A 72089-nucleotide genomic window follows, 5' to 3' on the forward strand; every position below is an offset into this window, starting at 1 on the left:
TTGCATTTCACCATTTATGTTACTAACCTTGTGCTCTAGTGAATTTGTAGAGATTTTTATAGTCTATTTACCCCCCTCTAACCATTTAGGACCTTTTAGCCATGCACGGAGCTGCAGGAACGCCACCGAAGTTGCCCCCCACCACAGCCCCACCACCAACCTCCGCTGGAACAACACGGCTAGTACGACGAACTATTGCGCCGACAACTATATCCTGCTCCCGCTGTGCTGCCCCTGTCGCCATTCCTGCTCTGCACCTCGCCGGTGGTGGTGATGGTGCCTCAACATAGCTATCGTGGCCATCGCGTGTATAGACGAAGAAGCATGACACCGAGTACCGCCAGCAAGAGGAATGGGAAGGGGCGAGAGATCCAACGGTTTTTGGATATCCATGTTTTTGTATCCAATCCATTACCATATTTTTGGATCCTACGCCAATGGATATCCGCATCCAAACAACATCCATCCAATTAAATCCACAATGGGTTAAACCCATTTGGGTTTTGGATGATCCAAATCCACTTCTCTGTCTACTCCCCTCCGTTTTAAATTATAAGACACTTTAGTTTTTTTACTCCGTCCATCCTGAAATGTAAGGAACTGAGAGTTTAAAATTTGTACCAGAATATAAGGTATTCTAGGTGAACAAACACTCAAAAAGACAATATTCACTTGCATACCTACCATTAATATCTATCACTAACCCAAACATAGTAAGCAGAGAGGGTTATATGCATCATTTGTCTTACCATATAATATGTCCTACAATTACTTAGATACCTAATATTTCAGGATGGAGGGAGTAGATATATTGTTTTGCTATGTATCTAGATAATGTATATCTAAGTCCTTAGCAATGAACTATTATATCTTGTTAGTTAGTAGTTGTGCTTGTGCATGGCTAAGGGCAGTCCCAATAGGATGTCTAAGACAGTTTTTATGGCATTAACTATGATGCCAACTAAACAAAATGGTCCGGGATGTTTGGATCCAGGGACTAGAGTTTAGTCCATGTCACATCGAACATTCGAAAGCTAACTAGGAGAAATAAACATGAGTTAATTATAAAACTAATTGCACATATAGAGACTAATTTGTGAGATGAATCTATTAAGCCTAATTAATCCATCATTAGCACATGTTTACTGTAACACCACATTGTCAAATCATGGACAAATTAGGCTTAATAGATTCATCTCGCAAATTAGTCTACATCTGTGCAATAAGTTTTGTAATTAGTCTATATTTAATACTATAAATTAGTGTCCAAACATCCGATGTGACAGGACTAAATTTTAGTCTGGGGTATCAAACAGAGAAGGAATATACAATAAAATATCTCTATATTGGAAACAAAATATGAAGATAAGAAATCATCCATTGGTATGTGTAGTTTCTACATGTCATAATATAAGTATAGAAACTATCTCATAGTTTTCTTGGTTGAAGTAACTATCCTATAGTTTTCTTGGTTGAAGTTGCCCTAATAAACTAAACTGAGAGTATAGATTTTATGTGTAGTTTCTACATTTCGCAAAAAGTATAGAAAATATCCCATAGTTTTCGTGGTTGAAGCTGCCCTAATAAGCTAACAACTCACCAGAGGTTTTGCTTATTTTTTAGACCACTTACTTATTTTATCTTCTAATAATTAGAAGCTTTCTCCAAAAAATACAATCCTAGGTGCATTCTTTGTTAAAGTATCTAAAATTTGACCAAATACATAAATTAAATATTAACATTTGTGACACTAAATAAGTATAATATAAAAATATATCATAATAATATTTATTTAATATTATAAGTACTGTTGTTTTTATATATTCCCTCCATCCATAAATAACGGTCACTTTTGATTGTCGTGCCGTAAGTTTGTCTAGATTTGTAGAAAATACGTGCAATATTTGTATCTCCAAATAAATTTATGATGAAAATAGATTCAACGATTTAATGATATTAATTTTGTACCATAAATATTAATATACTTTTTATATATCTTTAGTCAAAGTTGTTTCTTGAGAAACGAAAAGACGATTATTTAGGGAACGAAGGGAGTATATAGTTCATCAAACTTAAGATACTTAGACTCAGTAGTACTTTTCTGGACATGAGTATCAAGCATGCCCTTATATATAGTGAATACTCCATCCATCCACAAAAGAATGTAATTCTCGCAGTGTGAACTTTGATTAAATTTATATAAAAAAATACAAAACATTCATGATATAATACATTTTTATAGTAAATTTATTTGAAGACATAAATGCTAATAGTATTTACTATAAATTTGTGCTAGATTGATCGACGCTGATACTGTAGTTGTATTGTTTTATGTACTGAGTGAGTAATTAACAAACAGCTAGCTGGCTCGCTGCCCTACCAAATTATAGACAAAAGGTACGACTCGGATATCCGACGACTGCCCAATCAATCACAGTTACTGTCCACTGACCAAGTTGTTGGCCAAAGGGAACCAATAAGACACGTTTGGGATGTTTGCTTGACAAGTCCACACTTTGTGCTCTGACCAAGTTGTTGGCCAAAGAGAACCAATGAGGCACATTTGGGATCTTTGCTTCAGAAGCCTGCACTATCAATCACAGATTCATAGTTACTGTCCACTGACCAAGTTGTTGGGCAAAGGGAAACCATGAAGTCCATAGGGGGCAAATCACCCGTGACTTACCTTCAGTATAAGTCAGACAATCCGAGCCGCACTGCGGTAGGTGCCACCAGTTATGTTCTCCAGTTCTCCACGAAAGCCAAAAAAAAAAAAATGTAGCCCAAAGCGACCAAGCCCTTGTTTAGTTGGACCTCAAAATCCAAAAAGTTGCTACAGTACCTGTCACATCGAATGTTTGCGGCCCATGCATGAAGCATTAAATGTAGACGAAAAGAAAAACTAATTGCAAAGTTTGGTGGGAAATTGCGAGACGAACGTTTTAAGCCTAATTAGTCAATGTTTGGACACTATTTGTCAAATAAAAACGAAGATGCTACCGTAACCCCAAAATCCAAATTTCGCGAACTAAACAAGGGCCAAGATGAAAAAAAGACCAGCAAAGAGATCTAGAATCACAATCATATCAGGCAGTGCATGCCATGAACTCCCCTGCACCTTTTCGCATGCAGAGCAAGCCTTCCACAAAGGAACCAAACAGGCTCGTACGCAAAGAGAGACGCAGCGCATACATACATTGCAAGATGAAGAAACTGACAGCAAGTAATAAAAACGGGCAAAAGAGTAGCCTGTGTTATTTACCCCGTGAGAGAGATGGCGACGCCGAGACTTTTATTGTGCTGGGTCTCCGAGCAGGGCTGTGTCTGTTCACCATGATTCCATGAACAGCTGGGGAAGGAGGGTAGGGAATCAAATGCGAGCAAACTAGTATTTCCATGAGAGGCCAATCCACGGGTACCCTGTAGGTCCTTGCTCCTTTTTTCTTGCTTCTCGCTCGCTCAGTAATAGTGTTCTCTCTCTCTCCTCTATCTGTCTGCTCTTGAGGCTACTGTCAGGGTGTCGTTGCAGCCCGTATTTACTGCTCATCAATCACGCCACCTTTCTTGTGTCAGAGCATGACGAAACAGTCACTTCAATCCCCTCTTAGGGCATGTTCGGTTGCTGGGGCATTGTTTAGACCACCTCCAAAAGTTTTTTCACTCTCTCTATCACATTAATTTTTGGACATATGCATGGAGCATTAAATGTAGGTAAAAAAATAACTAATTACACAGTTTGGTTGTAAATCACGAGACGAATCTTTTGAGCATAGTTAGTCCATGATCGGACAAAGTTTGTCAAATACAAACGAAACGTGCTACAGTGTCCAGATTGTAAAAATTTGCAATCTAAACCAGGACTGGGGATTAATTCCCGATCCACACAGCCACGAGCGGGGAGATCGCTGACGTGCAGGTAGCCTCCACAGGAATTCGTTCCGCTACCGTAGCGTCCGCATGTTCTACTGCACGTAGCCTCTATAGGGATTCGTTCCACTACCCTAGAGTAGCGGCTTGATTTCTGACGAGGGTGAGCCACGCTCACGTACTTCAATAATCCTGGAGTAGGCTAACTTGCTTCCACAATCCTAGAGTAGGATAACTAAACACTCATTCTAGAGAGAAACGGGCCGGATTGAGTCCAGGCCAGGTTGGTCCACAACCGAACATGCCCTTAAAGTTCTGTTCACCCGCCTTTGCTTGCTCGCCTGCAACTTACAACTACCATTTTAACAATACTCCTAATTTGTTAATCCCATACACAAAATAAAAAAGAGAAATTGATTCCTAGTTAAGTGCATATAATTCACTGTAAAAAAAAACAATTTTAGGAGACACTGGATTTTATTTTTCGAAGATAGACCAAACCTTCTCTGAAAATTGCTTAGGTCTCTATGGGTCTCTGAAAATAAGCTTTTGTATCCGTTTTGCGTTTAAACAGTGGTGACCTTTGATGGCTTGCATCCTCTTGACTTTGCGTATTCAGGCTGTGTTTAGTTCGCGGAATATGGAAATTTGGCTACTGTAGCACTTTCGTTTTTATGTGGCAATTAGTGTTCAATCATGGACTAATTGGGCTCAAAACGTTCGTCTCGCGATTTCCAACCAAACTGTGCAATTAGTTTTTTTTCACCTACATTTAATGCTCCATATACGTATCACAAGATTCGATGTGATGGCTACTGTAGCACTTTTTGGGAACTAAACCAGCACTCATTTGGGCAGGGGCTGTGATTGGAACATTGTGTGTTGCAGTTACATTGATGAATCATGAATGGCAGGAAACTGATGGTACTTTAGAGTGTGAGAATGACAAGTAATTTGAAAAAAAAGAATAAAATAAATCCTATAGAATGACAAGTACTGTGAAACAAAACAGAGGGGTACTACCGTACTGGTATCCCGGCAGAAAATAACGGTCAAAATCATTCTCAAAAGTACGATACGCTGAGGACCTTTCCATTTGTTAACCTGATTGGTTACCAAGACTAAGTACCCTATATCATGTACTAATATCGAACTCGTTCGGTTAGCCCGGAACGAGCCTAGGAACTATTTCAACTGATGCAACGTTATATAAATTTAAATTAGGCAACCATTCCGGTCAGGAGTCTTCCGCGCCAATCAGAACCAGAACGTGGAGAGGACCAGCGGAGGCACCGGAGAGCAGTGCGCCTTTAAAAGCTCCCCTGCCCGCGAGAGGCGGGAATCAAATGCTGCGAAGGGAGGAGCTCCCCGGAAGTTGCCAACGCAACAGTACGCAACCCCCCCTTTATACTTGCCCACCAAACCCAATGTACCACATGTGTGCGTATGAAACAAAGTTAAATTCGGGACTGTGCTTGGTACCTGGTTCAGCAGATGCAAAGGTTTGATCCAAAAGTCTCGAGTCAGAAACATTGTACAACCCCACAGCACTTGCCAGCCTTGAACAGAGGAAATATGTAGGCCTGAAATGACGTTAAGCATTTAGATCGGTTGATTCAGCTTCAAGTAGATAGCGATCGAGTATTAAACTTATACTATTCGTTTAGATTAGCTGAATTACAGTTAACATTTTCTTTGGATACTGGACAGATCACTAGATCAACATGAGTTACAAAGCCGAAATGAAAAACAAGATGAATCATGGCGATTCTTCTTTTTTTTACGACACACAAAAATAAACTGAAATGAGTTACAAACCAAAAGGAAAGCTGCATAAAGGAGAGAAAATCATACCAAGCTTTGTAGCTAAGGAGCTACGTATTGTTCAATAGAGGGAAAGTTTTTTCTTTCTTTGCTCTATGGATAACCAAAGCAAAGTTTTTTGTTGAAGAAACGCTTGCAGCTCAACATGGGTTCTTTCAGGAACTGATAAATAAAGACGACAAACAAAGTATATGCGTCATAATATGCTAAGCAAATGAATTGTCAAAAAACTCTAATACAGATACCATTTCGAGGAGTTACAACTGCACACAAGAGAAATGACGGTTAGATATTTTGATAGTCAGAGTCACAGATACCTCAGCGTCAGCGAACAATGGAACTGAAGACGTTCCCGTCGAAAGCACCAAAATACCGTGTGACTGGCCAGCATTGTTGTCCCCTGTAGTGGAGTTGACACCAGAGGACAGATTCAGCAACCAAACCATCAGATTCAGAAAATAACACGCCATCACAGTTGCTACTCTACCCTTAGATGTATCCTTTTTTATGAAAGGAGACATATAGCCCACCCATTGCCATTTTTCTTTCAAACTGTGCTGGATCCTGGAACCGGCATTTCCCGCTTTCCAGGGCAGCACTCATTGTAGTTCTCACGTGGTGTGTTGGACCAACATCTTTCAGCAAAATAGTTTGAGGCCTGACGCGCATTTGCAACCACCAGCATGAGTACTATGTTTTGCACAAAAGATAAACAAATTTGTCACAGAAAACAAAGGAACACCTTAAATGCTTTTGACAACTCCTATTCAAACGAGAAGGTTTGACTGGCCTGCAGTTACTCACCTATCTCTTTTTGTTTGATTTCTCCACCAGTTCACAACTGTGTCACTCTGCAAGACTAACAGAATGAGATTTTAGTTACCCCGTCAGTTGTATACTGACATGCTATCAAGCAGGAATTAGACACATTAATGAAGATGATGCACATATCAATCAATGTGTCTTGTGGAAAGTACCAAATTACACTGGAGCAGCACTGTGCCCTTTGAACCAGTTACAGAGTATAATAAACATGCCAAATGGAAGCATGTTTTTCAACTTTTCAGGTCCTCTCATGTCGTGGAACCTCAACATCCTACAGGGCATCAATAGAGGGCAGCAGTCAGGGAAGAAGTGACAAAGAGCACAATGAACAACAGTTAGGGAGTACCAAAAAGTACATAGGAATATGTTCCTGTTTTTTCTTTTTTGGATTGGATGAACGGCATGTCCATGAATGACTGACAGAAACGCAGAAGTGAAAATGCTTGTACTCGTTTAGTACATTACATGCCCTTTTGGCCTTTTGTCAGCAATAAACTCTAAGATTCTGAAAGATGAATGCATCAACAATCAGATTGAGTATCTCACGCTTGGTGATTGTTATGTTTAAGGACAGTAGGGCACGAGCCAAGGCCAAAGGAGACTAGAAAATCCAACTCTTGAAGTAGTAACTGCTAAGCACGAATAAAAGAACCACAGAACCAGCGCCATTGCATTTCGCTAGATACTAAAGCACAGACAAACTATCTCAAATAAAATTTAATCTATCTTTTCTCAAGGATCGAAGAGCACACATTTACTCAAGGACTACAAATTTCAGAGCCTAAATTTGTGCTACGTACCATTATGGAGGAAGTCATCTCAAAGGCTCAAATCACCACCACTTCGAAGCGAATACGCAAACCACTGACTGTCTGACTGAAGGATCAGATCATCCCGTATTATCAAGAGCACGGATGATCTAGCGTAAGCTTGAACCTAATTCAATCCAGAACGATATTTCGTCAAATAGTTCGCGCACAAATGCGGGAGGACGGACGATCAAGCGACGGAAGAGGTGGCCCACCTGCGCCGGAAGAAGCCGACTCGAACTCCTTCCACGCGATCACGAGGCTCCGCCGCCCGTACTTGGTCGTGGCACCTAGAACTGAGTATCGCCGCGGCTGCAGTGGCGGAACCGCAGAATCGCTGTGAGTTCACTTTCAAACGAGGAAAGAAAAGAGAATAAAATAAAACGCTGCTGGATAACACAAACCCAGCACAGAAAGGGAAAGCCCACAATTGGGCCCCTGAAGAAACCTGGCCCATATTTGTATGGCCCGGCCAGACGGAAGAAGCCTAGAAGGCCCAATACCCATATGCTGATACGCATACCCACCTGGCCACCAAGCGGCCAAGCTAGAACTCAGCGAGCGCGCCGTCGTTGTGGTCTTCTTCAACCTCGCGCTGGTCGGACTCCAGGGCTTCAGGTAGGACGGTGAAACTGGGGTAGTAGGGGTTTCGGCCTGAGGGGCTAGCACTATAGGTCGGTCCTCCTGCGCGTGTCAGCACGTTGATATGATCAGCCGAAACGAATCGGAAAAGGAATCAGCGCAGCAACGCCGTAATCATAGCCGGATGACATGATACGACAGGACACGACACGCCCAAGCGATCGAGATATATACCAGGAAAGGCTAGTGTCTGGATGTTCACGTCGCACCCCTGCTTCATGTGGGGTTCCACGTCGCTTCATGTCCCATGCCCACTTCGTGTTCCACGCCGCTCTGTGTCCCACACTAGCTTCGTCTCGATATGCGCCAATTTCCAGCGCCTGCCGCTCGTGCCCTCTCCACACCCACGCGCATGTAGACGGGCCCAGCAGCTGCAGCGGGTATAACACCAGATCTACTTTTGCAACATTTAGAAAAAAAAATATTTACAACATATGTCCAAAACAGTTGAAACACTTGCAACATATGTCTAAGACACGAGGGAAACATGTGTTGAACACATATACAACATCCGGATGAAATACTTGCAACATAAGTATAAAACATATGCAACACTTAGATAAAACACTTGCAACATAAGTGTGAACACATATGCAACACCCAGATAAAATATTTGCAACATCCGTCTGAAACAACTAAAACATTTGGAACAGACGTTTGCAACATACGTGTATAGCCATTGCAACATATGTAATATCCCGATTTACCTTTACAACATCTACATAAAACACTTGCAACTACGTATGAAACACCTGAAACACTTGAAACATATGCTTGCAACACGTGCTTGCAACATCCGAGGTGCAGCCGGAGAAGCCCGCTCCGGGCCTGGCCACTCCAGATCTCGTGATGTCGCGAGCTGAGGTCGAGCGTCGCTGCCGCATTGGCGTCGAAAGCGGCCACAACCTCCTAGTGGGGAACGACAACATTGGCAGCACCTCGACGTGGCGAGGGACGAAGCATGGCGCGTAGGGGCGGGTACCGGGCACGGCGCGACGAGGCGGAGTATGCGTGATGGCGGATAGAGCACGGTGCGGTGGCAGACGTGACGCGACTCGACACAGGATGGGGGAGTCGCCGTGAGGCGGCTTGGGACGGGCGGATGGCGCGGTGTGCCGTGACAAGCGAAGCGAGGAGTTAGGGATTTCTGTCGGCTATCGTAGTGTAGATGGAGTAATAGAGGAGAGAGCGTAGATGGACCTATTGGACCGGTCGCTGTGCTGGAGCGAGCACGGCGCCGAGCGTCCGATTTTTTAAGATTTCAATATGTTCCGTAGCATTACCGTATATACTGGTGCTAGAGGCACCATGTTCCAAGCAAGCAAATCCCGCAAAGATTTTTTTGTCCTCGCGCGCCATGCTTTGCTTCTTCCACGAGGAAGAGGATCCGTCGATCGTGTTTCCGCCGGCTCACATCACAACAGGGTCCGATCCGGTCGCGCCCACCCAGCATGCCCTCAATGTCTGCCTTCATCCCCATCTTTGCATCGATAGACGCCCGCCACGCCGCCCACGCCCACGCCCACGCCCACGCCGACGCGTACCGCAGGTTGAAGGAAGGAGAGTACGTCTCACCACAACCAAACGTCCGGGGGGTGAGCGAGGCCACCCGGAGATTCGTGAAAATCACCATGATGGTACCAAAGCTTGTCTGCTTGCTCCTCACCTGAGCATATATATATGCTTCATTTCTCATTCTCTCAATAGCATATGTATAGCCAGATGCCGGACGGGTTCTTTAATTCGTGGATGGATGTTTTGGATCCACTCGCATGCTTTTAATTTAACTTCTTTTATTTATGTCAGTTTATTTTCTGGATCCATATGTGCTCATCATACCTTTATCGTAAGTGTGTTCTGCAGAGTTGAACGACTATCATGCAGTGGCGGGGCGTGAAGAGAATTCAAGAGGGGGCTAACAGTGTTCAACTTTTCTCTTATGTGCAAATCTCCATTACTTGCTAAGTATCGTCTTTTATCATCCTTAAGAAATTTCAATTCCCGAGCCATGGCTACATGTAGCTCCGCCACTGCTATCATGGGCATCATGATGCTGGTTTTTGTGTTTGTGTTGCAGTTCGTGTACCAAGATCCTTCATTGCAAGATCGCTATAAGATGATAGCGCGTGTCGTCATAGCTCTTGGCGTGATGGGAACCGGGTATATACCAACTATAGCCGATAGTGAGGAAATGTAGTTTACCTGAAGCTGTGTCAAACCCGAGGCTGAACGTTCTGCGAATGCTCATGTATTCTGTCTTCTTTCGCACTAACGGCCATCTGCTTCATGTGCCTACCTGCACGGGTTTCAGACAAGGCACTGACAGCGATTTAGGCATGCAAATTGCTGCAGGGTAGTGTATCTTCAATTCTTCACTTTATTGAATTGTCGTAAATCAGCAATGAATTGTTTAGCCAAAGAAAGAAAGGAAGTTTCTATGCAGATTTGTTGAGTATACTACTTTTGACTTCATATAGAGACCAGACCACTGAACAATTTGATGTGTACTGTTTTAGTAGACCTACAGCCTGTTTATTTCGGCTCGATTGGCTTATAAGCCATGGCTGAAAGTACCGCTGGCTGATTTAGTGTGAGAGAAAAATACTGTTCGTTGGCTGGCTTATAAGCCAAATACAAGCTGCTAATAAGCTACTGACAGGCTGTGTTACTGACGTATGAACACATACATTCGTTTCTTCCAATTTTATGAAACTTCCATCTAACCATTATGAAAAGCAGCTCTATGTGATGTGTGTTATTGCTATACAATTAAATTTAAATGTGCCTACATCATTGTGTGATGTCTTTAACTTTTTGTTGAATGCAAGTTTGCAACATCTTCCAGTTGGCCAAACTGGTTTGGTGATAAGGTGAGGAACAAGGATCACACCTTTGTACCGCTCAAGATCATCTGAACAAGAACATTATCAATCTGATATATGCATGCATGCATGCCAACATTTCATTTGTAGCAATTACATTTGTGATACTTGCTAGCGTGCACTGAAATTTGCGCATGGATAGGTTGTTTAATTTATGGAGGATGACACGCATCGGTCGCGCGTAGTTTTCTGGAATGGTTAAACATGGACATGATTATATCAGTCAGAATGAGTAAATTGTCGTGACTGTAGCGTGCGTGTGACTTTACAAATATTACTCTATCTCCATATTTAAATGTATATATGGTGCCGTTGACTTTTAGCTCAACATTTGACCACTGTCTCATTTTTAAAAATTATATAATTATCATTTGTTTTGTTGTGGCATGCTTTATTATTGAATATATATTTTTTATAACTTATATTTTCACATAGTTGTATTCTTTTTGAACGAGATGAGCGGTCAAACGTTATACAAGCATACATTTAAATATGGAGGGAGTATTTCTTACTTTCATGCGAAAAAGAGGACGTAGGGGAGGCTCTCCTACCACTATCTACAAGAGATAAAACTGAAGTGGACCAATCGATTCCCAATTGGCATACCACACTAGCCATGAATGTAGCTCATTCGTCACATCATCAGACATTCAGACATTAACCATTCCTTCCAGAAAAAAAACAAAATATCACCAGTCTGAAATCACATAACCACAGGAAAGGTGGCCAGTTAGGCAGCCAAATCAGAAGATTACTACACTCGCACCTTTCATGGCCGCGTCGTAACTCACATCGTAGTCTAATTTCGGTCTCGGCAGTAACTGTCGGTAGTGATACTCATAGCCATCACCGTCGGTATCTGAGACCGACTGGGGTGTGCACTACACTGCCGTATTGACTTATTATCCGTCCGTGATAAAGTCCCTGCTTCCGTCGCATTAGAACACGACCCGCGTGTGTTGGTATGCACTAACACCGCCGCATGGCTTATGATCCGTCCGTGATCAGATCCTTATTCCGTCGCATTGGAGCGTGACCCGCTTGTGTCGAGGCGAACATCACCGTCGCTTCAGCGTATGAACCGTCTGTTCATAGGGCATGGTCACCGTCGCGTTGCAGTATGTTCCGTCTGTGATGATCCTTTAGTCGGTGTCGGGTTACTAAACAATTCGGCAGTGATACACTATTGACTCCTGCCGCATCAGACGAATAGCGGTGGTGATAGTCATCTGCTTGACCAAAGGCGAGTGGTACGACAGTGATGACAAAACAACCAACGACCCTTACATCCGACGGTAACATAGATAGCATAATAAGTGTCGAGAGTATTGTCGAGTATTGTCATCACTCTGATTTGGCTATGACAATATATTTACTAAGTGTCGAGTATTGTCTATGACAAAACAACCAACGACCCTTACATTTGCTTGACCACAACGAAGAGTACTTGTTATAATAACAATACTCGACACTAACAAAACAACTATGTCAACTGATAAATTAACACAAGCGGTACATAGATAGCATAATAAAGGTTCTGCTCCCTACAGACTTATGTAAGGTAGATGTGCTCCGCTCCTTCAGATTGACACTCCTTGATCAGCTTGGCAGCTAATGCAACATGGAACCCCTTTTCTTCCTCCCATAGCCATTGCAGAAAAATCGTTCAAAAGCGCTGAGACTCCAAAACCAGCACACTATAAAGTAGCATAATTAATAATATTCAACATACCATTGGTTTAGTTACCAAGCCAAAATTGGACTATATATAGACTCAAAACAACTCTCTACCTAAACAAAGACATGCCATAACAATAAAATACAGCATATGCACCTTTACTGCTCTGCTAATGACTCCATGAACAAGAGAACATAAGGCAAATAGCGAGGTCTGTTCAAATAAATACTCCAGGTACTTTTAGGATAGTGGACAACCTAGGCAGGGAGGACATAAACTTTTCTGTGGCTCATGTCATGCCATCAGTGTTTTGTCCTCCCAACAAGGAAAATCAAATTTCATTCTAGGTGAACTGCAATCACTCTGTAGTCCGCATTGGCAGCCTCAGAACCGAATCCAATATTGTTCAGTCCAAATAGCTGCAGCGTGTTCATCGTATGCTTCAATGTCCATTTACTAGTACCATAGTCTTCAGAATCCAGATTAAAAGGCTAGACATATTGAAAATATCAACAATACATGACACAACTGACCCTGATCTCTATGGATGGACATTGCAGGACGTGGTGGCCTAAGAATTTTCCTCCATGTCTTTCTCTCTATATCAACAACTATGTGGGACACCTCCAGCATGTGCATAAAATCATTAAGAAACATAGTTCCTGAAAATTTGCATACTAGAATATTCTCTGCCCATTCAGATTCTTTACACATCCATGCTCTAGTTTTGGATGAGTAGATACGGACAACCAACACCCCAGGTGATCTTACCCATAGTTCTACCACATGGAAGTGCGAGGAGATTTGGGATCGAACCCCAAGCAAGCTGAACCATAACAAATGTTTCTATGCGGAGGTACCACTGATTTGCTAGTCACTAGATTGCAGACAACATAGCAAAGCCCAACTCACCATCAGAGAAAGAGGCCTCTACAGCAATCTGAGATGACTAAATTCTAAATGGGGAAGGGCAAGAAGGAAAAGGAGGGGTATTCACTGGTGAAGCTGGCAAATCAACATTTGCCTTTTCAGTTACCATACATGAATTCGGCGACAAACTTAGGCAGCTCCTTATGGTGCTCGGATTCGGAGATGAGGCGGTACCAGGAGCGACACACACACTTGCAGCTGCACAAGGTACGGGCGGTGAGGCGGCGGAGGATAAGGACTAAGACATCGTCTATGAGGATGTCTACTTCGTTTCTCTTGTTGGTGGCCTCCTCCTCCATCTTGACTCGGATGTGGTGGAGCGGGGCCGGTGATGGAAGCAGCAGCGCTGTCGCCTAAATCAGAGTAGGAGCACCTGCGGAGATGTGCTCATGAGCTCCTTAATGATCAGATGAAAGCTTGATTCATATTCAGATGAGATAAGAGGGGAATAAAATGCCAAGAAACATGGATAAGGGAAGTGCAAGAAAGCAATATCCTTGCCTTTGGATCTTGCGGCAGTGAGCCCGAGCGACCATGGCAGTGATGAGTTCCAGCCTGGTCACTGGTGGATCTATGTAGGCGTGCTGATGAGGCGTACCAGCGCGGAGCACTAGCTTGTCGGCGGTGAGTGATGGATTGCACGCTGATGAGTAGGTGAGGAATAGCAGCACTTGAGGAGGAGACGGATAGAGTGGCGGCTGGGTGGGTAGCGGTCTTTGTAAGCTAACTACAAACGTGCCAAAAATTCTAAAAACATTCGGGAGTCTCACGTTGGCTTGCAAATTTTGATGATATCGACGGTGAAGGCTACCGGTGGTGGTGATTGGATCCTTAAAAAAGATGGTACATAGCACCTAACGATGGGCATGTCATACGAAAATTGATCATTGGAAAGGAGATGTAGCACCTAACGGCGAATAGCGGCGGTGATACAATTTTTTCAACAACGCTTATATCCGACAGTGACATAATTGTACAATGTTGATACTAATTCAGCTGGACCTTAGTAGCTTACTGAACACATAGCATACTTTTTACAATAACATAGGATGCTAACATGACAAAGTTCGTCAGCTGATGTTGCATAATAAAGGTACTGATCTCTAAAATAACAATGGACGCGATTACAGAGCCATACCATACTGCGGTTTGCAGATACAAAGCAACACCCCACCAACATCACAGTGAGGTAACAGTGTTCAAAATCAACAAAAGATATTCTTTTTCGATAAACTCTGTTACAATTTTCATTCACCATGTGTACAAAATAACAAGGATCTATCAGCAACTACAGTTACGATGGCAAAAACCTTGGCCCTGTTCTTCAACACTACTTCAGCAGTACTTTTCAGTGAATGAAGAGTGTTTTCTCTCACAACAAATTAGCAGAAGCATCGGCATAAGCCAAATTTTAGCGATGACCGTAGGTTTATCCCCACACCGAGCGATGGACATCTCATGAAGCGTAGAAGCCGAACGAAGGCGTAACTAACCTTCATCGTGCCTCTAAATCTTCACCACGAGCAGGGACGATGCCTAGAAGAAGCCTAGGGAAGAACCACCTCGCAGAACTCACTCTAACATCTGAGAGGATGAGGATCCAGGCAAGGAGCCTTGCTCGCGCTGTCTTCATCAATGTCGGGGTGGAATGCTTGCCAAGGCATCGAGAGATCCTAGGTTGAGATCTGTGGGCTCAAAAGGTTTTCTGGCAATAGTAAGGCACCCTCATCCTCCCTCTAGGATTTCCTATAGATATTCTGACCTGGAAGTCTCCCACACGCCAACCATCAACAAGCCTAGCTGTCGTGTCATCGGTGACCCGAGCCACCGAAGATGATATTGTTCTTCCCCATCTCTTCATGGAACTTCCTCTAACACCTAGGACGAACGACCACCAGCAGGTCACTGTAGAACCTAATCTTGAAAGCCTTCTCCCAGCAATGGCGAAGCCGCCGAAGTACGCCATGAACCATGGTGGATGAGTTGCCGCTCTCTTAGTCTAATGCTAAGGGATTTGGAGGGAGGGGAGGGGCAAGAGACTTAGTGCACCTAGACCTGACTTAAATACACCAGCCTTGAAGATGCACCCAGACTCAGTACAGTTAAGATGTGTGATCTAGGGAGCACACATCAGGAAAGACAAGGTATACGACAGTTCCTAGCGTAATAAGTGGTGGGGACGATATTGGAATTGAAGTTGGGACATTCAACACTCACGCACTTAAATACGCCAGCCTTGAAGATGCACCCAGACTCAGTACAGTTAAGATGTGTGATCTAGGGAGCATGCATCAGGGAAGATGAGGTATACGATGTTTCCCGACGTAATAAGTGGTGGACACGGTGTTGGAAGTTGGGACGACATTCAACACTCATGCACGCTTCTGTGAGTTTTGGGCTTCCTTTGCATCTTCCCAGATTGTAGTGTGAACACATTGTGGCAGAACCGCTAAATCTAATGCCTCCTAGGAGTACTTATCTTCCATTAGACACTAAGTACTCAAGGGAGGACACCAAATTACGCAGTTTCATTGGGCACACCCCGAGGGAGAACCCAAAAATCCACATTTTTTCCATCAGAATCACAAATGAGAGAATAAAGCTTACATCATTCTTAACCATTTCTTACATCACTTTTATTGCAATATCAGAGTATAATATTTACTGTTGATAATAGCAGAATATGATCATGTTATCAGACTTAAGAACAATTTAATTTAATAGCGGAATATAAACATGTGATCAGAATTACAACAGAAATAAATATCTATTCATGACATGATAAAGCATCGATATATAAACTATGACAACAGATTATAAAACTTTCATTTATAAAAATATTTAGTGAGAGTTATAAATAAAAACTATGATCGCAGCATAAAGAAAATCCTCTATGAGCCCACCAGGAGGAATCCACACACAAGGGTCAGCTCTAGCATCCACCTGTCACCTGCAACAGGGGGAAATAAAACCCTGAGTACTCAATTGTACTCAGCAAGACTTACCCGATAGGAAAAAATAAAAAAACTCCAAGGATATGACAAGAGAGTAACAAGTCTTTCCTGCGCCCATACCCAAGTGTGTACTTGGGATAATAAGTCTATGACATGCCTGGGACCCAATGCAATGGCCGGTCCTTAACCGACACAGACAGGGAAAACAATGTAACCAAGCCATACCCCATTGGTCGTGGAACACAACCTCTTACACCCACCAATATCCAAACCATATCCCTGTCCAGTCACCATTTTTCCTTTCCACCATTTATATTTTCCAAGTGATAATAATACAGTAATATATTTCCTATCTCTCGCGAGTCACAGGCAATCACTCGACTTCTACTGGAGTCCTGTAGCATAGCAATCGACACGATCCTATCATACTAGTAAGGCTCATAGGATAAAAACATATATGCAAGTGGGTTTCATTCAATTCCTTAAAACTTAATGCACAATTATAATTTAAAGTACAGAAAAGTAGGGGGTTATGCACCGGGGCTTGCCTGAGTAAAATATAACCAAAAGTTAGCATTCCATCTTGGCGACACGATCTCCAAAAGTGCTATTTCACCAGCATCTCCCGATGACTCCATGATCCATCGTCGTCCCTATTATGGTGTGCAATGTGATGAAGAGATGATGCAACAGTTAATTAACCAGGCAACAACAACTCTTAAAACAGAGTACATACTACGAACTAACAAGCTAGCTCTAATGACTAATGTAATAATCTACGTATCAATATCATCGAGAAAGATGTCATTTCCCAACAAGTGTTTTAGTCAAGAAAGCCCAAGACATTTCTTTTATATATTTCATTGATTTAATATATATCCAAACTAGGGCTCAATAGTTAACCTAGCAAACTAATTATTATTGTGCTACAAAAATTACAATGAGCAGCTAATAATATTAGTAATTTATTGTAAAATTTTTAGAGTCAATACTATCACCAATTTATCATAGAAATTCCTACAAGTTCACATTTTAACACTATTAAACACGTTAAAATAATTAGAGCAACCTTGGAAACATTTTCAAACTAAAAATACCAATTACGCTAATAGATAGATCATGATTTTAGGAGCCTAACAAAATTAGTTTCACCATTTTTGGACACCTACATAATTTTATATTGATTTTACAAGTTTGCTTCAACATTAAATTAGAAAATATCTCAAAAATGAAAAGGGCCAGCGGCAACTAAACTGGCCCAGCAGCCCAGGCGGATGGCCGCGCGGCGGCCCAAGCGGCAGGTAGGCCCAGACGGGGATGGGCGCGCACGCGCGGCCACATGACGCGGTGAGCGCTGCCCATCGTGACACGAATGGCCTAGGCACGGCGGCAATAGGCCGACCTAGCAAGCCGGCTCACGCGGCCAGTCAAGGCGGCGTACAATCATGAAGAGGCCCCTGGGTTTCCTCGAAATTAACTAAGCCCCTATTAGCAAATCTATGAGTCTAGCATTTATGCAAAATGGACAAAGTAAAAATCTCTATTTGCCTTCAAGTCCTTTTCTACCTTGAAACAGAGCACCGAGCAGGGGAAGTACTCCGCCGGCCGATGGACGGCTCACCGACGGCGGTGTAGTTGCAGGGCGGCATGGGGAGGTGCGCGAACCATGGTCGGACCTAGCCTGGCCACAGCGTGGACCGAGGCGGGACACCGCACGATGACCATACGCGCACACCGTGGCGGCGCAACTCAGTGGCTCCGGCCACACGAATGTGAGGTGGCAGTGGTGCTGGCAGGGTGGCTCCTCAGCACCGGACAGCATGGCATGCTCACGCGCATGGTGGCTGTCGCGCTGGGAGGGGCAGCGCCGAGATGCGATGGTTGTCACACCCCAAAATTTTTAATTTTGGGTTGTGCATAGAAAACACTAATTAAAATAAATGTTTTGATATTTGGATAAAATTTACCAATCTTAGTTTGAACTAGCGTGAGCTTAGTTATAGGGAAAATGTGAATTTTCAAGCTTTTCCAAATTAATTTGACGAGCTATTGCTTGATGTGATGCTTGGTTGTTGATTTATTTCATGTTGTGAGAAAAGATTTTAAAAATGCGTTTAGTAAGTCGATCTTCTTTCTCCAGCAATTCTTAGTCTTTCTCACCGATCAAATTCCTTGTTTTCCGACTTAATATTTGCTTGAGAAGTATCCTAAAATATTTTCCATGAAATCCAAATCACTCCTTCCTGCTCACTATTCATCAACCTATCTCCATGGATACCTCGGGAATTTCTTTGGCTTTTTCCGGAACTTGTTCTCACTTGTTTGTGAGTATAGTCTAATTTTTAAATGCTCCAAAATATCTTTTCATGAGCTCCGAATACTTTATTTGGGTTCGTCTTGTTCTAAATTATCTCTGAGAATTTTTCCTGAATTTTCGGAGCCTTCGGAGTATTTTTCGTGGCTTAAAATTCAATTCTAGGCTTTTCTAGAATTATTTTATCCATGAAATTAATTAATTCCGAAAATAATGAAACATCTCAGATTTCCTCATGCCCAAAGGCCCATGTCTTTATTTACTAATGGGCTTTAATAATTAATTAGGCATATTAGTAAAGGTGTAGGGTGCAACATCAATTAGTACCATATTACTAGTCGATGTAGATGTGGGGAGTTCTCCACCCTATATATATGTACCAATCTCTTGAACTAAGCACACCAAAACTACCGAACGAGGAGTCCTAGCCCCGGTTGGCCCCGACGTCGCTCCGTGGCAATGCAGCTACTCGTTGATGGTGCCGCACCGTGCGTACGCGCTGGCACTGCCAACGTCCATCGTCAACGTCGATTTCAGCAAGGCTAAGCCTTTGTCGTTCCACGTGGGTGAGCACATTTAAAGATAAAAACCTCTGTATCTTATTCTTCATCATACATTGCCTGAACCCAGATCTTGGCATGCAGCTTCTGTTTGTTTCGCTGCAGACATATTCTGTCCATGGGATCGGCAACCTCCTTGCTCCACTGCCCTGCGAGCCCCAGCAGCATAGCTGCCGTCCAACCCACCTGCAGTTCATCGGACATGGAGTTCGGCAGCTTGTTGCTTCATTCAATGCTGTTGCCTACGTACAGTTTCTATGCAACCTGGTGTTCGACCCGTTCTGGAGTTCTATCGCCCGATCTGTTCCGACTTCAGCATTGCTCTTCTTTGGTAAGAAACCGTGCACGATGGATCTCTCTATTTTTTTATCTGTTCATTCACATCACCGGCCGTGGCGCATGGCAGCACCGTGCAATGCTCTGCATGTTCGTAGCTGAATCCGATTAGCTTGATGACATCAATCGATGACATCATGTATGTTTTGTGGCCGTTTTTCATTACGAGAATAAATCTAGAAATACTATAGAAATACACATAAATATAAACACTCATCGTGAGACGTCCATTCCAGTAGCATAGCTTTGAGCCGACGTGGTCTACGTGTCGATATTTATGTGCCACATGCTTTTGTAATATATTTATTTGAATATCAAATTGGTTAATGATTATGCAAACATGTTTCTAAATAAAACCAATTTAGGGCGAGGTCGATCATTTTATATTTAACTGTTAACTTGATTAAAGTCAAATTAAATGTGTTTCAGTATATTATGCCTATGCTAAACATGGACATATCATATTCGTTTGGATAGTTTCACGTGCACTCGTCTTTCGCTAAGTTAAAGTTTAATAATTTGATCGCATGCTTATAATTAAAATATAATTAATTATACTTTAGTTTTCTTTATTCAAACATAAATTTGACTTATCGAATATGTACTTTCACTCGCTGAAAATTCTTCTAAAGTTAGCATGTTCACGCCGTAGCTTTTCGGCTTGTTCTCCCATATATAGTTACATACCAAATTGATTAAATGTTATTAGTTTTATAATAAAAACAATATAGGTTTAACGTTCCCCTTTTATATATCAAATGTTAATTTGATTTATTAGAACATGAATATATTTAATTTATACCCCGCTTGGTCTAAACACGTTAGGCATGAATCTCGTTTAAATTCTTATCATGAATAATGTTTGTTTGCTTATAACGATTCTTCAAAATAAAATATGACTAGACTGAACTCGGTGTTTTAATTAAAAATAATAATATAAATTGACTAAGTTATATTCTGCACATGATCCTATGTAATTAAAAGTAAACCATGTGCCTAGTCTTTTCTTTTATAATATAAAACTCCCGGCCATCGTCTCTTGTTCATCGTAGTTCCGATTAGAGTGTTTCTCCCGTCTGTGTGATCGTAGCAATGCGTATGTTGGTTTTCAAACATTTTTATTGATTGATGTATTGTTCTAATCTACTATGTTTGCAATGCATGTTTGTTCGGATGCTTGTGTGGTGTCTTGTGATCGGTCTCAGTCGGTGAGTTTTGCGTTGGTGATCTATAAGAAGTTGGAGATCAAGAAGAAGTTTACTGAAGGTTTTGGCTACAAGAAAAGAAGATAAGAGTTTAAGGCAAGTATAGCTTGGGTTTTCTTTCTATGACCATGATCTTGGGCTTGTTTAATGAAATGTGATATAAACATAAATGATGAATGTTATCCTTTGGCAAAAGCTAGGATTTACAGTACAACTGTGAGGGCTATATGGCTCTGGCTTTAGCTCAGTATGAGGTCTTGTTCTAGCCGGCTTAGAGGATACTGCGAGTTGGGTATAGGACAGCCTCTGTCTTGTTGAGCCTAGCTATGGAAGCGGCCTTTTATTTTTTTTGGAAGGGGGGTTCCTATATCCGATGACCCTGCGGCCCTTCCCGGTTAGACAGAACCTTTGAAAGGCTTCATAGTGAACCCTGCCGACCTTCCTTGGTAGTGGGTTAAGAGGCTGATCACCTCGGGCGAAAGGGCAAATCACGACTCACAGTGAAAGTGTACACCTCTACGCAGAGTTTAATAAACTGGTATACTAGCCGTGCCCACGGATACGGGCGGCCCGGAAAACTGAGGGAATTGTTGTATGTTCATTTAAATTGCTTATGTGCAATTCATTATTCAATTACACTTGATCATGTGGTTATGGATTACAATACCTTGTTGCTATATTTGCGGAGTTCGACATGGACTCACTCTTGCTATTCCCCCCACACCTCAGGAGAAGTTTTAGGCTTGTGATCAACCAGTCAGTTGGATCCAGTGGAGTGAAGTTTGCCCCCGGAGATTAGAGTTGTCTATCCGTTGATTGCTTTATAAGGTTATCTCTTTTACTAAGTTCGCTATATATTAAGCATTGTGAATTGATACCGCCCCTTCATTTGTAGCTATATGTGAGGTTTGATTACCAGGGCTCACATATGGTGTGCATTTGGCTTTGTCCTTAAAACCGGGTGTTACAACGGTCCAGCGCGGACCGGATGGGCATGGCGGCCACATGTGGCCGCGGCAGGGAAGGAAGAGGAGGGGGTGCCGATGTTGAGAGCTATGGTCCAACGTGGTCAGTGGGGCACGCGACGGATGGGCAGGAGCCAAGGTCGGCAATGGAGGCTCAGGCGGCAGTGGGCCAGCCATGGCAGGGCGTCGTGGGGCAATGTTGGGGCGAGGGAACTGTAGGGCCGGTGTGGCCACAGGGCACGCGCGCTGATGCGTTGAACCGGGCAACGGCGGGTGCAGCCATGGCGTGTGCAGCAGGGCAGCGGTAGCCACGAACAACAATAGGAGCCAAACAGGAGGGGACGCCAGCGCTACACGCAGAGGAGTGGGGGAGATCACCAAGGGATGAGCAGCAGGGAGCAGAGCGGGACAGAGTGGTTCGGCGCGCTCGCGAGGGAGGGACCAACGACGAGCGAGGAGGGAGGCGCAGGGACGGTGGCCCATCGATGGTGCTCCTGGGGCTTGGGTGACTCATTGACCTGGTGGTGGAGCTACGTACGTGATGGCTCGGGAGATGGTCATCGATCCCAAAAGAATTTGATGGAGCGGCCATGTCGACCTTGGCGGTAGAGGAAAAAGGGATGGAGGGAGAGGCAGGACTGACTCGGCCTGACCTTGCCTTGGCGCGATGTGACTGAGCGATAGTGGCACATGCTGGCACAGACACGTCGGGTGCACGGCTCTACGGAAGCTGGTAGAGACAAGACAGAGAGGGACAGTAAAGGCAGGCAAAGACAAGACCGAGGCAAGTAAGGCAGGCAACAGAGGCAAGACAAGAGGCATTGATGGTGCTGCAAGGTGAAGCGACGGAGCTAGCAGTCGGACGGTGGTGCTTAGCGGGGATGGCAGCAACTGAGGCTTGCCCATGCTGCGATGGCGTGCTACCGATAGGGTGCTCCCGCTAAGCGCTGCTAGTACCATGATCTGCTATCGATGCATGCATATTTGCTCTATGCGCTGGTGGCTTCGGTAGCTCGGGTAGATGGAACGAATGGCCAAGAGCGAGCGAGGCGAGGTAGCTGAGGTGAGTGGCCGAGATCATTCGCTACAGTTGCTGATTTATGAATAGAGCACCAATGACACATCCCCAACGCGTTCTATATTATTGTCGCACTATAAAAATCACTTTTCAAATTGACTATTATTTATCGACACAAACTACAAACAGGTTTTCCATTTATGTTCCTTTTCAACTAATTTTGAAACTGACAAACATCACATCAATACTCGAAACAAACATACTAACACACTCATGATGTTCGTACCTTGCTGGTGAAATAAATTTTCTACCCACATTATATATCATTTTAGCTCTCAAATATTCATTTTCCAAGCCGACTATATTTTCAAACACGGTTAAAGCACTAGAGTTTATTACTCGATATTTTAAATGCAACAAAAATCATACTCTGATTTTTACCTAAATACTATATACCAGTCGTATTGTATTTTTGTTTATAAAATTAGTTCTTCATGCTTAATCAAATAAACAAGCCATTCACCCTTTTATTTGCTATCAGACATTTTTAAGCACTAGTCCATATGTCACACTAACTCATAGAAACAAAATAGCTTGGAACTGATTAACTCGTTGTTCAATAATATTCGCCAAAATTAACACTTTTAAACATAAGCCAAATTTTAAAATCCAAGAAAATCATTTCGGTAAACCCTCTTAGGTCTAAACATCGGTGCTAAGCAAGCTCGTAACACCAGAGGTGTTACAACCAACCCCCCTAAAAAGAATCTCGTCCTGAGATTCGAAGCAAGAATCAGAAGAGGGTAGAACGCGATTACATTTCATAGATAAGAAATTACACGAAAGATTATACGACTTTGAATACTAAACCACACAGGGATTCAGAGATACATGGTTAAGAGCAACCTAATCCAACCGAGACTTAATCCAGAAGTCGAGATAGATGAGGGCAATGGAGAAACAACAAGATAATGATTATCCAAAACATGGCGTATGACCAACAGATCTATAAACAGGAGACTGAGAAGTCAAACATCGTGAACCCTAAGACCGAACAAACCAACGATAGACTTGAACTTCTACGAAAACCAGATCCTTCTTCTCAGATTACACAATCACCTTTGACTGACGAGCCTAGTTCCACAATGACGACTAGGATCTCGTAGCTCTGCTCTGAATGCGAGGGGAATGGGGATGAAGGAGAAGAGCAAAGACCAAGGGCATCTTATAGAGGCAAACGGAGGTGGGGCGCAACACACCGGAAGTGGAGGCAGTGTGAAGGGGGTACACAGATGGTTCATGTTGTGGGGATAAACATGGCCATGGTGCGCTCCCTGTGCCAGCGAGCGGAGGGGAAATAAAGGAGGGGAGATAAGAGGGTGTGCTCGACAAGGGAGGCGTGCGGGCGGTAGTGTCCCCAAAAGAAGAAAGAAGGGAGGGGGGGGGTTGGTACGGGGGTCGAGGCGTGGGGGTCGAGAGCTGACCAGATGCTAGGAAAAAGGAAAAGCACACAATGCACAAGGACGGCGAGTGCGGCACGATGGCATGGCCACGTGAAAATGGGGTGCTAATGGGCACGACACAGACGGCATCCGCAGGGCATGCAGCGAAATAACCCAGCATGTGTAGCATGGTCAAACTAAACACAAGGTTTTAGACATGGTGTCCACTCAGGCTTTTACAATTACTCCTGACTACCCACGGCTACTTTTCTCGCTACTCTTCTTTTGCTTTCCCTTCCTTGGCCACATCCATCTTTCATGTAGACTAAGACCATGTCATACGTTCTTCCTCCAAAACCACCTCCTCTTGTTTCCTTGCGAGAACACTATTTCATCAACCTATTGTAGATTTCCCGTTTGAACACCCGAATATTTCCAAGGAGAATATTTGTAGCAAAAAAGGTACGGCGGTGTAACTTGGTAAAGGTACTTCGTCAACAAGCTCGATACCAGCGCGTGCCGAGCAGCGTCACCATGTGGCAGTTGTTCCACAGGGAGCCCTCGGTTTCGTCACGGCACCATAAGTTATTAAACAGGCAACTATTACCAACTTGCACGCCATGAAGGCGGTGGGGTCATAGACCACAGAATAAGGGGAGTATTGCAAGGGAAGATTCAAACAACATGGGTTCCCTTCACAACAAGGAACAAGGAATTCAAATCCAACGACAGATTTGATTTAAAGAGATTCAAGTGTTCTGCTGGGACATCCATAATTAGTCGGTACAGTGTCCTATGTTCTCCAATCACAACTGGTTTGTGAACCTTTAAACGGTAACTTCTCTTGGAACCCTCTTAGCATCATCCTTGAAAACCATAAGCACGTCTATAGAGACATGGGGCAGATGGACGCAATAAACACAGCGAAATAAACAAAATGCACATTCCAATGGTCTTATACGGGTACATCATACAGGCATTCACTCTCCCCTTCTCAACACAACATTCACCTTTCCTATGGCGGACGATCTCCACAACTACGGATGACAACAACGACAAGAGTACAATTCCGGAGGATAGCGATGAAAAGCACTACTACTATGGGTACATCATCCCAAGGCAACTAATCTACTCTGGACCATGCATCTTCATTCCTAGGCTCAATGGATTCTTCTACCACCCTGGCTATGGATCTACCTCCTCTCTTGGCAGTGGCTGAGTGAGAGGAATCAAGGGTTCTACTTCTGACATTTCCAAGGCTGGAGGTGCTGGCGGTACTACAACACTGATTCTCCTTCTTTCCGGTGGGTGGATAAGGATTCTCTCCATGATCAAGGAATCCTGCCTTTCAGCAGCCAACGTCCTCCGCTTGGCTCTAGTGACAAGGTAGACCTCTCCCAGCTAGTGGGCATGCTGATCCTTAGCCTCCTTTAGGGCTTCCAACATGGCAGTCTCCTGGCTCTCTACAGCTACCGCACTGGCATGTGCTTCGGCGAGCTACACCTAGAGCATCCTAGAGAAGATCTCGGCTTCCTCAGCACGTCGGAGGCACTTCCTCAGCTTCGAGGCTTGCCGATCATACTGCTTATCTAGAGCAAGTAGGTACATGGTCAAGTGCACCATGGTAGGACTATCCTCTTGCGCATCCTGCCCTTGCAAAGCCTCCATGCGAGCCCTCCATGCCCATCGATTCTTGTCCAAAGATGGAAAGAACCTCATAGGGGTACGGGCAATGGGCTCTTCACTATCAGAGTTACCGCAAGGCTTTGCGGGCCACAACCTGGTAGGTGTTGATGAAGCAAAACCCAGTTACGATCACATTCTAGGCTTCAGTGAGGTCGGAGAACTCTTCACTCTTCCCAATGTAGACTGTAACCTCACACTGCTCAGTGCCATGCTTCTCATTCTCATGGCCCTCATACTCGAGACGATCTTTGACTCTAAACTTTTGTAGGGTGGCATGTAGGATTCTAGGTAAACCCTCAATATTCATGCAGTAACTACTAACCCAGGCTCCTGCCATTCCTGGCGATGGGTGGTGAGAAAGAACTGAGCGAAAAGCTTGCTCAAACAAAAAGCTAGACGAGCTAAAGTGCGCTGAGTGGTGATACCACTGGTTAAGCCAGGCTCTTCTTAAAAAGGCAGAGCATTCGGTGGTCCTGGTGCGGTCCACCAGGGTTCCTACGCGGGGTCACTACGAATGAATTGACCAAACCCTTCGCATGTTCGAGGCGAGCGACGTCCGAGGCCATTACTGACTAGTACGACTGCAGGGCAAGTGTGCGATAAGAGCGCAGAAAAGAGTATGGGGAGACATGGGTCACGACCAGTGTGAACCATAGATGAACGCGGAGCATGAAGTCACAATGCAGAAATAACTCCAGAACAGGAATGAGTCAGTCGTGCACAATACGACACGCGTGACACCTATGGAAAGCGTATCTGTAAGCAATACGACCACTACAATGCACAAATATGATATGCACGAATGCATGTCCTATACGTCCTTCCACCGTTGCCAACATATAGGGCAACCGTTCCCAGATTTTTGGCACATTGTTCTCTCCCTATAGCTAGTCGATACTATCAGACTATGTTTGGGGTCAGTGTACCTATAGAAAAATTGATTAAGTCTACCTAAGTCAGCAGAGTGCCATCTATGCTAGATACATAACCATAGTAATAGGGCCACTTATATAACTTCGCATAAAGACATCCTATTCTTTGAAAAGAATTTATTGTTAAATTTTATTTAGAAAGAGGTTCTGAAGCTTTATTTCCTCATTTATGCTCTGATACCACCTATGGCAGAACCACCTAATCTAATGCCTCCTAGGAGTACTTGTCTTCCATTAGACACTAAGTATTCAAGGGAGGACACCAAATTATATAGTTCCGTCGGGCACACCCCGAGGGAGAACCCAAAAATCCACATTTTTTTATCAGGATCACAAATGAGAGAATAAAGCTTACATCATTCTTAACCATTTCTTACATCACTTTTATTGCAACATCAGAGTATAATATTTACTGTTGATAATAGCAGAATATGATCATGTTATCAGAGTTATGAACAATTTAATTTAACAGCGGAATATAAATATGTGATCAGAATTACAGCGGAAATAAATATCTATTCATGACATGATGAAGCATCGATATATAAAATATGACAACAAATTATAAAACTTTCATTTATAAAAACATTTAGTGAGAGTTATAAATAAACACTATGATCGCAGCGTAAAGGAAATCTTCTCTGAGCTTACCAGGAGGAATCCACACACAAGGGTCAGCTGTAGCATCCACCTGTCACCTGCAATAGGGGGAAATAAAATCCTGAGTACTCAATTGTACTCAGCAAGACTTACCCGACAGGAGGAAAGAAAAAGACTCTAAGGATATGCAAGGCTATCTGGCTGGTGGGTTTGTTGCATCTGTAGGAGCATTACTAACAGTGTGTCCTTATATTCGATTTTTATTAGCAGTGCATTAGTTCATTAACTAACCATTCTATGTAAGCACATGTGCTACATTCAAGCAGGTGGTAAGCAATCAGATTTCCTTTTACCATCTTTCATCTTCTAGTTCTTACTACGATGCTAGAGTTTAGACAAGCCGTACCGGATCGCTCGGTGATTCATGAATCAATGCCCCTAGCTGGGTATCCCGAAAACACACGCCCTGCTTGTACCCTAGGCACAAACAGGACCAATGCACTACCCTCCTGTCATGGGGTCTAGGTCCCTGTCCAAACTGAGAATCCAAGCCCTCGCCCCTGAGTCCCAGACTTAGTGCGGTGCAAGGACCTCCACCCAAAAATCACCCTGACAGTCGATCCAGAAAGAGCCAAAACCCATGAAAAGAGAGTAACAAGTCTTCCCTGCGCCCATACCCAAGTTTATGCTTGGGATAATAAGTCTGTGACATGCCTAGAACCCAATGCAATGGCCGGTCCTTAACCGACACAAACAGGGAAAACAGTGTAACCAAGCTATACCCCGTTGGCCGTGGAACACAACCTCTTACACCCACCAATACCCAAACCATATCCCTGCCCGGTCACCATTTTTCCTTTCCACCATTTATATTTTCCAAGTGATAATAATACAGTAATATATTTCCTATCTCTCGCGAGTCACACGTAATCACTCGACTTCTACCGGAGTCCTATAGCATAGCAATCTACACGATCCTGTCATACTAGTAAGACTCATAGGATAAAGACATATATGCAAGTGGGTTTCATTCAATTTCTTAAAACTTAATGCACAATTATAATTTAAAGTGCCGAAAAGTAGGGGGTTATGCACCGGGGCTTGCCTGGGTAAAATATAACCAAAAGTTAGCATTCCATCTTGGCGACACGATCTCCAAAAGTACCATTTCACCAGCATCTCCTGATGACTCCATGATCCATCGTCGTCCCTATTATGGTGTGCAATGCGATGCAGAGGTGATGCAACAGTTAATTAACCAGGCAACAACAACTCTTAAAACAGAGTACATACTATGAACTAAAAAGCTAGCTCTAATGACTAACGTACTAATCTACATATCAACATCATCGAGAAAGATGTCATTTCCCAACAAGTATTTTAGTCAAGAAACCCCAAGGCATTTCTTTATCTATTTCATTGATTTAATATATATCCAAACTAGGGTTGAATAGTTAATCTAGCAAACTAATTATTATTGTGCTATAAAAATTATAGTGAGCAACTAACAATATTAGTAATTTACTGTAAAATTTTTAGAGTCAATACTATCACCGATTTATCACGAAAATTCCTACAAGTTCACATTTTAACACTATTAAACACGTTAAAATAATTAGAGCAACCCTAGAAACATTTTCAAACTAAATGAACCAATTACGCTAATAGTTAGTTCATGATTTTACAAGCCTAACAAAATTGGTTTCTCCATTTTTGGACACCTACACAATTTTATATTGATTTTACAAGTTTGCTTCAGCATTAAATTAGAAAATACCTCAAAAATGAAAAAGGGCCGGCGACAACTAAACTGGCCCATCAGCCCAAGCAGACGGGCGCGCGGTGGACCAGGCAGTAGGCAGGCCCAGACGGGGATGAGCCCGCGCCCCCCGCCACAGGCCATAGCCCACGACGCGGTGAGCGCGACCCATCACGACGTGAACAGCCTAGGCACGGCGACAACCGACCGACCCAGCAAGCCGGCCCACGCGGCCAGTCAAGGTGGCATACAATTGTGAAGAGGCCCATAGGTTTCCCCGAAATTAACTAAGCCCCTATTAGCAAATCTATGAGTCTAGCATTTATGCAAAATGCACACAGTAAAAATCTCAATTTGCGTTCAAGTCCTTTTCTACCTTGAAACAGAGCACCAAGCAGGGGAAGTACTCCGCCAGCCGATGGACGGCTCGCTGGTGGTGGTGCAGTCGTAGGGCGGCGCGAAGAGGTGCATGGACCATGGCCGGACCCGGGCCTAGCCACGGCGCGGACCGAGGCGGGACACTGCACGATGGCCACGCACGCACACCACGGCAGCGCAACTCGGTGGCTCTGGCCGCACACGTGGGAGGCGATAATGGCGCTGCGGTGCTAGCATGGTGTCTCCTCAGCATCGGGTGACATGGCGCGCTCGTGCTCTTGGTGGTTGTCGCGCTGGGATTGGTAGCATCGAGAGGCGATGGTCCAGCACGGACCGGGTAGGCACGACGGCCACACACAGCCACGGCAGGGAAGGAAGAGGAGGGGGTGCCGATGCTGAGAGCTACGGTCTAGTGCGGTCCGTGGGTCATGCGATGGATGGGCAGGAGGCGAGGCCGGCGATGGAGGCTTGGGCGGCAACGAGCCGGCCACGGCAGGGTGCTGCGGGGCAACACGGGGGGAGGGGGAAACTGTAGGACTGACGTAGCCACGGGGCATGCGCGCTCATGCGGGGAACCGAGCAATGGCGGGCACAACCATGGCATGTGCTGCGGGGCAGCGGTAGCCGTGAACAGTAGTAGCAGCCAAACAGGAGGGGACATCGGTGCACTCACGAGGGAGGGACCGGCGACGGGTGGGGAGGGAGGTGTAGAGACGGTGGCCCGGTGACGATGCTCCTAGGGATTGGGTGACTCAGTGACCTAGTGGTGGAGATGCGTACATGACAGCTTGGGAGATGGTCATCGATCCCAGGCGAATTTGATGGAGCCTCCATGTTGACCTTGGCGGTAGAGGAAAAAGGGAGGGAGGGAGAGGGAGGACTGACTTGGCCTGACCTTGCCTTGGCATGATGTGGCTGAGCAACAATGGCACATGCTGGCGCAGACATGTTGGGTGCACGTCTCTACGGAAGCGGGCAGAGACAAGACAAAGATGGACAACAAAGGCAGGCAAAGACAAGACCGAGGCAAGCAAGGCAGGCAATAGAGGCAAGAGAAGAGTCATTGATGGTGCCGCAAGGTGAAGCGATGGAATTGGCAGTCGATCGGTGGCGCTTAGCGGGGATGACAACAACTGAGGCTTGCCCATGCTGTGATGGCATGCTATCGATAGGGTGCTCCCACTGAGCGCTGCTAGTACCATGAGCTGCTAATGATGCATGCATATTTGCTCTATGCGCTAGTGGCTTTGGCAGCTCGGGTAGATGGAACGATCGGCCGAGAGCGAGCGAGGCGAGGAAGCTGAGGTGAGCGGCCGAGATTGTTCACTACAGTTGCCGATTCACGAACAGAGCGCCAATGACATGTCCCCAACGCGTTCTATATTATTGTCGCTCTATAAAAATCACTTTTCAAATTGACTATTATTTATCGACACAAACTACGAACGGGTTTTCCATTTATGTTCTGTTTCAACTAATTTTGAAACTAACAAACATCATAGCAATACTGGAAACAAACATACTAACACACTCACGACGTTCGTACCTTGCTGGTGATATAATTTTTCTACCCACATTATATATCATTTTAGCTCTCAAATATTCATTTTCCAAGTCGACTATATATATTTTCAAACATGGCTAAAGCACTAGAGTTTGTTACTCAATATTTTAAATGCAACAAAAATCATACTCCAATTTTTACCTAAATACTATATACCAGTCATATCGTATTTTTGTTTATAAAATTCCTTCTTCATGCTTAATCAAATAAATAAGCCATTCACCCTTTTATTTGCTATCAGATATTTTTAAGCACTAGTCCACCGAGGAGGAACGAAGAGCCTGCGGAAAAAGCCATCTTGTTCGACAAGGAAACAGCATGCACACCCCTACCTGGCGTGCCAACTGTCGACAGAATATCGTCGGCAGTCCACCGAGGGGTATCCCGTGATGGTAGATTGATCGGCAGAGGAGCGTGTAATCAAGAACAAGAAGGCAATAGAGACACATGAGTTATACAGGTTCAGGCCGTCAGTACCTTACTCCTGTGGTCTGTTGGTTTGTATTAGCTATCATATGATTTGCCGTGATTTTGTAGGGGGTCCCTGCCCGCCTTATATAGTCCGGGGGCAAGGTTACAAGATGGTTAGATCTGAGAGATAACCGGAAAGTAATAACAGATTACAAGAAACACGGGATCGTGCATATCCTATCAGACTACGTGACATCTTCCGGATATCCTTCCCATGCCTTGCGGGAGGCGCCGAGCAGAATCGTGCCCTGCAAGGCTCCTTCTCGTGGGCTGGACCACCCCTGGAGGCGTAGCCCATGTGGCCTGCCGTGGGTATCCGGGGTCATACCCCCCATAGTTGCTATCTCTACCGCAAAAGGAGTTATATAAACAATGTAAATGCGGAAGCTAAAGAGTAAGGTAGAGATATGCAAACTCCCGTCGATGACTCCGTTATTTTTACCAAGGTATCAAGAAGCGCGTAAGCTTCCCCCTAGTCCTCGTTGAAGCCCCTCGCAAGGAATCCCTCGCAAGGGCCAAGCTCCTGGTCGAGTAACTCCATGGATAACCCTGGGTCTTCCCCACGCACAAGTGGGTCTCCGGTGTGCCTTTCGATACGTCTCTCCTAGACTGCTCCCCGCCATCTTCACTATCAAGCTTTCGGCCAAATCGCCGAGGGCCTTGTTCCCTTTGGTACACGGTGGCGGCCACACCACAAACACGGTTGGTGTGATCTCACAAGACTACAAGCCCCTCTGATGTACAACAATGGTGCGCGCAAGCACCAACTGGTAAGAGGTATGCAAACCTCACTAAACACTAGGCCTAAACCTAGAGCAAGCGCATAAGCAGTGGTCTAATTAACCTAAGCACTTCGCAAAGAACCTACGCTAATCACCTAATGAATCACTAAGCACTATGCAAGTGGAGATCACTAAAATGGCGTATCAACACCCTTGGTATGTTTCCTCAACTCTCCACTCCTCAAATGGCTAATTGGGGAGTCTATTTATAAGCCCCATGAAGAAAGTAGCCATTGGGGGTGAAACCCAGCTTTCTGCTATTGACCGGACGCTGCTGTCGTCCTGACTAGACACATCCAATCGTCCCGACCGTTGAGCACGCGCGTTGATTGGACTCACTGCCGAGTCCGATCAACATCAATCGGACACGTCCGGCCGCATTCGCGCCACTCTGGAACCTCTCTGGACTTAATCGGATGCTGCACTTTGTGAGTCTAGTCATCCAGTGCCGCTGTGTCCGGTACTCACTGAGTTTTTGTCATGATGATGAACAATAAAGTTTGTGCATCCGGTCACTGCCTCACTCAGCATCTGGTTGCTGCTGCTGATGCCTGCTGTTGCCAAGCAACTAATCGAACGCGTCCGGTCCTCATAGGGCCACGTCTGGTCACCTCTGTGGAGCTCATTTCTTCATGATCTTGCGTCCGACTTGGTTCCTATCTTCATACCTAGAGTTTGCTTGATATCTTGGATCCTCTCTTGTGCTTCTAGAGTCTTGCTTAAGGTGTTGATCATCGGATCTTCATGTCGCCTTCGTCCAAGTCATGTTTGCACCCTATTAAACTACAAAACAATTACTTACAAATTCATTAGTCCAATTTGGTTGTGTTGGTCATCAAACACCAAAATCCAAAGTAAATGGGCCTAGGGTCCATTTTCCTTACAATCTTCCCCTTTTTGGTTATAGACAACAACACGACCAAAGCAAGCAAATAATAAAAATTTTGGAATTTAAAAACTATTTGCTTGCTAGGATGCAATGCAAAGGACAATGTTATATGATGCTAAAAGATACCACATGTAAACATCTTTGGAAACTTATCTTGCCCTTGCAAATGTCCCCATGTCTCATTATGGATTTAAGCCTCCCCCTAACTCCATAATCCACTATCCTCCCTTTCTCGGACCATTACCACTTATAAATTATTATGATCGGGCTTGCTTTTGGTCCTACAAATTCTCCCCCTTTAGAATCAAACATCGAAAAGGAAGACATTAGTAGCACAAGGGAGGGTCAAACTTTGTGATCCTTTGTATGTGGAGTAGAATAGGTCACAAAATTTGACTCTCACATTACATAGGCTAAGCTCCCCCTAGATATATGCATACATATGATGGAGAATGTAGTTTATGCATAATTGGCAAATTAATGCTCAAGGGAGTTTAATCTATATAATGCATGGAGAAAGCATATAAATACCCAAGTGAAATCAACATGATGATATCGGTTTAGAAATACCACATGTGGAAACCAATTTTATTTATACCACTTGCAATAGGTGGTGGATATTTGAAGTATGATGCTTAACTCCGGGGACTCCATTTTCCTTGCAATGAGACTACTACACATATGATAAGCTTGAAAAGGTGTTAGTCTCAAAGCATCCAACTTGTAGAGTAACCTCCCCCTAAATTTGTGCACACAAGTATGGAATACTTGTAGGAGACATGCACATTGATTTTAGAATAAAAAATACCACTTGAAAGATGACATCACATGAATGTGAGAATCATTTTTGAAAGTGATATTCGGGAGAAATTATCTACAATTTGGACTTTGGCACATATTAGATGAACAATTGGAAAACAAGCTATGTGTCGTGCTCCTAAATAATTTAAACCATGTAGGTTTGCTCCAAGGGTTAAGAGTGAAACCGAGCAAGCCTACCATAAGATATACCTAGTGTATGCAAGATAAAAGATCAAACATGCAAATGCAAACCTTGGCATGAAAAGGAACTAGATGCTAATTGAAATTACAAGAAACTGAATCTAGTTACATAACCTGGGAAGGGGAATTTGGGCCCATAGTATTCACTAACCCACTTGGCAATTACCTTGTCCATAATGATGCACCCCATGAAATGCACCCATACTTTGCCAAGTCTCCAAATTCCTCGATGTCCTTCGGACTTCTCACTTCCCTTTTGGGATCTAAACCTTCTTGGTGCTCTTCATGTTGGAAATGATCTCCTTTGGCACCCAAATGCGTTTGTCCCTATTGTTGGCTTGCTTGTTCACCTTGATGGCCACCACCTTGTCATTTTTCTTCTTCTTTAAGAGATAAGGTGTGGAGGCCTTTTTGTCCACCTTGTTAGTGTAGGTGTTGGAGAGCTTGCTTGTTTCCTTTTTTGTTTTTCTCTTTCTTCTTAGCTCCTCCCCCATTCTTCACCTTGCACTCATAGGACTTGTGGCCTTCCTTGTGGCACACGTAGCAAACCACGGTTTGTCCTTCATCAAGCTTCTTCACTCCCTTAACGGTGTTATCTTGATGATGTTGGGCTTGCTCCATTTTGCCTTTTACTTGAGTCAAGTCCTTGGTAAGGCGAGCCACTTCTTGCTTGAGTTGCTCATTCTCCATTGTGACTTCTTGTGTGCATGTATCTACAATAACTTTCTCAACACAAACTTGGTTGCACAAGGGTGAGTCTAAAAATAAATCATTGCAAGAAGTAGAAGCATCCTTTTTAGGCATGTTAAAGATAGAACTTTTTTTAGGTGCCTTGGTGAGGGTTGTACCGACGGCTTTAAGATTAGCAACTTTATTAGTTAGCTCATCACAATGTTTGCACATGGTTTCCATTTTAGCAAGCAAGCTTTTATAAGCATCTTGTGAGCCAGCTAACTTTTCTTTTAATTTTTCATTTTTCTTTACAAGTTGCTCATCATTGATTGTGCATGCATTTGTTGTTGCATTAGCCTCAAGTTGCTCAATTTTAGTAGATAGTTCAATATTGAGATTAGCAAATGTCTCATATTGTTTAAGCAAGGTTTTATATGCTTCTTGTGAACTATCTAACTTTTCTTGCAACATTTTTAGCTTCTTTTATTGGCCAGTGCAAGCCTTAGCATATTAAAGATTTGCTTGCACAAGTTCATTAAGAGAAGGCATTTCATCATCACTATCACTCTCACTAGAGGATGAGCTTTTGTTACCTCGTGCCATAAGGCACACACGAGAAGAGCTTGATGATGAGTATTTGTGGCCTTGCCTCTTGTGATGGTCTTCTTCTTCACTTAAAGAATTACCCCATGACCTTATTGATGTGAGGGCTTTGTCCTTGTATGCCTTCTTCTTTGTCTTGGGTGTGGGTTTGTTTGGACAAACTTCCACAAAGTGCCCCAACTCATCGCATCCATAGCATCCTTTCTTTCTTTGCTCATTTCTTTGATTAGTGAAGATGAAACCTTGAATTTGGATGGGCACACCCTTGACATTGAGCCTTTGGATCATCTTTTCCACCATGTTGATAAGTTTGATTGATTCTTCATCAAGGTCGGAGGTGGAGGAGGAAGATTGATCATCATCACTTGAATCTACATCATCATCATCATCATCATCTTCTTCTTTTTCATCTTCACTTGAGGAGCTTGAGCTTGAGCTTGTCTCAACTTGCTTGCCCTTCATATTCTTTTTCTCACTACATGCGAGAGCTTTGCCTTTGCTTGATGATGAGGCTTTTTCTTGACCCATCTTTCATGATATTTCAAATGCCACTATCTTGCCAATGACTATGGCCGGGGTCATGGTGCTCAAGTCCTCCATGTTGTGAAGGATGGTGATGATGCTAGCATATTTCTTTTGTGGTAGCATGGAGATGATCTTCCTCACGATGTCTACATCATCTAGCTTCATTAATCCTATTGAATGAAGCTTATTGATAATTAGATTCAAACGAGAATACATATCACGAACAAGCTCATCATCATTCATTTTAAAGGAATCATAATTTTGTTTAGCTAGATAATGTTTTTGCTCACGGACATTAGTTGTGCTGTCATGAAGCTCTTGGAGTTTTAACCAAATTTCATGTGTCGTATTTAAAGTGAACACTTGGTTAAACACATCCATGCTAAAAGATACAAACAAGCAATTTTTAGCTCTAGCATTGAAATGAATTTCTTTTTCTTCACTCTTTGTGGGTTTATCAGGATTCTTAATGGGTTTCATCCCGTCATGAGTGACTCTCCAAACACCCAAATCTACCGCCTCAAGGTGACAAGACATTCTAGCTTTATAGTAGGGGAAGTTAGTGCCGTCAAAGTGCGGAGGCCTAGAGGTATCCATCCAAACCACTCTAAATAGCATCAGCTCAACGGCGGTGAAGCCACAGGTCCAAATTAAGCCAACCGGCTCTGATACCACTTGTAAGGGACCGTGACGCCTAAGAGGGGGGGGGGAATTAGGCAACTTAAAACTCTAACTCTAAACTAGGCCTCTTTTTCTAACCTTAGCAAAATCTATGCAAAAAGATAAACTATCTAAATGTGCAACTATGGTTTTGCTAGTGTGTTGCTATCTCTACCGCAAAAGGAGTTATGCAAACAATGTAAATACGGAAGCTAAAGAGTAAGGTAGAGATATGCAAACTCTCATTGACGACTCTGGTATTTTTACCGAGGAATCGAGAAGTGCGCAAGCTTCCCCTAGTCCTCGTTGGAACCCCTTGCAAGGAATCCCTCGCAAGGGCCAAGCTCTTGGTCGGGTAACTCTGTGGATAGCTCCAGGCCTTCCCCACGCGCAAGTGGGTCTCTGGTGTGCCTTCCGACAAGCCTCTCCCAGATCGCTCCCCGCCATCTTCACTATTAAGCTTCCGGCCAAACCACCGCGGTTCTTCTTCCCTTTGGTACACGGTGGCGGCCACACCACAAACACAGTTGGTGTGATCTCGCAAGACTATAGGCCCCTCCAATGTACAACAATGGTGCGTGCAAGCACCGAGTGGTAAGAGGTATGCAAACCTCGCTAAACACTAGGCCTAAACCTAGAGCAAGCGCATAAGCAGTGGTCTAATCAACCTAAGCACTTTGCAAAGCACCTACGCTAATCACCTAATGAATCACTAAGCACTATATAGGTGGAGATCACTAAAATGGTGTATCAACACCCTTGGTATATTTCCTCAACTCTCCACTCCTCAAATGGCCAGTTGGGGGGTCTATTTATAAGTCCCATGAAGAAAGTAGCCGTTGGGGGTGAAACCTAGCTTTCTGCTACTGACCGGACGCTGCTATCGTCCTGACCGGATGCATCCGATTGTCCCAACCATTGAGCGTGCACGTTGATCGAACTCACTGTCGAGTCTAGTCATCATCGATCGGACACGTCTTGTCGCATTTGCATCGCTCTAGAACCTCTTTGGACTCGATCGGACGTTGCACTTTGTGCGTCCGGTCATCTAGTGCCACTGTGTCCGGTCGTCACTGAGTTGTTGCCGCAATGATGAACAGTAAAGTTCGTGCGCTCGGTCACTGCCTCGCTCAACGTTCGGTCACTACTGCTGATGCCTGCTGTTGCCGAGCAACTAATTGGACATATTCAGTCCTCATAGGGCCATGTTCGGTCACCTCTGTGGAGCTCATTTCTTTGTGATCTTGCATCTGGCTTGGTTCCTATCTTCGTTCTTAGACTTTGCTTGATATCTTGGATCCTCTCTTTTACTTTTAGGGTCTTTCTTAAGGTGTTGATCATCAGATCTTCATGTTTCCTTCATCCAAGTCACGTTTGCACCCTTGAAAGGTCCTAATGGCTAGAGAGGGGGGTGAATAGCCTATTAAAAAATCTACAACAACACTTAACAAACCGGTTAGACAATTATAAGGCGAAGCAAGTGTTGCGCTAGCCTACTAAAATAGCAAGCCACCTACCACAATTCTAGTTTATATAGTTTCTATCCACACAATAGCGATGACACTACACTAAGTTAGTGTGCTCTTAAAAGCTAACTAAAGAGCCACACTAACCAAACTAACAAGCTCTCACAACTAGCTACACTAAAGAGCTTGACAACTAGTTTGCGGTAATGTAAAGAGAGTGAGCAAGATATTTATACCGCCGTGTCGAGGAAGGAGCCAAACAATCACAAGAATGAATACCAATGAATACCAATCACCTCGGAATCAAATGATGAACACAATGATTTTTTACCGAGGTTCACTTGCTTGTCGGCAAGCTATTCCTCGTTGTGGCGATTCACTCACTTGGAGGTTCATGCGCTAATTGGCATCACACGCCAAACCCTCAATAGGGTGCTGCACAACCAACACAAGATGAGGATCACACAAGCCACGAGCAATTCACTAGAGTACCTTTTGGCTCTCCATCGGGGAAAGGTCAAGAACCCCTCACAATCACCATGATCGGAGCCGGAGACAATCACCACCCTCCGCTCGACGATCCTCGCTGCTCCAAGCCATCTAGGTGGCGGCAACCACCAAGAGTAACAAGCGAATCCTGCAGTGAAACACAAACACCAAGTGCCTCTAGATGCAAACACTCAAGCAATGCACTTGGATTCTCTCCCAATCTCACAAAGATGATGAATCAATGATGGAGATGAGTGGGAGGGCTTTGGCTAAGCTCACAAGGTTGCTATGTCAATACAAATGGCCAAGAGAGTGAGCTTGAGCCGGCCATGGGGCTTAAATAGAAGCCCCCACGAAATAGAGCCATTGTACCCCTTCACTAGGCACAACACGGGGTGACCGGACGCTCTGGTCATATTGACCGAATGCTAGACCTCAGCGTCCGGTCACGCGATGCGTGCCATGTGTCCCCTCTCTTCAAATGTTGATCGCTTGATCTCAATGGTCAAGTGTCGACTGGACGCAACAACCCAAAGTGACCGAACACTGAATCCCAGTGTCTGGCCGTTTCCAGTAAGCATCCAGAGATGACTTTTCACGACCGGACGCATCCGGTCATGCTCGACCGGACACACCCAGCATCCGGTCACTCGACGACTCCTCTATCCACTACCACGTCAGTAGGACCGGACACACCCTATCAGCGTCCGATCACTGAGTGACCCAGTGTCCGGTCAGAGACCGATGCTGCGCGCCCTTTGCTGCCACTGACCGAACGCGCCGATCCAACCAAGACCAGCGTCCGGTCACTTATAGTGACCTCCGTCTTTTCTATCTAGGACAGTCCGCTGGTGAAGTTCCAAACCCTTGCTCAAATATGCCAACCACCAAGTGTATCACCTTGTGCACATATGTTAGCATATTTTCACAAACATTTTAAAGGGTGTTAGCACTCCACTAGATCCTAAATGCATATGCAATGAGTTAGAGCATCTAGTGGCACTTTAATAACTGCATTCTGATATGAGTTTCACCCCTCTTAATAGTACGGCTATCAAACCTAAATGTGATCACACTCTCTAAGTGTCTTGATCACCAAAACAAAATAGCTCCTACTATTTATACCTTTGCCTTAAGCCTTTTGTTTTTCTTTCTTCTTTTCAAGTCCAAGCACTTGATCATCACCATGGCATCACCATCATCATGTCATGATCTTCATTTGCTTTACCACTTGGAATGTGCTACCTATCTCATGATCACTTAATAAACTAGGTTAGCACTTAGGGTTTCATCAATTCACCAAAACCAAACTAGAGCTTTCAACCCTATTGAACTACAAAACAATTACTTACAAATTCATTAGTCCAATTTGGTTGTGTTAGTCATCAAACACCCAAATCCAAAGTAAATGGGCCTAGGGTCCATTTTCCTTACAACCCACTATCCCCTAGGGCTCTAAAAATTTGGAGGCAAGGCAGAGTAGAATGAATACTGCTTGTGTTCATTTGTTGTGTTGTGACACATATCTTTTCTTCTTCGTTTTCTCCTTCCAGTCTTCTTTTGAACAATGGCTCACTGCAAGCGTTCAAGGGAGGAAACTCCAGAAGCTATAGATTTGCGTCCGTGCCTTCGTGTCCCTCTTCATCGCCAAGGATGAGAGGGACCGATTTCTTATCTTTATGGCCGCCTTGCATTAATCCTTTGAATATGCAGTTCTACCTCTCATGCTATGGTACATCGGTCAACTCCGGCAGAGGTTGGACAACAATGGATTATAATCTTGCTGAGTCCATGGTATCTTCATCTTCATCCTCTGAGTTAGGTTAGGATATCCATAATCTTATCTGTGAAAGGAGGGAGGTCGAAAACCTGTATTGTGAAGCCATGCTTGAGGTAGGTCGGCTCGAGCAATGTCTCGATGCCATTAAAATAGCCCTCTCTTTATCTGAAGAAGAGACCAATGTTGCTTAGATGAGGGCTGATGTAGCTCATGCTAGGGCAATAGGTAAAATTTATTTAAAGAGTCTTTGCTTTTATATTCATGACTTTATCTAGTAACCCTTCATTTTCATTAGATCTTGAGGAACAATTGGCTACTTCTCGTTGCGAGATCGAGGAGGCTCATCGCTGGGAGATCGACCTAAAGAATCGCCATGAGACCCTCCAACATGGCACACTTGGCGTAGTTGCAGTAGTTAAGGCTAGGGTTGTTTCTCTTAAAGATCGCCTGTAGGATATCCCGGTTTGTGCCAGAGAAGTGGCAACTCATGGTGTCCTCTATGGTGCCGGTGCTACTCTTGCTGCAGCGCAACTGCGTTCAGGGCACGAGCTCTGTCACCTAGAACCTAGTTTTTCGGACACTGATCGACTAAAGGATCAAGAGGACCTGATTGGAGACTTCACTGTTGCTGCCGAGGCTATCGCAGTGACCATCCATGCACAAGATGTTATAAACAATGTTTTCTTAGGACCATAGATTATATCTAGGGTCTTATAAGTTACAAGTAAACAATCTGCTATTTGAATATCACTTTTGATCCTATGTCTTTTATTGTTATTTTTTTGTTCTAAAGGGGATACTCTAGGTGTCAGCTATTTTGAGCCAATGAGACTTGGCTATCAAGCATCGACCCAAATTCAATACTTTGATAGTACTTCTTTACATATTTTCCATTGAGGTCTATGTGATAACAGATCCGAATAATACAGCGGTTTGCACATACAAAGCAACAGATCCTCCGAGGCATAAAGATTATGGAATCTAAAGAATGACACAGCACATCACAAAACTTCATCCTCAGTGCGGTTTGCTACCTTCCATCTTGCAACCCTCATAGTCAAGGATTGTGATTTGCTTCTTGACCGTGAGAGCTACAAGATGGAATATAAAGCACCCAATCTTGAAGAACGATCACCTCGTAAACTTGAAGCACCCCTAATCGAGTATGGAGCCCCTAAATAGGAGAGAACCAGATGATTGCAGATCTTCTATTAACAAGATCTGTAGAAGATCTGCAATCATCAAGGTCAAGCTCATGTTCAATGGTAGCACCTCGCAAAGGATGGAGAAGGAGCACCTCTCAAAACTTGCACCAGCATCTCAGTGACGTGCTTTATATTCCATAATCTTGATACCTTTGAGGATCGAGGGATGCAAATCTACATCTCGATCCTAAAAGGCAACAAGATTATGGAATCTAAAGCACCTAATTTTGATGGCCTTCTCCAAACACTAGCATCGTTGTGAGGTGTTTGATCTCCATGTTGCACCTCTCAAAGCACTTCTTCACGATGAGGAAAGATATAGTAGCTCATGAGTGTGTGGATTGAGCCCAAGAGGTGCATCTAGACCCTGGTTAAATAGGCCAACCATGAAGATGGAGAAGTGCAAGTAATAGTGATGCAATTGTGTTGTGGGTAGTTGGGAAATAACTCAAGCTGACTTTACCACCTATTGACGGTAATTATCATCTATCATAAATCATCAATATAACTTGAAATCACGCATGAAAATGATCACCAACATAGACTTAGGAGTTTAAAACTGACAATTTCCATGAGTTTTGGTGAATCTGTGTTTTCAGCAGGGTTTATCTAGAAAACTGTCAAGGGGGATCAAAACATCAAATAAAATCGTGCTTATCCATAGCAAAAACTACTCCAGAAGGTTCTAGAGGACACCAGAAGCCATGTCACTGAAGCAGACCCCAAGGGGATGATAGGTGGGGCCACCTATAGGTTGGCCGGCCCCTGGTACCACATGGCAGTCCCTCCTTCGTATGTCGGTTCTCCACCGCCTTAAGGATTGCATCTACGCTGTTTATTCAAGTCGATTTGATTCGAGGGCTCAGAATTGATGCTCCGGTCTATATATACCAATCCCTGCCCCCCCTTCCCCAACATCTACAATCTGCCACAAGTCAAGATTAGGCCAAAAATTAGGGTTTCTAGAGAGAAGAGAATAGAGCTCCAATTCTTCAAAGTTCTAGTATAGGCTAGCTAGCAAGGTTCAAGTAGAGTTTAGGCTACTGCTCAGGATTCCAGAATTCACCGTCTGTAGGCCGGTATATCCATTCTATCCCTCTTTATTTTATGACTTTGTGCTACTTCAATATTATGTTGCTATTTATTATGTTCCTACTTTGCTCTAGTTATATGATTGAATAGTTATGATTGATGATGAATATATGCATATGTTCACAAAGTGCTTAGCTCAATACTCGAGTGAGTTAAGTGGTCGACATTATGTAACCGTGGTGCTTAAATATTGTTTACCTATGGATGCATTCTACACTCTAGATCATGTAGTAGATCGCGGATGTGACACTCTTGTTGAGTCCTTTGTAGTCCACTCCCCGTTTGTAGAGCATGTAGAACCCGGTTGCGAAGGGAGACAAGCTCTATTCTTGATCTTCCTTAGTAATGTTCCTTATGCATAGATCCAAAGTTAATTATGATATAGATGAGAGTGTATATACTTGGGTGTACAAAAGACTTAGTAAATAAGGAATGACTTAGGAATCTTTTGCGCTTAACTAATCTCCTTCCTAGCTATACTACATTTATGAGTATCTATTTCGGTCTATGGAATACCATCATTATCTTACACTTATCATTCATTTATCATTTGACTTACCCCTGTTATAGCATGAGAGTGATTACATCATAAGTATGCATATTTGTCCATATCTCTGTGCCAGCCCCATAGCTCCTCCCTGTGGATAAAATATAAATAACGATACCTGGTATACTCCCGGGTGAAATGCTACAATGGTATATAATCTGTGCGCTTGCGGATTACTTAATATATATATATATATATTTACAAGTGTTCTAAATAATTACCAACAACGCATTTCTGACATCATTGCTAGGGATGACAACTTAGTAAAGAGTGATGCTATGAAATGTCAACACCACCAGAAGACCAAACAGTCATGGAGGGTCGGCGGCCATGACACGTATCCTAGTTGGCTTAGCTTTTCATACGACTAAGAAAATACCACTACCGCATCTATTGTTAACCCGTCGGTGGTAGAAGTTTCAACTACCAGTTTTCTTCCTCAGGAGGCCTCGCTATCGGTCCAACCGACGGTGGAAGTAAAACACAATCGCTTCTATTGCTATGGCAGTGAAAGTGACAATAGTGATAAGTCAATCAGTAGTAGTGAGAACATGATCATAGCAAAGGTGGCCAATTGGGCAGCCAAATCAGAAGAACCTAATCCAAGAGAAAGTTTGAACCTATAACAAAGCACAGGAGGAGGAAACCATTCCTTGAGAAAGCTAAATGTACCAATCTCTGCATGCAAGCCTATCATAGTCTGAATGATGAAAACAACATGTTTCCAAATGCCTAAGCTCCCTATGCTTTTAGATTCCTATACACCTATGTGGAAGTTGAGCCTGTACCTTATCAAATATCGATATGTAGTGTTGAAGGTTACATTGCAAACTTCTAGAAGCTTCTACAACTCTCTTGATGCTAGATATTTGGCATGAAGATACTAGATATTATCACCATGGAAAATTAGAATAATGTAGAACATAGATATTTATCTTGGAAGTATCTAGAAGGGGGACACATGTCATTCTCCTATGAGTCCCCATAGCCTATAAATAGAGGCACACCTCCTTGCCATGCCATACCATCAAATAACATGGTAGATATGATAAGGGTGATAGATGCTAGGATAGCCACTTAAAGGTGTGTGTTCTTATGTAACTCTTTGGCATAGTAATAAAGAGTGTTTTCTTGTATAAGTGCTAGTCTCCTAATTAGGCCGTGCCGTATAATATCTAGCTACTAGTGCATAAGTTGTGATCCATTGAAGGTTGGCTCTGCCACCCAGGATCATAAGGGTCTGGGCTTCATCGTACATTGGCTCTGCCACTAGGAAGTCAGCTTCATCATAGGTTGGCTCCGCCACCAGGAAGTGAGAAGGCAACTCTGTCGTCGAAAGGACCCACGCACTAAATAACTAGAAATTAAAAGGTATGACTGACTCTAGGGTGAATGGATTTGTCTTAGGTGTAGGTCCTCAGTCTAGTGGGTCTTAGGTCCACCTCCATTTTTTCAACATGTAGTAAGACTCGTTAGATTCAAGGGTCTCACCGCCAGTAGACCTGCATTGTAAAGTAGCCGATCATTATGATTGCAAAGTGGAAAACAAGTACAAGCATCATGCATGAGTATATCAGTATATGGTAGTGTAGTTGTGTTATAGAACATACCAGCACAAGGAACCCAAAGTGCAGAACAATGGCCAACCACAGACAGTTGCGATGGACATCAGTATCCTCAATGCTCAATATCCAATAGAAGAAGCATATGGCAAAGATGTTAATACCTATAGTGGACATAGAGAAGCAGGTGAAAGTAGCAAAATAAGCAACATGCCAGACCCATGGTAAGAACTATTAAAGACATAGAGCATATCATAAATCCCAACCTGGTGAATGTACTTGCACAAATGACAATGAGAACTACTGCATACCTACATAGTGGCGGATGTGGACCCAGAGGCAAGAAGACACTCAACATCCTCCGTGCGACATCCCTAGTGCCTCCAGCGAAGGAGTAACCACCACCACGGTGGTGGCGAAGACTGATCCTCTCTCTATTGGCTCTGTGCCTTCACGGCACGATGCACCTTCTCTATCGCCACCATAGCCTCCTGATGTTAGCCACACTGGCACGCCAAATCACCCGTGGCATCTCAGAGCTTGTTGAGGCTGACACCGAGCGCCACCTCTAGCACGGTCGCTGCTCCAAGGAGGCCGAAGATGGCATGTATCCTCCTCGTGCTGTCCACCTTCTCTAGCACGGTCACACTTGGCACCGTAAGAACCTACCCACAAGTGAGGTAACTCAATGTCATGAGCAATTTACTATAGTCACCTTTCGGCTCTCTGCCGGGGAAGGTACAAGACCCCTCACAAATCACCGGGAGATGGCCACGAACAATCACTAACTCATGCCAATGCTCCTCCACTGCTCCAAGCCATCTAGGTGGTGGCAACCACAAAGAGTAACAAGAAATCCACAGCCACAACGATCCCCAAGTGCCACTAAGTGCAATCACTCAAGCAAATGCACTAGGAATCACTCCCAATCTCACTATAATGATGAATCAATGATGAAGATGAGTGGGAGATATTTGCTTAGGATCACAAGGATGTCAAGAATGTCAAAGTGCTAATAGTGTGATCCCCAAGCCAACCACGAGCCTTAAATAGACGCCCTAAGAAAATAGAGCTGTTGCTCAATTGGGGGCTAACCGGACTCGCGTGACCGGATGCACCCTAGCGTCCGGTCACCTGCCTTCAGTCCATGAATGGTGACCACATGCCCTTCCTTTAAACCTCACACGTTGGATCTCAATGGTCAAAAATGTTTCACTCCCACAGTTAAAGAATGATCGGACGCTCGACAACACAGAGTTCAGTCAGGGCAATTTTTACATAGAGACCTCCCTGAGCGCATTTTTCACGATCGGATGCATCAGGTCACAAGTGATCGGACATGCCCCAGAGTCCAGTCCTCACTCTACTCACAAATAGGTGCTACATCAGTGTACGTCAGCCATGACCTAACACGCCCCCTATGCGTCCGGTCACGCTTGCCTAGCAGGGTCCGGTCATGAAGCCACTCAGCACCCTCTCTGGACCACATGATAGGACTCAGCCCTGAGTTTGGTCCCAGTGTCTGATCACACCATGGCCCTCTTAGCCAAGTGGCTGAACAACTGACCGGACTTGGCCTACCAGGGTCTGATCCTGGCAGAGCCAACGTCCGGTCCTATACCTTTGCCTCCTTTTTTCTAACTCATCAACCGCTTCATCCTTGCTTCCAAGTTGCTAACCACAGTGTGTACAACTCATGTGCTCGTGTGTTAGCATTTTTCAAAGCATTTTACAAGGGTCAATTGTTAGCACACTAGGTCCCTAATGCATATGCAAGAATCATGTCACCTAGTGGCACTCGATAACCGCTTAGCCAAATATTTCCCCTCTTCATAGTATGGCTATCGATCCTAAACACACTCACAACATCTATGGTGTATTGAGTGCCAAAACAAAAATCTATTTGATACCTTTGCCTTGATCTCCTTGGTTTTTATTTTCTCTTTCTTCTTTTCCAAGTTGGAGCTTGATCACCATCATCTCGTGTCCATCTTGGTGTCCATGGACCTCTCACTTGCTCCATCAATTGGTGTGTACCAACCTAGCTCATGATCACACTTGATGACATAGGTTAGTACTTAGGTTTCATCAATTATCCAAAACCAAACTTGGGATTTCAGTCCCCCCTTTTTGGTAATTGATGACAGCCTTTTCACAAAGATATTCAATAAAATCTTTTTGGATTCATGTTGCTTGCCCAAGCATTTTACCATGTGTAAAGCATATGGACAAGTTTCATAAACCTGAATTAGTAGCATTAGCTCCTCCTACATATGTGCTAAGAGTTTGGATTTGAAATCTTGCACATATGCATGGATTAGGAAGTGTGAGAGAGTAATGGCTACCAAATGATGCTAAGATATAAAGAATGGACCTTTAAAGCGTGATACCAATTGGAGTTGCCAATAATACCATGCTTGGCACCATGGTTAGTTAGATAGCACTTGCAAAACACAAACACTAGATCCCTCATGAGATCAACATTATAAGCAAGGCTCTAGTTGCACTTGTAAAGCAAGAAAGGCTCATCTAACTATCATCCTATGTATGCTAGTTTTGCATTTCATCAATCAATCCTACAACTAGCATGCACCACACAAGCATGCACATGGAATTAAAAACTTGTGCCATGCAAGCAAACATATGTAATGCACATACAAATGCACCAAACAAATTTATGAGTTTGCTCCCCCTACTTGTGTGCTTCAAATTTTCAATTGATCCCCTTCCATTACCATTTCATTTGTTTGCTCCCCCTATCTTACTATCTTTGTGAATCTCTTTCCCCCTTTGTCATCAAGGACCACAAAAGGCGAGCTCAAATTTTATATACGTTAGGGTGAAACCATGTTATGTGAGGATCATTTTCCCATATTTGGTTCAATCTAGATCATTTGCAAAAGATATTTAACTAGGTTTGATCCAATGGCAAGCTTCTTCACACCTCATTTCAAGGATTATTTTGATAATGTTGAGTTAAACACTTATAGCTCATTTTCTAGATTAAACACTAGGTTCACAAGCCCACAAATATGTCATATGCTATCACTAGATCATTTCAAACATAGAAGCAATAGTGGTACCATACAAGCATCAAATCCATTTGATTTTCATGAATGAGCCTAAGACATGTGAGGAATGACTAGATGCACTAAACAAGTCCTTAGCAATGTATGAATGCCATGCCAATCAACTTTACCTTGCTTTCCTCGAAGAAGAGGCATGTCATATAATGGGGTGTGCATCAACACATATTTGAGAAGTTAAGTATGTTCAATTCATTTCTAAGCTTGCAAAACATCTTCTCATCAAGTGGCTTGGTGAAAATATTAGCAAGTTGATCATCGGTGCCCACACTCTTAATGCAAATGTCCCCTTTTTGTTGATAATCTCTTATGAAATAATGGCGAACATCTATGTGCTTTGTTCTTGAATGTTGAACCAGGTTGTTAGTGAATTTCACGGCACTCTCATTGTCACATAGCAATGACACTTGTTTGAACTTGATTCCAAAATCATTCAAAGTAGCCTTCATCCAAAGTAATTGAGCACAACAACTACCAGCCAAAATGTACTTCTCTTTGGCGGTTGAAAGTGCTACACTATTTTGTTTCTTTGATGCCCACGACACAAGTGATCTTCCCAACAATTGACATGTGCCCGATGTGCTCTTTCTTTCAACTTTGCATCCTGCATAATCGGAGTCCGAATATCCAATTAACTCATATCTAGCTCCTTTGGGATACCACAATCCAACATTTTGTGTATGCTTCAAGTACCTCAATATTCTCTTGGTTGCCTTCAAATGACTTTCTCTTGGTGAGGCTTGAAATCTAGCACACATGCATACACTAAACATCATATCTGGCCTTGATGCGGTCACATAAAGTAGGCTTCCAATCATAGACTGATACATCTTTTGATCCACCATATTGCCATTAGCATCACTATCCAAGTTCCCATTTGTCCCCATTTATGTACTAATAGCTTTAGCGTCATCCATTCCAAATTTCTTGAGCATGTCTTTGATGTACTTGCCTTGACTCACAAATGTGCCATTCTTCATTTGCTTGATTTGAAGACCAAGGAAGTAACTCGACTCTCTAATCATGGACATCTCAAACTCATTTGCCATCATATTTTCAAACTCCTCACAAAAATCTTGAATGATTGATCCAAATATGATGTCATCAACATAGATTTGCAACACAAACATGTCATTGCCTATCTTCTTGGTGAAGAGATGTGGCAGAACCGCTCGAAATAGCACGCTTCCGGAGGCGCTTGTCTTCCACCAGACACTAAGCACCTGAAAGGTCCTAATATGGCCAGAGGGGGGTGAATAGCCTATTTAAAAATCTACAAATCAACTAGAGCAATTTGATTAGTATGACAAATAGCGTAATGCAAACTTGCTCTAGCTCTACAAGGGTTGCAAGCCACCTATCCAACAATTATAGTTGCAATGATTACTTAGGCACACAAACTTGCTATGTAATTACTCACTAAGAGCTCTCAACCTTGCTACTCTAAAGAGCTCAACTAGATGAATGTAAATAATAAAGCAAGCTCTCAGTTCTAATTATACTAAAGAGCTTGTATCAACTAGTTTGCAAGAATGTAAATAAGTGAGTAGGGTGATTATACCGACGTGTAGGGGATGAACCGATCATAAGATGAATATATAGCCAATCACTGGGAGAATGCCAAAGACAAGAGACAATCGATTTTCTCCCGAGGTTCACGTGCTTGCCAACACGCTACGTCCCCGTTGTGTCGACCAACACTTGGTGGTTCGGTGGCTAAGAGGTGTTTCACAAACCTCGTCCACATGATAGGACACCGCAAGAACCGACCCACAAGTGAGGTAACTCAATGACACGAGCAATTTACTAGAGTTACCTTTCGGCGCTCCGCCGGGGAAGGTACAACTCCCCTCACAATCACCAGAGATGGCCACGAACAATCACCAACTCATGTCGATCCTCCACCGCTGCACCGAGCCGTCTAGGTGGTAGCAACCACCAAGAGTAACAAGTGAAATCCGCAGCACAACACGAATACCAAGTGCCTCTAAATGTAATCACTCAAGCAATGCACTTGGATTCTCTCCCAATCTCACAAAGATGATGAATCAATGATGGAGATGAGTGGAAAGACTTTGGCTAAGCTCACAAGGTTGCTATGTCAATGAAAATGTGCAAGAGAGTGAGCTTGAGCCAGCCATGGGGCTTAAATAGAAGCCCCTATGAAATAGAGCTGTTGTACCCCTTCACTGGGCACACTGCGGGCTGACCGGATGCTCCGGTCAGACTTGACTAGACGCTGGCCCTCAATGTCCGGTTGCCCGATGGACGCCATGCGTCACTAGCTTCAAATGCTATTCATCAGATTTCAACGGCTACGAAGCTGACCGGACGCCCCGGCAAAACTGACCGGACGCTGAAGCCCCAGCGTCCGGTCGTTTCTAGTAAGCTCCCCAAGGCGTATTTTTTCGACCGGATGCGTCCGGTCCACCTTGACCAGACATAGACCAGCGTCCGGTGCAATACCCTAGGTACTGTGTAGACCTATCAGTTTGACCGGACGCAGCCTATCAGCGTCTGATCACTGAGTGACCCAGCGTCCGGTCAATAGACCAATGCGCGCACCCTCTGCTGCCACTGACCGGATGCACCAGTCCAGCCGAGGCCAGCGTCCGGTCACTTGTAGTGACCTCCAACTTTTCTATCTAGGGCGCCGGTGGCACTGTCGGACTGTCCACACTCTACGGGCGAACACTCCGCCGGTGGAGTTTCTTACCCTTGCACCTAAACTTTACCACCCTTGATCAAATGTGCCAACCACCAAGTGTATCACCTTGTGCACATGTGTTAGCGTATTTTCACAAACATTTTCAAGGGTGTTAGCACTCCACTAGATCCTAAATGCATATGCAATGAATTAGAGCATCTAGTGGCACATTGATAACTGCATTCTGATACGAGTTTCACCCCTCTTAATAGTACGGCTATCAATCCTAAATGTGATCACACTCGCTAAGTGTCTTGATCACCAAAACAAAATAGCTCCTACATTTTATACCTTTGCCTTGAGCCTTTTGTTTTTCTCTTTCTTCTTTTCCAAGTTTAAGCATTTGACCATCACCATGCCATCACCATTGTCATGATCTTCGCCATTGCTTCATCACTTGGAGTAGTGCTACCTATCTCATAATCATCTTGATAAACTAGGTTAGCACTTAGGGTTTCATCAATTAACCAAAACCAAACTAGAGCTTTCAGCACCCCAAAAGTAAGCTACATCGGATGGTTCCGTCGAGCACACCCTAAGGGAGAACTCAAACAATCCATGTTTTTCATCTATGATCCAATAATGAGAACGAGTTTACAATACTTAGTCCATTTCATACAACAAGAGTTCTTAGAAATACATTATTACAATACCAAGTTCAGAGTGCAGAATTAACAGCAGAATTGAAACAAACATCTAATGATAAGATACAAGGATCCGTCTGTGCCCACTAGAAGAATCCTCCACATAATAGCCATTCCTCAAGCTGCACCTGCAACAGAGGTAAATAAACCCTGAGTACACAATGTACTCGCAAGACTTACCCGACTAGTGGGAATAATTTCCCGACTCTAAAGGATATGATAAGCTTTATGGTTTGCTGGGTTTCCTTTTTGTAAAAAGCAATACTAGTAGTGAATTCTTATGTAGGTGTTTTATTAGCCATCATGATTAGTTCATTATCTAACCATTCTATGTAAGCAGTTGTTCTACTTTCAAGCAAGGGTTGAGCAATTAGATCCATTTGACCATCTTTCATCTTCCAGTTATTACTATGGTGCTAGATCATAGACAAGTCATACCGTATTACACAGCGATTCGTGAACCAATGTAAACCAGCTGGGTACCCCAAAACACACGCCCCGCTTGTACCCCAGGCACAAGCAGGACCAACCACCACTCTCCTATCAAAGGGTCTAGGTCCCCATCCAAACTTGGACTCTAAGCCCCCACACCTGAGTCCCAGACTCAGTGTGGTGCTTAGACCTCCACCATCCCTACCTCCAATTAGTCGATCCAAAAAGAGGTGGAACCCATGACAAGAGAGCAATGAGCCTTCCCGCTCTCATAATCAAGTATGTGCTCAGGATAATAAGTCTATGACCTGACTAGAATCCAATGCAACGGCCGGTCCTTAACTGACACGGATAGGGAGAATAGTGTAACCAAGCTATGCCCCATTGGTCGTGGGACACCACCTGTTATACCCACCAATACCCATACCATATCCCTACCTGGTCTTCATTTTCTTTCACCATTTTATCATGAGAGTAATAATAATAATCACCTATTGTGAGTAACGACAGGTTACTCACGCTACCGAAAAACCTAAGCATAGCAGTTACTCAACCTATGCTAGTAGGACTCATGGGTAGGTATATCTATACATGTAGTTTCAATAATAAGCCTGTAACATAAATGCACATCACATATATATATCCAGTGATTATTCAAAATAAGGGTTATGCACCGGGGCTTGCCTTGGGCAGGCGCGGTGTCTGCTCAGTCAGTTAGTGGTGGCTCTAGGACCTCCTCCTGCATGAGGATCTCCTCCTCGTACTCCTTGATCACCTCCTCAAACTCGTGATCTCCTATGGTCACGATCTCTGCCAACTTGTTCTCTACATGCATGCGATGATGATGCAACACTTAGCATTTCAGCAACAGCAACTCTTAAAATAAGAATACACATGGTAAACTACTAAGCTATCTCTAATGACTAAGATACTAAGCTAACTATCATCTTCATCAAGTAAAGTGTTGGGTTCAACTAACAAACACCTAGCTTTACAAATGAAGGATATATCTCTATTTCTATTCATGATTTAATGTATATTTGAAACAAAGAGCATTTAACAACCCTTATGTTAAGTCTATTCTAAAGCTACAAAAATTACAGTGAGCACATAATAATACCATGAAGCTACTGTAAAATTTTCAAAGCTAAAGCTATCACCATTTTGTCATAAAAATTCCTAAAATATTTAACCTAGGAATATTAAGCACTCTCAAATGATCTAATAGCTCCTGGTATCAACAAGTATATATATGAACTAAATACACTAACAGATAGAGCACAATTTTAGGAACTTAACAAAATTAGTTTTACAATTTTTTGGATACCTACATGATTTTATATTAATTACCAAAGTTCAGCTCAGAATTAAAATGAAAAGCTATTTCTATTCTCCACAAAAAAGCTAAACTGATTTCGGCCCACACGCGACGCAGCGTGTGCGGGCACGAGCACGTAGTGGACCATAGGCGCGGCCCACGTGAGGTCGGCCTACAGCGCGAGGCGGCCCACGGCAGGGAATCCCACGCACGCTGGCACATTAGCAAAAAAGCCCTTGGACTATGAGCAAAACAACCCGCAGTCCATGTTACTATTTCTGTAGACAGCGACTTTGCAACAAAACCCTCAAATCTTTCTCCACTTTACAACAGCAAGGCCCCCAGCCTTCCCCGCGCACTCTGGCATGGCGAGTGATGGCACTGGCACTTGCGTCGGCCACACAACACCCACACTGACTTATCTATGAGACCAACACTCACCTAGGGTTCGACGCGAAGGATGGGCGATGGTGGCACGAATGGGGGTGAAGCAGAGCGGGCTCTCCCCGGCGACGGACGACCTACAACGGTGGCAACTGCATTCTGGTGAGCCATAGAGCTAACAGGACAGTAGAGATAGGGGATAAGCACCAGGGGCACACCTGAACCAGGACAAAGTTGTGGTTCAGCCAACGACTACCTGAGCAGTGCTGGCCACGTGCACGCGGCGAGCACGGCGACAAGCCATAGCGGACACAACCACATTAGCGACAGTGGGGAGGCAGTAGCGCTCCCACTAGCGTGCGCATGGTGGAGAGGGAGCCAAGGTGAGCTAGTGGTGTAGAGGAATTAGCACGAGGTGAAGTGGTGGAGGCTGGCCACGGCGTGGGCGGTGATAGGCCTTAACGGCACGGTGGCGGGCAAAGCTCCAAAATTTGAGCTTGGCATGATGCGAGTCAAGGTGGGGTGGGGTCAGCTAGAGAGGGGGCGTGAAGGCAGAGATGTGAGCATGAGGAATTGATGAGAGGTGCTCGCTCTCTGACTCGTCATGACGTGACTCAATGGCGGCGGAAAGTAGAGAGAGAAGAGAGAAAGAGAGAAATGGAGCACGGCAGTGGGCTTGGCTCATCCTTGCCTTCACAGGACACGGGCGGTGAGCTCAAGAGGCCCATGCATTGGTGCTATGGACAATGTCCACCCGCATCCAACTGGCATGGCCCACGCGCCATAGTGCCATAAATGGCATGGCGATGGCAGCTCGCCCACGTGCGCACGGCAGAGACGACAAGCACAGGGTCAACAACATCGCAGAGATGCAGCAGACCGGTGTGAACACGATGATGATGCGATGGCAACGGCAGTGGCGTGACACAAGGAGCATCGGCAGTGTGGATGCGATGGCAGCGCAGCGCAGCCACGACGGCACCCAAATGGCAGCGTGAGGCCGAGCAGCGGGGCACGAGGCCAGCGGCTCGCTGCGGTCGGCCTCGGCCAAGCCCAGGTGGCTCGACCGGCCAAGCACGGTGGCATGGTTGACTATGTTGGATGTGGCCTTGTGCGTGGCATGAGAAGGCCGCGCGGTGACTATGCACCTAGCGCCAACCAACCCGAGACAGTGACACGCATGAATTTTAAAGCGTTCAACATGACCAAACGATTGCTTAGGACCTAGACCATCTTCACCATGCTCAAGATGGCACATGAGACTACCAAATCGAACTATAACACTACACCACACCTTAACCCAATCTCTCACAATAAATTTCTAAACATAGCAGTGTCTAACTGTTGGCAGACTTGAAAATTTCTAAGTTTTTGAGCTGAATTTGATTTCCATTTGCAATTTCTAAGCTAGTGGAAATATTAGCTAGTAATATCATTTTTGACCACAAGTATTTTATTGTCATCTACAAGGTTTGTACTTCCAACTTTATTAAGGTGATCCATATATGTTCTATAGCATTTTTGCTTAATAAAAACTGGTTTTAAAGTGATATAACATGACTATCGAATCAACTTTCGTTTCGTCTTTTAGTTGATCGTTTTGAGTTATAGAAATTGATCTACACACTTTATCACACGCATTAACACATAAATATGATGCTCATAACATGTTTTAGTAAATGATTTATGGTGTAACAGCGAGGGTGTTACAAGAGAGTGGTGTCCACCTTGCCCATCTTGAATCCCTTAGAGAGTAGGAAATCCCTCAACCTCTCATACCATACTCTAGGTGCTTGCTTCAAACCATACAAAGCCTTCTTTAACTTGTAGACATGGTTGGGTTTCTTATCATCTTCAAAAACAGGAGGTTGCTCAACATACATAAGATTATTGATGTACCCATTGAGAAATGCACTCTTCACATCTATTTGGCACAACTTGATGTTGTGGGCATAAGCATAGGCTAACAAGATCCTAATTGCTTCCAATCTTGCAACCAGGGCATAAGTTTCTCCAAAGTCAAGACCTTCAACTTGAGTGTAACCTTGAGCCACTAATCTTGCTTTGTTCCTTACAACTATCCCATCTTGATCTTGCTTGTTTCAAAAGACCTATTTGGTTCCAATCACATTATGATCCTTAGGCCTCTCAACTAACTCCCATACTTGATTTCTTGTGAAGTTATTTAGCTCTTCAAGCATAGCATTCACCCAATCATCATCCTTCAAAGCTTTATATATCTTCTTTGGTTCAATGGATGACACAAATGAGAAATGCTCATAAAATAATGCCAATCTTGATCTTGTTTGTACACCTCTTGAGATATCACCAATTATAGAATCCAATGGATGATCTCTTGCAACATTGGTTGGTTGGAGCACTTGCACTTGATTTCTTGCACTTGATTGATCATTTGGTTGAGATGATGTACTAGCCACTTGTTGTTGATCTTGCTCTTTGTCATCATTTGTACTAGCTTGATTTTGATCATGAGAACCACTAGCTTGTACATTTGAGTTAGAGAACACTTGATTCTTGTCATCTTCAACTTCAATCACTTCTCTAGGTCTTATATCACCAATGTTCATGTTTTTCATTGCATTGACTAATTGAGTGCCTCTCACATCATCTAGATTCTCATCTTCCTCTTGGGAACCATTGGTTTCATCAAATTCCACATCATGAACCTCCTCAAGAGTACCGCTTGCAAAATTCCAAACTCTATAAGCCATGCTAGTAGTGGAGTAACCAAGCAAGAAGCCTTCATCACACTTCTTCTCAAACTTTCTCAATCTAGTGCCTTTCTTTAATATGTAGCATTTGCAACCAAAACCTGAAATTATGCAATACTTGGCTTTCTACCATTCAAGAGCTCATATGGTGTCTTCTCCATCATTGGGTGATAATAGAGACAGTTGCTATAGTAGCAAGCTATGTTGATTGGTTTGGCCCAAAATGAATGACTTACATTGTACCCACTCAACATTGATGTTGCCATGTCAATCAAGGTTCTATTCTTCCTCTCAACAAGGCCATTTGATTATGGAGTGTACATGGCTGAGAATTGATGTCTAATTCCAAACTCATCACATAAATCATCAACTCTTATGTTCTTGAACTCACTACCATTGTCACTTCTCACTTTCTTGATGGTTGTCTCAAACTCATTGTGTATTCTCTTAATGAATGTCTTGAAGGTTGCAAACACATCACTCTTATCAACATGAAAGAACACCCAAGTATGTCTAGTGAAATCATCCACTATCACAAATTCATATTTGTTTCCACCAATGCTAGTGTATGTGGTTGGTCCAAACACGTCCATGTGCAACAACTCAAATGCCTTAGATGTGCTCATCATGCTCTTCTTAGGATGTGTATTGCCAACTTGTTTTCCGGCTTGACATGCACTACATAGCTTATCCTTCTCAAATGTGATATCTTTCAAGCCCCTTACTGTAACAACCCAAAAATCCATACACCAAAAATACCAACTACAAAATTTTTCTTAAAACCCCATGCAATGTTGATGAGTGTCATGTACAGAAACCCAACCTAAGAGATGCATTAGGTCTAACCCCAACCTAAGTTAACACATAAGCATGGCATAACTCTTGGCATAAACATGTGATTAAGTTCCCTAACTAAATGAACCTTGCATGCATATTAATACCACTTGTGAGTTGGATTCTTCTTTTGCCTTATGTTATGCTAATTAAAAATCACCAAACAACTATTAAGCTTGCTAATTAATCCTTTGATGAGCAAATGCCTTGAGCAAACAAACAGAGAACAAAAGAAAAGGAAAAAGAGAGATGAAGAGAGAGGGCCTCGTAGCCAGCAGCTCGGCCCAAGCTAGCCAGCCCAGCCGAGCCTCGCCTGCCCTTTCACGCACGTAGCCCACGAAGCCGGCCCAGCATTGCTGCCCACACGTGCACAGCCACTGACAAGCCGAGCCCGCTCGTCAGCCATCACGCGCAGCACGTAGCCACATCGCGCCAAGCGCCTGACGACCCGACCCCGCTTGTCAGCATAGTAGCATCTTCTTCCTCTCGCCCACGCATTCTCCACCATGCGATCGGGAGCTGACTAGCATGGCAGGCGCGGGCCCAGGGTCACGCAAATCTCATGACCTTGTTCCCCTTGCGCCGCGCCTACGCTACCGCATGCAGGCCATCAGATGCGCTGCACGTATCACCACCATCTGATCGCCGTCCGCCATTGGAGCCCTTGGGGCTTGGCTATAAAAGCCAACGACCGTGAGCCCTAACCCTCAGCCCGTTCACCGCCGCCGCTGGTGGCACAGCACCACACAACGTCAAGCCAAGAAAGAGAGAGGAGGGAGAAGCAAGGAGGAGAAGGAAGCCGCTGCGGGGAGGACCTCGTCGGAGCCAGGAGCGCCGCCCTGATCAGCTACAACGACGTAGCTGCTCGGCACGGCACTGCATCGCCTCATCATGGCCTCGCCTCGCCACTACACCGCCATCCTACCACCATGAACCCTGCGGTAAGCCATCTTGCTAAGACCACCTCCCTAGCCAAATGGAACATGCACCGCCATGATCGAAACCTTGCTGAAGCTTCGAGCTCCAGCCTAGCCCAACTGGTTAGCTAGGGAGACTACCATGGCCACGCTTGCTGAGACCCAGGATGCGCCGTGCGCACTGCCATCAGCCAAAAGGAGGACCCCAGCCATGACGCTGTACATTGGAGCAGGAGTACACATGCACAGACACGCTCACCATGGCCAAGAGCACAACCATGGCGAGACCACCGTGTTTTCTACGTTGCGGTAAAGGCAACATTGACACCCGACTGGCTCCGCCATGTCGAGAGACACACCGCGCTCACCTTAGCCGAGGAAGAAGCCCACTAGAGCCCTATGTTGCCACACCGCACCTCGTTGGAGCGCCACTGCCTCTGTTTTGTCCCCACCACCATGGCCAGAGCCACTGGGAGCACCAGGGAGCTCACATGCTCCTTCAACTGAGCTCTCGCTACCACTACAGCCCTGTCCATACACACCGACGAACCCACACCGCCGTTCACTATGGCCGGGACCCTATGAAGCCCTAGCCGCCACCTTGACCCCACCGCTGCACTCACCAAGGCATGGGGAAACTATTGCCTACCCTAATCGGATGCTAGCGCCGCCGCGGGTGCTCGCCGGAGACCTCACCGGCGGCGGGAGCCCCGTCGGGGAAGAGAAGGGGATTTTTACCACGCCGACCACAGCAGCTCCGACCATGACCGCGTCGACCATGTCCTGAGCAGCTCCGTCGAGTAGCTCCGACCATGACCTCGCCGACCATGACCGCATCGACCATGTCCCGAGCAGCTCCGTTGAGCAGCTCCGACCATGACCTTGCCGACCACGACCACACCGACCACATCCCGAGCAGCTCCGCTGAGCAGCTTCGACCACGACCACGTCGTGCACGTGAACCAAACCCTAGGAAGGAGTAAGTGGACCAAGTCCTTCATAGACCGGCTCTGTGGTCTATGGACCAACGCAGGCAGGTTCACCATGAACCGCGCCTCGCCTGCGCCCGTGAATCACGGCCCATTAGTGGCCCAGTAAGACGATGTGGCCGCACCAGCGCATGCCACGTGGCAGGCAAAGCCCAGCCCGTATCTAGGCCCAACCGGCCTAGTTTGGACCCGGCCTATATTGGCCATTGATTGGTCAACACTGACTGTTGATCGGGGCCACCTGTCAGTGACTGTGATCCGTTGACCGTTGACTCGCTCGTTGACTTGACGATGACTTAGACCGGGCCCACAAAACAGCGACACAGAGCCGCTGGACCCACTTGTCATTAAGTGACATCATGCTGATGTCATACTGACATCAGCATGCCACATGGACCAGTCACAGCGTGACACGTGTCAGCCCAGGATTAATTCGGCCTTTTCCATTTTCAGAAATGAATTGAACTTTGGAAATTCATAACTAATTCATACGACCTCAGAAAAATACAAAACTAGGACCAAAATTCATCTAAAATCGAGCTTTATGCAATGAACCCATGTTTGAGTGTATTTGGCTCTTTTGAATTTTTATTGCTTCTTTGTGCTATTCTATAGACGTCGCTAACGCGACTATAATGCGAACGTTGTAGACTCAGAGAACCTGACGGACGAGGACCGTGAGGAGAACGGAGACGACTACACTGAAGGTGCCACATCCCACCCAATCTCATAGCACCTATTATGCATGGCTAATATAGAACTGCTATTGCTTTACTTTACTGCTATAATCATACTATGATAGGACTTGCATGGTAGAATGCTTACTTGATGGCCTTTACCTTGACGCAACCTTACCCCTACATACCCTGCTATTAGGCTAGACACACGCTTACTGCTATATATCATTGCTTACACTTCTACTACGCTTATACTACATTAATGCATGGTGGAAACTAGTGTTATCTGGACTATGGGGAGAGTGCTGCGTGTGTGACTTGGGTGTGTGGAGGGTGAGGGTTGTGTTGACCAAGTTAGAGTATACGACGAGCCTGGGGCAAGTCTTGCCATGGGGTGCTACCTGGGCACCTCTGGAATGGATACCTGTGGTGGGTAAATGGTATATGAGGCGATCCTGGGTGTGAACCTGTGATGGGAGGAGCCCGGGATGGAGGTGCTGTGGTGGCACGATAAATGGAAACCCTGATGGAGACATTCTGGCTTGGTCATCCCTAAGGACTTACTAGTACTCAGATTCACCGGGAAGCCTTACGTACCACTCGCCCTATATGGTGCGGGATGGCCGGACTACTTGGTAGGATATTGCCACTACTGCTAGGTTGATAGCGGATAGTGTAAGGAGGTACGGAGCGTGGAGGATTTTCCCCACACCCTTCCGAGACTTCATGGAGACCATGTGGACCCGGCTCATGACTCACAGTTTCAGCCACCCCAGACTAGACTTGGGGTGTACCAGGGCTGAATGGTAGAGTGGCATTATCCTAGGCTAGCAAGCGTTCGGAATCAGCCTAGTTGACGACGGTCAACGAGGAAGGCAGGATCTTGTGGTTATGTAAAACCTCTGCAGAGTGTATGGTTGATCGATCGATACATGTGCCTGACTTGTCGGCTATGGACCTTTCTTGGGTTTCGCTTAAACTAGATAGTGGGATGAGTCCTTCTCTTCTTCCCCTGTGAGAGAGTGTCGGTCGTAGCTAGGGGCTACGGGCCTTGAGATAGTGCCAAGAGGGAGTTGGCCTATCGACTGAGCGATGGTATGGTGATGGTGTGGAGATGGTGGTATATCGATCCCTGGATCGAAACCTGGCTCGGGAAAGGGAATGGGGTGGAATGGTGTGTGGGAATGGTGTTAAAACTTGACCAACTATTATTATATACTTGATATGCTACTGCATAGGAAACCCCATCCTTATAGGTTCCTTTTGACTTATATCCAACTTGCATCCAATTTCCACAAAGCAATGCTCATAGGGTTGGGAGTGGCCAGTACAAATCGTACTGATAAATTTTGGCACACAGGTTCTGCTGAGGAGTATAGCTCCGAGGAGTTTGACGGTTGAGGGGTTCGTGCCTACGCTCGAGTTTGGCGATCTTATCTTCAAGCTGTTCTGAATGAATGCTACTTTGATTCCGCCAATGCGGTGATGTAATAATTTATGTAATTCCGCACTATTTGTACTCTAATATTATCAGTTGTATGGATGTGATATTCGACTGGAATTTGGGTAATATGATCTACAACGGTCTTATTACACTTCGACTCTGTGGATTTCCCTTCACGGAAATCAGGGTCGCTTCAGTTGGATATCAGAGCCATACTTGACCATAGGACGAAACCCTTAGAAATGGACGATAGAATAGGACATGAACAACCCTTCTTTCGGTTATATACCGACCCTGCATTTACTTTTATGCAAGGCTTATCTATTATTGACCTGCTAACACCTGTTCCTTAAAACATGCAGATGGCAACGAACATCGACTAGCCACCTCTAGGACCGCTACCCCTAGACCACGCCAAGCTTACCTTCGACCTACGTGAGCTCGGGGGATTTGCACAGACCCTCTGCCGAGTTCTCTTCACGTTAGGTGTCCTCGATGAGCTTGTCAAGGTCACCTGCACCGGGAAGCCAGCTCAGGAAGGAGGAATCGAAGGACCGATTGTCACCTCAGTCGAGTTCCCAGCTAGCACTACCTTACCTTCTGTCCCAGCTTTCACCGAGTTGACTATAGAGGACATAGTCGAGGAGGGACTGCAAGCTATCTCACACAAGGCACTTCGCAGAGTGATGAGGGACCACTACAAGCACCTGAAGACGACAGAGTTTCGTCTACTTCCCTAGGCCCTCGACCTCAGCCTTACCCCTAGTGAGTAAATTTTCGCAGCCGGCAGAGTTATCCTTACCGAGGAGGACAGATGCCTTCGCGTCTCAGCTATCCACCTACTGGAGCAGGATAGGTATGTGACCTAGCTAGAGCAAAGGAGACGTCAGGACTAGGCCCTTCAGTGGGAGTACCAGGAGCGAGACTCGCAGGGAGCACAGGAGCAGGCTAGTCTACTCGAGATAGTCACCAAGCTGCAGGACGAGCTCAACCATCGTGAAGAAGTCCACAGAACCGAGGTCATAGACTTACAGGACAAAGCCGCCGACCTTAGGCAACAGGAACTACTACCTCGACAGCAAGGTCTTGGAGTTGCAGAGAGAGTTGGATGACAAGAAGGCCGAGTTCAACCACAGAGGAGACAGAGAGAGATCCAAGGGGATTGATATGCTGAAGATCCAATCTCGGAACAAGACCATGACTCAAGAGCTAGAGGAGTTCAGGAAGAAGGCTGTTCGCAACTAGGGTCACCTGATCGAAGCACTCAGGTAGAACGAGTACCTACAGGACAAGTGTGAGAGGACATGGCAGGCTTGGCAGAAGTCTAACAGGAAGTGCCTCAGGGAGATAAAGGGTATGTGGGATCAGCTACCCAAGGAGATTCGCAGCAAGACGAAGCCTAGGATAGAGGAGTTTGAGTTAGCCCTGACTCACCTTAACCTAGACGCCTGCCCTACCCTACCTAGAGCCAAGCCTACTGAGGAGCTCGCCGAGGCCTTGAAGTACGTGTCCCAACTTCACAAGTCTGACGAGGAGATCGAGATCGAGAACAGTCGTATCCCAGCTGCGGTGTACGAGTTAGAGTAGAATGACCCTGTGTGGTCATGAGTCATGATAGTAGCTTCCGTAAGTTGTACCCCATGATGTACCCCTTATGAGATGTATTATGAGACATTATGCGTAGTACGATTCTCGCACGTCTTCAAGTGTAACTACTGGAGATGATGCTATGTAATAAAACCCATGTAATGAATGTTTTAGATCTTATTGCATCTTTATGAATCTTATTGCTTCTTTGTAATGAGTGTTCGATAGTATAAATGTTTTTCTTTAAATCGTCAAAATCATGTAATCAATTGAAATATAAGCACTTATGGCACAAGCACTAAAATTCTCTATGATCCGTGTTGCAGATGACGAACCGCCGATCTAATCACCTAATGAACCATGGACGTGCGCCCACCCTCAAACCAGTCGAACCAAATGGGGGGCGTGGTGGCAACAACCATGGCTATGGCCATGGCCATGGACATGGAGGGATACCCTTCAACCTGGAGAATACCCCACCTCCTGAGGAGAACATTCCACCACCACCACCACCGAACCTGGCAGAAGTGATGGCACAACAGACCCAGCTTCTTGCAGCTCTTGTTGAAGGAGCAAACCATCGCCTGGGAGGTTAGCAGAATGACTTCCAAAGGAAGCTAGAGGGATTTATGAAGCTAAGGCCACCTACCTATGATGGCACCGACCCTGACCTGCTTGTAGCCGATGACTGGCACAAGGAGATGGAGAAGAAGCTTGACCTCACTACTTTCACCGACGATGAGTGTGTTGGAGCAGCCACACACCAGCTCACAGGTGCAGCACGCGCCTAGTGGGATAGTTTCAGTGATTCACATGAGGACCCTGCCAACATCTCGTGGGATGAGTTCGCCGAAGCATTCACTGAGTATCACATTCCCAAGGGTGTCATGGAGGCCAAAGCTGAGGAGTTCCGCAACATCAAGATGGGAAAAGACAGGGTGACTGAGTACACTACTTGTTTCACCAACCTTCTACGCTATGCACCTTCCTATGTTGTGAACTCTGAGAAGGAGAAGCTGTACTATTACCGCAAGGGGCTTAACCCGCACATCCAGCTGAAGTTTGGCAGTATTGAGAGTAACACGTTGCGTGCTCTGGTGGATCACTGCATCCAGATTGAGAAGGACCATGCTGAAGCTGGAGAGGAGTACAGGGAGAGGAAGCGTAAGCCTGAGGAGTCCTTCCATGGTCGTGATCACAAGAGGTTCCGCAGAGATGCACCCTCCAGGGAACGCTCTTGCCACAATAGGGATGACAACCCTGGATCGAGTAGGGGTAGTGGAGTCTACACCGCCAAATACTCCCGCCTTGCTCAGGATCAATACACTCGGGACCATTATGCTCAGGACCGCAACATTCAGGACCGTTTCAACCATCCCCGCTCAGCGAATGAACGCGTAGCACAGAACCGCCCTGCACCAAGCACTGGAAACTAGAAGGCACCTGCGCCAACCCCTACAGGTGGTACGCCTTTCACCTGCTTTGCTTGTGGCCAACCAGGTCACAAAGCCGCTGAGTGCCCACAGAACTCAGCTACTCAGAAGTCTCAGTTCAAGGGATCTGCTACTCGTGGACGTCTCAACCATCTGGACGCCGAGGAAGCACAGGCTACCACTGACGTGGTGTACGGTATGTTTTTAGTTAATGGCAATACTGCATCAGTTCTATTTGACTTAGGAGCAACTTGTTCTTACATATCATCCAAGTTTGCATGAGAACATGACCTGTCTGTAACCCCACGTGAAAAGCCTATCATCACCAGTTCGCCTTTAGGAGACCTAAAATGCACCCACATCTGTAAGGGAGTGAGTCTTACCATTGAGGGTCTTATCTTTAAAGCCGACCTAACCCTGTTACCTTCCACAAACCTAGATGTCATCTTAGGTATGGATTGGTTAACCATTCACCGAGGTATCATATCATGTTCACCTAGATATGTCCTAAGTGACCCACCTATCAGGCCAAGTCGTTAGATGTGAACCCCAGTCCGGAAAGTCCACCTTCTATCCTATGTGCCCTTAAAGTGAGTTCAGAATCATAGAAAGAGGAGAAGATAGTTCATGATGTACCTGTGGTCAGAGACTATCCCGATGTATTCCCTAAAGAATTACCGGGTATGCCACCAGATCGATGATGTAGAGTTCATCATTGATCTTTTGCCGGGAACAGGACCCATTGCCAAGAGACCCTATCGCATGTCAGTTGATGAGCTGGCTGAGCTCAAGAAACAGCTTGATGAGCTCATCTTGAAGGGATATATCAGACCCTAGTGCTTCACCCTAGGGATCCCCTGTTCTATTTGTTAAGAAGAAGGATGGCTCAATGAGAATGTGCATTGATTACCGGAACTTGAACGCAGTCACCATCAAGAACAAGTACCCCCTGCCAAGGATTGATGATCTGCTTGATCAGCTTCAAGGTGCCAAGTATTTCTCCAAGATTGATCTCAGATCCGGCTATCATCAGATGAAGATTCGAGAGAGTGACATTCCGAAGATAGCTTTCGTGACTAGGTATGGGCAGTTTGAGTTCACCGTGGTGTCCTTTGGACTCACGAATGCTCCCGCATACTTCATGAACATGATGAATAAGGTTTTCATGGATGAATCTGGATAAGTTCGTGGTAGGTATTCATTGATGACATCCTTGTCTATTCATCCACCGCTGAAGAACACGAACATCATCTGAGAACGGTGCTTGAGAAACTAGCTCAACATCAGCTCTACGCAAAGTTCAGCAAATGTGAATTTTGGCTATAGGAAGTTGCCTTCTTAGGCCATGTACTATCAGCTAAAGGTGTCACAGTTGACCCGGCCAAGATTGAAGCTGTGAAAGAGTGGGATCAACCCCGTAATGTGACAGAAATCAGAAGTTTCTTGGGATTGGCTAGATATTATCGCCGATTCATCGAGAACTTTTCCAAGATAGCCCGTCCAATGACCAACCTTCTGAAGAAGACTAAGGAGTTTGAATGGATGCCCACGTGCGAACAAAGCTTCTAGGAACTGAAACAGAAGCTTACCACAACTCCTGTGCTAGCATTGCCTGATATCAGCAAAGATTTTGTAGTCTATTGTGATGCATCCCATCAAGGACTTGGCTGTGTATTGATGCAAGGTGGAAGAGTGATAGCTTATGCTTCTCGACAGTTGAAAGAACATGAGAACCGTTACCCTACTCATGATCTTGAGTTAGCAGCATTTGTGCATGCCTTGAAGATCTGGAGACACTACTTGATAGGCAACAAGTGTGATATCTATACCGATCACAAGAGCTTGAAGTACTTTTTCACTCAGGAAGATTTGAATATGAGGTAGCACCGATGGCTAGAATTGATCAAGGACTATGACCTAGAAATTCACTATCATCCGGGAAAAGCTAATGTAGTCGCAGATGCTCTTAGTCACAAGAGTTACTGTCACACCTTGATCACTAAATCCGTACCACCTGAGCTCAAGGAAGAGATTGAAGATTTCCAGCTTGAGGTACTACCGCATGGCTTGTTGAATGAGCTCCGCATACAGTATGATCTCACAGATCGTATCTGTCAAGCTCAGAAAAGTTGTGAAGAGATCGAATATCTCTGTGGTCTGATGAAACTAGGCTACAAGACCAACCACCAGGAAGATGAACAAGGAACCATCTGGTTCAAGAGCAGAATCTATGTTCCATCTGACCCGATACTACGAGAGGAAATTCTGTTAGAAGCTCACGATTCCAAGTACTGTATTCACCCTAGAGGTTCAAAGATGTATTAAGACTTGAAGAAACACTTCTGGTGGAAAGGCTTGAAGACAGACATTGCAGGACATGTGGCACAATGTGACACCTGCAATAGAGTCAAGGCTGAACATCAAAGGCCTACAGGATTGCTAAAGCCTCTTGATGTTCCCGAAGTGGAAGTGGGAGAGCATATCCATGGATTTCATAGTTGGATTGCCCCGTTCAGCAGAAAGGCAATGATTCCATCTGGGTGATTATTGATCGTTTGACCAAGATTGCTCACTTTGTACCAGTTAAGACCAAGACCGATGCCGAAAAATTAGGCAGATCTATATGTTGAGCATATTCTTCAGACTGCATGGAGCTCCCTCTAGTATTGTATCTGATCGTGGTCCTCAGTTTGTGTCCCGATTCTGGGAAGCCCTGCACAAGTCCATTGGAACCAAACTTGATTTCAGTACCGCCTTACCACCCATAGACAGATGGACAAACTGAACAGAGTAAATCAGATTTTAGAAGACATGCTTCGCGCTAGTGTACTGAATTATGGCTCTGATTGGGAGAAATGCCTACCCTATGCAGAGTTCTCTTACAACAACAGCTACCAAGCCAGTATCAAGATGTCGCCATTTGAAGCTCTGTATGGCAGACCTTGTAAGACACCTTTGATGTGGTCTCAACCGGGAGAAAGATCGTTCTTTGACTCCGCTAAGATTCAAGATGCAGAAGAAGGAGTTGCGCAAGTGAAGGAGAATTTGAGAATTGCTCAAAGTCGATACAAGAGTTATGCCGACAAAAGGAGAAGAGAACTTGAGTTCAAAGTGGGAGATTTCGTCTATCTTAAGGTATCCCCGCTACGATGGAACTGTCAGATTCCATGTGAAAGGAAAGCTTGCCCCTAGATTTATTGGACCATACAAGATTTGCAAGAGGATTGGAAAAGCTCGCTTACAAACTTGAGCTACCTGAGGGAATTGGCGGGTGTACATCCCATATTCCATGTCTCACAGCTACGCAAGTGTTTGAGAGTGCCCGATGAAGTAGTCCCAACTGATACACTTGACATTCAAGATACACTTGAGTATAAAGAACATCCTATCAGAATTCTAGGCAGAGATACCAAAGAGACCCGAAGCAAGACCTATTCCTATGTGCAAGATCCAATGGAGCAACCACACTGAGAGAGAAGCAACATGGGAGAAAGAGTCTAACCTCCGGCTACACTATCCTTATCTTTTCGAAGAGTACGTTACGCTTTAATCTTGGGGATGAGATTCTGTTAAGGGGGTAGGACTGTAACAACCCAAAAATCTATACACCAAAAATACCAACTACAAAATTTTTCTTAAAACCCCATGCAATGTTGATGAGTGTCATGTATAGAAACCCAACCTAAGAGATGCATTAGGTCTAACCCCAACCTAAGTCAACACATAAGCATGGCATAACTCTTGGCATAAACATGTGATTAAGTTCCCTAACTAAATGAACCTTGCGTGCATATTAATACCACTTGTGAGTTGGATTCTTCTTTTGCCTTATGTTATGCTAATTAAAAATCACCAAACAACTATTAAGCTTGCTAATTAATCCTTTGATGAGCAAATGCCTTGAGCAAACAAACAGAGAACAAAAGAAAAGGAAAAAGAGAGATGAAGAGAGAGGGCCTCGTAGCCAGCAGCTCGGCCCAAGCTAGCTAGCCCAGCCGAGCCTTGCCTGCCCTTTCATGCACGTAGCCCACGAAGCCGGCCCAGCATTGCTGCCCGCACGCGCACAGCCGCTGACAAGCCAAGCCCACTCGTCAGCCATCATGCGCAGCATGCAGCCACATTGCGCCAAGCGTCTAATGACCCGACCCCGCTTGTCAGCACAGTAGCATCTTCTTCCTTTCGCCCACGCATTCTCCACCACGCGATCAGGAGCCGACCAGCGTGGCAGGCATGGGCCTAGGGTCATGCAAATCTCATGACCTTGTTCCCCTTGCGCCGTGCCTATGCTACCACACGCGGGCCGTCGGATGCGTTGCACGTATCACCACCGTCCGATCGCCGTCCACCATTGGAGCCCTTGGGGCTCAGCTATAAAAGCCAACGACCGTGAGCCCTAACCCTCAGCCCGTTCGCCGCCGCCGCTGGTGGAACAGCACCACACAACATCAAGCCAAGAAAGAGAGAGGAGGGAGAAGCAAGGAGCTAGGAGCGCCGCCCCGATTAGCTACAGCGACATAGCTGCTCGGCACGGCACTGCATCGCCTCATCACGGCCTCGCCTTGCCACTGCACCGCCATCCTACCGCCACGAACCCTACGGTGAGCCATCTTGCTAAGACCACCTCCCTAGCCAAATGGAACGTTCACCGCCGTGATCGAAACCTTGCTGAAGCTTCGAGCTCCAGCCTAGCCCAACTGGTTAGCTAGGGAGACCGCCATGGCCACGCTTGCCGAGACCCAGGACGCGCCATTCATGCTGCCATCAGCCAAAAGGAGGACCCTAGCCATGACGCTGTACATCGAAGCAGGAGCACACATGCACAGACATGCTCACCATGGCCGAGAGCACAACCATGGCGAGACCACCGCGTCTTCTACGTTGCGGTAAAGGCAACATTGACACCCGACTGGCTCCGCCATGTCGAGAGACACACCGTGCTCACCTTAGCCGAGGAAGAAGCCCACAGGAGCCCTGCGTTGCCACACCGCACCTTGTCGGAGCACCACCGCCTCTATTTTGTCCCCACCACCGTGGCTAGAGCCACTAGGAGCACCAGGGAGCTCACACGCTCCTTCAACTAAGCTCTCGCTACCACTGCAGCCCTGTCCATACACACCGACGAACCCACGCCGCCGTTCACTATGGCTAGGACCCTATGAAGCCCCAGCCGCCACCTTGACCCCACCGCTGCACTCACCGAGGCATGGGGAAACTATTGCCTACCCTAATCGGATGCTAGCGCCGCTGCGGGTGCTCGCCGGAGACCTCACCGCCGGCGGGAGCCCTATTGGGGAAGAGAAGGGGATTTTTACCACGCCGACCACAACAGCTCCAACCATGACCGCGTCGACCACGTCCCGAGCAGCTCCGTCGAGCAGCTCCAACCATGACCTCGCCGACCATGACCGCGTCGACCACGTCCCGAGCAGCTCCGTCGAGCAGCTCCGACCACGACCTCGTCGACCACGACCACGCCGACCATGTCCCGAGCAGCTCCGCTGAGCAGCTCCGACCACGACCACGTCGTGCACGTGAACCAAACCCTAGGAAGGAGTAAGTGGACCAAGTCCTTCATAGACCGGCTCTGCGGTCTATGGACCAACACAGGCAGGTTCACCATGAACCGCACCTCGCCTGCGCCCATGAACCACGGCCCATTAGTGGCCCAGTAAGACGATGTGGCCGCACCAGCGCACGCCACGTGGCAGGCAAAGCCCAGCCCGTATCCAGGCCCAACCGGCCTAGTTTGGACCCGACCTATATTGGCCATTGACTGGTCAACACTGACTGTTGACCGGGGCCACCTGTCAGTGACTGTGATCCGTTGACCGTTGACTCGCTCGTTGACTTGACGATGACTTAGACCGGGCCCACAAAACAGCGACACAGAGCCGCTGGACCCACTTGTCATTAAGTGACATCATGCTGATGTCATACTGACGTCAGCATGCCACGTGGACCAGTCACAGCGTGACACGTGTCAGCCCAGGATTAATTCGGCCTTTTCCATTTTCAGAAATGAATTGAACTTCGGAAATTCATAACTAATTCATACGACCTCAGAAAAATACGAAACCAGGACCAAAATTCATCTAAAATCGAGCTTTATGCAATGAACCCATGTTTGAGTGTATTTGGCTCTTTTGAATTTTCATTGCTTCTTTGTGCTATTCAATAGACGTCGCTAACGCGACTATAATGTGAACGTTGTAGACTCGGAGGAGAACCTGACGGACGAGGACTATGAGTACCATGAGGAGAATGGAGACGACTACACTAAAGGTGCCACATCCCACCCAATCTCATAGCACCTATTACGTATGGCTAATATAGAACTGCTATTGCTTTACTTTACTGCTATAATCATACTATGATAGGACTTGCATGGTAGAATGCTTACTTGATGGCCTTTACCTTGACGCAACCTTACCCCTGCATACCCTGCTATTAGGCTAGACACATGCTTACTGCTATATATCATTGCTTACACTTCTACTACGCTTATACTACATTAATGCGTGGTGGAAACTGGTGTTATCTGGACTATGGGGAGAGTGCTGCGTTTGTGACTTGGGTGTGTGGAGGGTGAGGGTTGTGTCGACCAAGTTAGAGTATACGATGAGCCTAGGGCAAGTCTTGCCATAGGGTGCTACCTGGGCACCTCTGGAATGGATACCTGTGGTGGGTAAATGGTATATGAGGCGATCCTGGGTGTGAACCTGTGATGGGAGGAGCCCAGGATGGAGGTGTTGTGGTGGCACAATAAATGGAAACCCTGATGGAGACATTCTGGCTTGGTCATCCCTAAGGGCTTACTAGTACTCAGATTCACCGGGAAGCCTTACGTACCACTCGCCCTATATGGTGCGAGATGGCCGGACTACTTGGTAGGATATTACCACTACTGCTAGGTTGATAGCGGATAGTGTAAGGAGGTACGGGGCGTGGAGGATTTTCCCCACACCCTTCCGAGACTTCATGGAGACCTTGTGGACCTGGCTCATGACTCATAGTTTCAGCCACCCCAGACTAGACTTGGGGTGTACCAGGGCTGAATGGTAGAGTGGCATTATCCTAGGCTAGCAAGTGGCCAGAATCAGCCTAGTTGATGATGGTCAACTAGGAAGGCGGATCTTGTGGTTATGTAAAACCTCTGCAGAGTATATGGTTGATCGATCGATACATGTGCCGACTTGTCGGCTATGGACCTTTCCTGGGTTTCGCTTAAACTAGATAGTGAGATGAGTCATTCTCTTCTTCCCCCGTGAGAGAGTGTCGGTCGTAGCCAGGGGCTACGGGCCTTGAGACAGTGCCGAGAGGGAGTTGGCCTGTCGACTGAGCGATGGTATGGTGATGGTGTGGAGATGGTGGTATATCGATCCCTAGATCGAAACCTAGCTCGGGAAAGGGAATGGGGTGGATGGTGTGTGGGAATGGTGTTAAAACTTGACCAACTATTATTATATACTTGATATGCTACTGCATAGGAAACCCCAGCCTTATAGGTTCCTTTTGACTACATCCAACTTGCATCCAATTTTCCATAAAGCAATGCTCATAGGGTTGGGGGTGGCCAGTACAAATCGTACTGATAAATTTTGGCACACAGGTTCTGCTGAGGAGTATAGCTCCGAGGAGTTTGACGGTTGAGGGGTTCGTGCCTACGCTCGAGTTTGGCGATCTTATCTTCAAGCTGTTCTGAATGAATGCTACTTTGATTCCGCCAATGCGGTGATGTAATAATTTATGTAAATCCGCACTACTTGTACTCTGATATTATCGTTGTATGGATGTGATATTCGACTGGAATTTGGGTAATATGATCTACAACGGTCTTATTACACTTCGACGCTGTGGAATTCCCTTCGCGGAAATTGGGGTCGCTTCACTTACTAGATCATGCTTAATCAACTTATTCAATTGTTTCACTCTAACATGACCAAGCCTTCTATGCCATAACCAACCCATGCTAGACTTAGTGAGCAAACAT

This window comes from Miscanthus floridulus, chromosome 19, assembly GCF_019320115.1.
Source record: "Miscanthus floridulus cultivar M001 chromosome 19, ASM1932011v1, whole genome shotgun sequence".
NCBI classification, from domain to species: domain Eukaryota; kingdom Viridiplantae; phylum Streptophyta; class Magnoliopsida; order Poales; family Poaceae; genus Miscanthus; species Miscanthus floridulus.